The following is a 72,089-nucleotide window of genomic DNA, read 5'->3' as shown; positions in this document are numbered from 1 at the left end:
CAGAAACACCTGGCCCCATCCCACACTATCAGAGCCCCACACTTAGCACCCTCCCCTTAAATCTCTGTCAAAACAAATGGGCCACTCAAACCAGAGAAGTCTAGGACTAGAAGGTAACTCAGTGGTCCTTCAAGTCAACCTACCCATGTCACAGCAGGGAAAATGTAGGTCCAGAGAATCAACCAGAAACGTGCAACCAGCCGTTGATAGAATTTGAACCCCACCCAAGGCTCACAGATGCCCAGCCTGGTGCCTTGTCCATTACTCAATGCTGTGGCATGAACTGTGGCCTCCAAAAAAGTGATGCTGGAGTCCTAATCTCCAGTAGTAGCTCAGAATGTGATCTTTGTTTGGAGATGGGGTCTTTCAGAGGTAATCAAGTTAAAATGAGGCTACTAGGGTGGGACCCAATCCAATATGGCAAATGTCCCTATAAAAGAGTGGAAACTTAAACACCAAAAGAGATGCACACAGAAGGAAGACAATGTTAAGAGAGAGGGAAAATACAGCGAACTGCAAGCTAAGGAGAAAGACGTTGAAGAGATCTTGCCCATGTAGGCCTTGGGAGGAAGCAACCTGCCAAGACAATAAATTTGTATTGTTTACGCCTCCCCAATTGGTACTTTGTTATGGCAGCCTTAGCAAACTAATAAACCCAAGATCAGCTGTCTAGAATAGAACATGCCTCTGTGTAAATGTCTGTGTAGATGTGCTGACTTTATTTCACAGATAGTTCAGATATCTATCAACCTTAACTTCCTTGAAAATGAAAAGGCACAACTTCCCCAAAAGTATCCTTTACAAACGCTAGTCTCTAAAAGACACAACTTGACCAAAACCCAAGGGTTGTTTAACAACCCTTTTAAGTAGACAGCATCATTAACTCCACTTTAGGGGTAGAGACACTTAGACACAGAGAAGTTTGCAAAAACCGCCCAGGAATAACCAATCAGGAAGTGGTACAGCTTATTTCAAACCTAACTATGTTGGGTTCCAGAGCACAAACTCCTAAGTGGGACACTACACAAGAGGCAGTGAGCTTACCGTCACTAGCGGCATTCAGGCAGAAGCTGGAGAAGCACCGGTCCCTTCCCTCAAAGGAGAGAGGAGGTGATGTGTCATCTAAAGCCCCATCAGCCTTGATCTTCCCTGAGTTTACAGTCCTTGAATTATTGGTCATTTGGGTGGTCAAGGGAAATTTCAAAGAGGAAATAATATGTGAATATGATTCAGAGTTCATAGAGACAGAAAGGAAATTAGTGATGGGGGTGGAAGACTTCAGGAAGCTGGAGGAAATCAGGATGAATAGCAAAGAAGGTGTCAATAAGATTCACATTCTTAGGCTTTCCTATTTAGAGACACCCAAAGCTCTAGCCCCACCGATCTTTATGTTGAATGTGGGGTCATCTGAGCCTCCCAGCTGAGCCTCCATCCTGTGTACAGCCTGATTAAAGTGAACGCTTTCAGCTTTAAAAGTCACATGATATTAAAGACGGATACAGAGCCAAGGCTCTGAGTGCCTACTTTAGCATTTCCCTAGCCCTAAGTTCAACACATATGCACACGGACTGCTTCCACCATGCTACGGGTGAAACTCTGCTCATGTCTGAGCGCACACGTATCTTATATCATCCTCAGCATGAGTCACTGGTGCATGCAGAAGAGAGAGGGCAGGCCTCAGAGCCCTCAGCACCAGAGCAGCTCCCGAATTTATGCAATCGAGATCATAGCTGCTTGAAGGACGGTTTTCTGTCTCTGCCACAGTTCAGGCAGCAGACGTGTATTTCGGATGTGATGGCTGCAGAACATAACACTTGCTCGTTTCCAAGTGAAGGTTTTATTTTCTCGGGCTTCAACAGGTTGTTGTGCAGAATACTCAGTACATGATATTTTTTCAGCCTGCTTCAGAATAGGAAAGGGAGACCCCCCAAAACTCCTAAAAGGTTTCTGTAAGTCAATAGGAGAAAAAAATCTGTTCAAATCGCTGTGCTGGCTCCTTAGGAAGGCTCCACGGTGGCTCCTTCACCAGGGGTAGATGGTCTCCAGCCCACAGGTTGCTCAGCATTGGATAGGAGAGTGGGGGCAGGAGAAACTCAAGTCCCACACGCAATGTGGATTTCTGAGGACCCGGGGCACTGGTTCTCCAGGAAGGGAGGCTCAAGGCACATCCACCCCCACTAAGAGCAGACCCCACTTGTTTCTCCCACTTTCTAGAAAATGCTCAATGCAAACCCTACATTTGTCAGCCTTCATCAGTTTCTGAGACACATCTGTTCACAGCTGCAAAGGAAATGGGAATCTCTGCAAGGGAGAACAGGCAAAGCCACATAGAGGAGCTTGAGTATCTGGAATCTTTATAGAAGGGCTGTTGATGATTTGTAGATTCAAGCTCCCACTGCACCTCTTACACTGGTGCCAGCAACAGCCCAACCCTCCGGTTACAAAAGGCTCCTCCTGAGCACGGGATCAGGGCTTTCCTTCTCTCTGGCAGCCGGTGAGCTCAGAGCACTCTGTTAGCACTTACTTTAAAAAGCTGCTTTCATCATAGGCTTCTGGTATCTTTCTCACCCCATCACTACCACCTACCAAATGACATTTGATTATTAATTGCCTTTTAATGATTCCATTGTGACCACCTCTCTTATCATAAGCTGACTAAATCTTCTTTGGAAATAACTGGTTATAAATAATAAACACCATCAAAAAGTGTTCAAGACACAATGCGCAGAAGGACCCAGACAGAGGAAGAAGCCTTCCCGGGAGGACACACAGTATTTTGGAACAAGAGGAGCTCTTCTAGTTCAATGCCTCACTTTTCAAAGGAGAACATGGATGCCAAGAGAGGAAATGAGACACCCAAGGTCTCACAGCTGTTCAGTGGACCAATGGACTTAAACCGGTCACCTGCCGGCCAACACGGTGCTCTTTCCCTCCCGGTCTCTGGTCAGGATAAGCTCTGATGAGTGGGGCTCCCGCAGCTCTCCGGACTGTCACAGCCAGGTCTCCTGTGTCCAGCAAGACTGAGAGAGTTTCCTTTATTCCCTTTCATTCTATTTGCTTTTCCGGAAGTCCTTGCATAGAGCACAGTGGAGTCTGCTTCTGACGGTTAATATTTGGGGAAGGGGAGTGACATCATCAGACAGGGATAGAGAGGTGCCGATCCCAAACATGCTGTGTCCTCAGTAATTTCCACAAAAACATGCAGGAAGTACTAACACATCAAGAGGACACCCTAATGCCCTGCGGCGATGTGCAAAACACACTGTTTGCCCCCAAAATCCAAATATCTCATGTCAAGTTTCTTTCCTCCCACTCTGCAAGCAACACTTTGGGAAAAAGCACAGATTTCTCCTGAGAATTTGTTGTTCTGCTTGTTCTGCACTTGAAGTGACAATTTCTTGAATGAAGAGTCTGTGGCTGCTGTGAAAATAAGGAGACAGAGAGACTGTGCACCTGATGGCGAAGAATAAGGGCTAGTGAACCCTCAACAGACCATGGCTTGTCCCTGCCTGATACCCTTTAAAGTTCTGAACCCCCCACACCCTCACAAGATCAAGTTCAAATACCTTACCTAGTCCAAAAGGCCCTCCTTGGCCCTCCCCTTCCTACCTCTCTAGCTGGTGCTGGTCACTCTCTACCCTTCACTCCACATTCCAGGAACACTCAGCTTCTTGTAGCTTCTAGACCCTGGACCTCCGCTCATGCAGAATCTTCTGCTGTTCCCCCATCCTTCCAACTTTTCCCTTCTCCCCACACTGGGCCCTGGTGGGGTTTCTCTTACCTATGTGTCTTCACTCTTCTCTTTTGGCAGTATATCATTCTAACTACTAAAAAGATCCATTGCACTCTAGAACTCTTCATTTTCTTTTCAAAGGTCAAGGGTCCCAGAAAGTGTCCAAAGGATTGACTTTTCCACGTAAATCATTAACTATGGGGTCAACTCTTTGCACTCTGGTTTTCACTGTGTCCTCTATGGTCCAAGGGGTGCTCCCCATGGGGGAGGCCATTTAAATCTTGCTTCAGCCTCAGGAGTGCTCCAGTCTCTGGTCCTCTTTCCCCACAACTCCAACGGCCAAAAAAGCACCTTTATTTCTCTGTTTCTTGGGAAACATTCCAATGACCATCAGTGTATAATTCTCTCTCCTCCCCACCAGTAAGTATGGCACCTCATAGAGCCCTGAGAGGTCAGCTGATCATGGAAAAAATTGGGCGTGTATAAAAAGGCAGGACTCGAAGACCCAAGAGCTTCTCTTAGTGTTGCAGATGAGTAAACATAATTGGGCAGGACATGACCCAAACATTTCCACGGACTGAGTCAAAACCCAAGAGTCACACTTTGTTGATCCGATGTTCACATGCATCATTTGAGAAGTATTTATTTTAAAATTCTTTGGCATAACTCTTCATTCAGCTACAGAGTCACAGGCTGCAAGGGCCTTTGTGCAAGATTGCCAATCCACCTGTCTTTCTCCGATGAGGTGACCAAGGCCAAGCAGGGACTATTAAGAAACTGATGTTTCTTTTCAAGAGCCAAACCCTCTAGTCCCCAGCCTCACCCACAGCCCCTTCATCCAGGGCCCTGGCCTCCATTCACAGGCCCTTACATTACACACAGGGAAAGAATCTCTGCTCCTGCCATGAGCTCTGAGAGCAGCTGCACGTCTCCCAACTGGGGATGCTGTAGCGAATGCGATTAGCAGGCCCGCCTGAAGACAGCAACAGCAAAATCTTCTCCCTCTCTCCCCAAGTGACTGAGTGACTAGACGCAGGTGTTACATTGTCTGAAGGTCTTCATCCCCATTCTCCATTTTATGGCCCATCTTCTGAGGCAAGACAAAGTAAGAGAATTCTAGGGATCCTCCCCCCACCATTGCCTGGGGGAACCTGTCTTATAAATAGAACCTTCTCTGTGATTAAAAGTACATCAGGTATGGCAATTCAGCTTTCAGAGTTCCATACAAGTTCCATCTTTGCCATCCTTCATACATATTATCTCCCAACCTTTTGTTCTTGAGCCTCACTATGACTTCCCAGGGACCTGGAATTTTTGTTTTTTTTAAGGTTTTATTTCTTAGGGTTTTGAGTTCAGAGCAAAATTGAGAGGAGGGTACAGAGATCTCCACACAAGCACAGCCTCCCCCATCATTAACATTCTCTGCCAGAGTGGTGCATTTCTGGCCATCGATGACCCTACACTGACACAATATCACCCAAAGCCTATAGTTCCCATTAGGGTTTGATCTGGTATTGTATATTCTATGGGTGTGGGCAAATGTGTAATGACAGGTATACACCCTTTAGGCATCATACAAAGTATTTTCACTACCCTGTACTCTACCCATTCATTCCTCTCCCTGTCATACTTTGGCAACCACTGATCTTTTGTCTCCATTTTTGTCTTTTCCAGAATGTCACATAATTGAGAGTCTTAAGTATGTAGCCATTTTATATTGGTTTCCTTCACTTAGCAATATGCACTTAATATTCCTCCATGTCCCTCCATGACTTAATGGCTCATTCATTTTTAGTGCTGAATAATATTCCATTGTCTGGGTGTTCCACCATTTATCCACTTACCTACCGAAGGACATTGTGGTTGCTTCCAAGTTTTGGCAATTATAAATGAACCCACTATGAATATCTCCATACAACTTTTTTGTAGGACACAAGTTCTCAGCTCCTTTGGGTAAATACCAAGGAGCATAATCACTGGATCCTCTGGTAAGAGTGTGTTTAGTTTTGTAAGACACCCATAAAATGTCTTCCAAAGTGATTGTACCATTTTGCTTTCCTACCAGCAATGAATGAAAGTTCCCATTGCTCTATATGATCAGCATTTGATGTTGTCAGTATTATGGATTTTGGTCATTCTAATAAATGTGTAGTGATATCTCATTGTCTTTTTAATTTGCATTTCCCTGATGATATCGGATGTGGAGCATCTTTTTATTTGCTTTCTTGCCATCTGTATATCTTCTTTAGTGAAGCATCTGTTAAAGTCTTTGGTCCATTTTTTAACTGGGTTGTGTGATTTCTTGTTGTTGAGTTTAAAGTGTTCTTTGTATATTCTGGATAACAGTCATTTATCAAGTGTGTCTTTTATGACCTAGAACTTTTGATTCCATAATTCAAAGACAACAGAAACATATAGGACCTCTGGAATACACCAGAGTGATAGGGCTCAGATTTGTTATCCCCAAAGAGATAGGTCTGAACTAAGTGGAACTCCAGGGAGCACTCTGAATGAGAAGTGTGATGAGTGACTGTTCTTATTGAGAAAAGAAGGTCCTTTCTAGGAGTTAACATCACTGCCACATTAGGAGTCAGACACATGCAGTCTCCAGATAATCACAAAGCACTCACTATGTTCAAAGTACTAAATCTAACAGCATTTGGCCGGAAGTTGCCATGGGCACAGCCACCATTGGTAAGAGCAGCAGTAATATCTAACATCTGAGTATGTGTGCTTTGAGTAAAATATCTCATTTTGTCCTCAAAATAATCATATTAGACAACATGATTGTGATAGGCAGACTCAGGGCCTCCAAAGATGTCTACAACCTAAATCCAAGGATGTTACCTTTCATGGCAAAAGGGGCTTTGGAGATGTGATTAAGTTAAGGATGGGGGGGTTATCTGAGTGAGGCTAATGTGATCACAAAGATCCTTGTAAGAGGGAAGCGGGAGCATCAGAGTCCGAGAAGGAGATATGCTTCAAGCTGCTGGCTTGAAGATGGAAGGGACCAGGAGCCAAGGAATGCAGGTACCCTCTAGAAGCCAGAGGGGTAAGGAAACACACTCCCCTAGAGCTCCAGAGGGAGAAGCATGGCTCTGCCACACTAGATTGTCCTCCTGCAAGACCCATTTCAAACTTCTGACCTCCACAACCATAAGATGATAAATCTGTGTTGTTTTTAGCCATAGGTATGTGGTAAGTATTACAACAGCAAAAGGAAATGAATGCAACTATCATTAGTCCCGTTTCACAGATAAAGAAACGAAGATACAGAAAGGTGAACTCACTTGCCCTAAATCGTACACCTGGCAACTGGCACTTCTGGGAGCCCAGGTAGTGGATTCCAGAGCCAGGGTTCTTGGCATTGAAACTCTAATGCTAACTAGTCACTGACTCCATGAATTAACAAATGAAGATTTGCCCTTGAGGCTGTAGAGCTTAGAATCAAGTTAAAAGATAATATGAAAACAATGATAGAGAACCCAGAAAGCATCTAACATGGGTAAAAAACACCATAATTTCCTTTGCAGAAGGGCTCCCATGAAATAAAATGATCTGGGTTTCCTGTTGTGAAGGTCAGTGGTATAGCTGCGGTAGAAAACAATCCGGTGGCTCCTCAAAACCCCGAACCTAGACGGGCGCCTGGGTGGCTCAGTCAGTTAAGCATGCGACTTGGGCTCAGGTCATGATCTCATGGTTTGTGAGTTCAAGCCCTGGGTTGGGCTCTGTGCTGACAGATCAGAGCCTAGAGCCTGCTTCAGATTCTGTCTGTGTCTGTCTCTGACTCTCTGTCTCTCTCTCTCTCTCTCTCTCTCTCTCTCTCTCTCTCTCTCTTTCTCTCTGTGCCTCCTCTGCTCCTGCTCTGTTTTTCAAAATAAATAAAATGTTAATGGTAAAATATGAGTTAAGTGAGAAGTTAGTGAGAAATATGAAAAATGAGAATCATCATAAAAATTGGTGATTCTGCAGATTGTCTGGAGATGCTCATTATCAGTGCCATAGGCTGTATTCACCTTATCAGGATTCTCACTGCTGCCCAAATTTTTAAAAAACAGTGTAATTCAGGGGCACCTGGGTGGCTCAGTCGGTTAAGCCTCCGGCTTCGGCTCAGGTCAGATCTCACGTTCCTGGGTTCGAGCCCCACGTCAGGCTCTGTGCTGACAGCTAGCTCAGAGCCTGGAGCCTGCTTCCGGTTCTGTGTCTCCTTCTCTCTCTGCCCCTCCCCCTCTCATGCTCTGTCTCTCCTGTATCAAAAATTAATAAAACATTTAAAAAGAAAAAAAAAGTGTAATTCGGATCCCAAACATTAATACATTTTTTAATAATGTAACGATCTGAACAAAATATATTTTTAATTCAAAATTTAAAATAAATAAGTAAAATGCTAAAAAAAATTACTTTAGTCCCAAACACAGAATGCCATATGACCCAGAAACTCCACTCCTAGGTATATACCTACAAGAATTGAGAAAAGAATACACTGGAACAAGTATTTGCACAGAAGTGCTCACAGCAGCACTATTAACAACAGTCAAAAGGTGCAAATGACCCAGCTGTCCCTACACGTGAACAACCTGTAGTCTGCACAGTTGGCGGCATGTGACCCGGACATAGAAAGGAAGAAAGTGCCGATCCGTGCCACGCCATAGAGGAACCTAGAAACCATTATGCCGACTGAAGAGCCAGGCACACAACGTCATGCATCATATGCCTCTATTTCTATAAAATAGCCTGAGTGGCTATTTCTGTAGGATAGAAGGCAGACTGGAGGTTTGCCAGGCTAGGGTGGGGGTGGGGAGGCAGGGGTGAGTTACCACTTCAGGGAGAAAGGGCCTCACTCCGGGGTGATGAGGATGTTTTGGAACTTAATAGAAGTGGTGGTTGCACAACACGGTAAATGTACTAAATGATACTGAATGTCTCACATGAAAATGATTATTTTTATGTTATATGACTTTTACCTCAATAAAAAAATAAAATAAAATAAAGGAATACTTCAAAAAAAAGAAAAACTATCAAACAGGGTGTTCTAGAAGATACGGAATTTCACCTGGGCCTTGAATGACGGCTGAGATCAGGCAGCTGGGAGGAGATGGGACAGTCAGCTAAAGAGGGAAAGAATTCCCCTTTAATTTCACACAATAGGCATTCTTGAGTATCTGCAAGTTCCTGCTCTCCTCCCCAGGCTCTCCTTACATAACCCCCTCCAAAGACTCCACCCAGAACCCAGAATTCTGTAGGAATTACCAAGGGCACTCCACACATTTGCAAATGTATAAACTGTGTGAAAAAGAAGACTCACTGAAGAGCAGTGTGCTAACATTAGAAAAACTGCAGCAATTTTCAAATGACTCAGAAAGCCGCATGGGTCCGGGATTGTGGTCAGGAGTCCCAGGTACCTGTGCATCATGTGGCCTGCCCCCAGGTCCTGGGGGGACCCTCAGCTCTGTCACGCAGGCCGCCCACCATGAGCTGCTTGGCCCTTCTGACACTTGGCCCCACCCTAATTCCATCCAGAGAACAGGCCAGAGGCCCCAGCAAAGCAGCGGGATCCAGGAAGGACTGTCCCCCAAGAGAATAAAAAGAAGCCTTGCTCTTCTGGGTCATCAGTCACACAGCCTCGGGGGCAAGGACAATGCCAGAGACCTCTCTGAAGGCAGATGACTGGAGCCCGGTACTGGGCTGGACCCATCTTTGTTCAGGGAGCAGAAGCAGCTAAAGGCTCCAAGGGTGAGTGAGGCCTGCCTTCCCCGCCAGGCCCTCCAGGGAAGGATCCGAGGGGCAGCTTTGAGGAATTCTGTGAACAACCCACGCCTATGCCAGGTTTGCTGACTCTGAGCTCCAAGTTACTTCTGTGGGAGCTTCCTGATGCCGTCTTCAGTCACACCAGGGTCTTCTGGCTCCTTCCCATAAGCCCGAGCCATCAGTCACAGCGGGACGGGAGGCTGGGTGGTGAGGAGTAATGAGATGCATTCTGTTCTGTTTACAAATTGCTTTCGGCCCTGTGGAGAGAGGTGCTTCTAAATGTGAAGTGTTGTCGGTACACGGGGAGGGGTGCGTGTGACTGATGGCTTCGCCTGAAACCTTCCAAGGCCCCAGGCAAAGCCACTGCTCCTGCCCTAGTCCCCGGTTCCTTATGCAGAAACAGGGATGCCGGCAACGCAGTGGGCCTCTCCTCTGGGAAAACGCGTCATCCCCTCGGAGCCCAGAGATCTCTCCTCTAACCTCCTTCACCCCTCTCTGTCGGCACACTCATGGGGTCTGGCACATCACAGACAGCCTCATTACCTACTTATAGGCATGTCTTTCATCTGGTACCAGCCTGTCGATTCATCCGGGGGTAGTTTGTCTTCTTCAACCTGAACTCTCATTGAACGTGTCATGGTGACTCTGTGTGTGTGCTTTCTGGATGACCAAGTGTTGGGCATTTCTATTCTTGTCCCTGTGTCACCCATACTTCAGGCCTTTATGACCTCAACATTATGCAGACTTGTATTAAAACTAGTAACATCTATTACATGACTACTATGTGCTAAGCATGGTGCTACGTACTTTACATACCCTTTCCCCAAGCTTTACAACTACTCTGCAAAGGAAGTACCCTATCCTCAGGGGACAGTTAGGGACAAGGCCATCACCATACCCTCAGATCTCTCTCCCCAAGCCAAGCCAACTCGCTTCTACTCCTACCACCCTACCACTCCGCCACAACTGCCTTTGCTACAACCTCTATGATGCCACGTTGGCTGCTCCTTGGAGGCCATCTTACTGGAACCCAGCAGCATCTGACTAGGCTGCCCACCCCTCCACCTTGGAACACTCTACTCTTAGCTTTCTGGACAGCACACTCCTGGCTTTCCACACAACTCTGGACACCTCTGGCATCACTGGCCCAGGCTCCACAGGGATTTAGGGAAAAGGTTCTGGAGCCACATTGCTGGGTTCATACTCAGACCTCCTCCACCTACTAACTATGATCCTGAGCAAAATATTTCACCTCTCCTGCCCCAGTTTACTTCATAGGTTGCTGTGAAAATACAGAAATGAATACACACAGCACATTTAGAACAATGCCCAGCACACAACAAGCTCTTAAGAAATGCAAGCTCCTGGTCTTATCATTTTGATAATCCACCATCACACCGTCTCTAAGTTCTGAAGTCCCACAAAGCCACCCCAGGCCTTTTCCACATCTCACTTTTGCCTATGGCAGCCTCATTCATCTCCATGATTTTCAATGTCATCTATATGTTGGCATCTCCAAATTCATATCTCCAACCCAGATCTCATTTAAGCTCCAGACTCATTTATCCAATCGCCTACTTGACACATCCATTGGGACGTCGCCCAGGCATCTCAATTGACATGTCTGGAACCGAGCACTCCCTTCCACTTGCTCCTTCTCAGTCTTCCTTGTCAGAGACAGTGGCACCACCGTCATCTGCCGGTGGCTTCAGTGAGAAACCGTGGGATCATCCTTGGCACTTCTCTTTCTCTCACCTCCCACTTCGGATTCATTACCACAAGCTTCCAATTTCGCCTCCAAAATATAGCTTCACTCCATTCCCTTTACCGCGTTCCCATTACCGGCACCCTATCTCACGTGGCCGGTCTCCCCGTTGGATCGCCACCAACCCCACAATCCTTTTCTCACACAGGCTGATGAAGAGGCTGACGGAGGTGGTTGTGGTGCTGTTTTAATGTTGTTTTCACCTTGGCCAAATCATGAAGTCAATCTGTGCTTAAAACTCTCCCACTGCTTCCCATTTTCCATGAGAGAAAATCAAATTCTTCAAAGTGGCTCTTCAATCTCTGGCCCCTGAGACCCCTCCAGCCCCATCTCTCCACTCTCCTTCCGGCTGACCCTGTTCCTGCTCCACTGCCTTCCTGTCTCAGGGCTTCACAGCAGGCTGCTCCTTCTACATCTAGTACCTTAACCTTTCTGAGCTCTGGATTGCTCTGGCAGTCTGGTGAAGTCAATGGAGCCCTGCTCAGAACATTTTTTAATGTGTAAAATAAAATGCACAGGATTACAAAGGGCACCAATGATATTAAAATGCAGTTATCACAATACTATTGTAAATGTATGTTTGTGACACACCACAGCGGTGAGGGATTTTGACAGTGGGGGAAGGTGTGTGAATGAGGGGAAATGGAGGCATGGGAAATCACTGGAGCCTCTGCTCAATTTGTGTGAACCTATAGCTTCTCTAGAAAGTAGTCCATTAAAAATCACACTCGTGACGTATCAATAACATGTGCTTCTTTATCAAGGTATCATTGAACAAGAGACAGCGATGGGTCTAGTAACTGCCAAAATTTCAACATGATATAAAAACAGTGGCCATTTCTCCTGGTGACAAAGCCACACACCATGTGAACCATGAAAACCATGTGAGAGGAAGGTCAACTCCCCCTCCAGGTGACAGCCTAGTCCAAATCAAACTCGTTCCCCCATCCCACCACTGAGTAACTACTGCTCACCCTTCAACTCCAGAACACCCTTCCTCAACCCCCCCCAAACTGAGGACCTTTCTCTTCTGTTACCCTCATTCACTACACCCCATTTTATACCTCCAATTTTATCTCAAATTATAATGACATGAGTTTGTTTGCATGTTTACTTTCGGTCACTAGATCGAAAGTTCCAGGAAGGTTGGAATGGCGTTTTGTCTATTCAGTGATTGACATGGAAAAGAGCATGATTCGGTAAGTGAATGAATGAATTGCCCATAACTGGTAGGCCACGGAGCACAACTGGAAGAAACCCAACAAACCCCAGAGGTCACGTTCTTTCCCTGCGTCACACCAAACACAGCATGTCAGGGGGTGATTCCTGCCTCCTACACACGTCCCTTCTTTTACCATCTTGCACTGATCTCTCCGCTCCACACAAGTTAGTTATGTAAATTTAGGAAGTGGGCCTTCAGAGAAGTTACATTTACCAAAAATGTTTATATCTTCAAATGCTAGCTTTTCTTAAAACGGCAGTGAAAAGTTAGGTTCACATTTCCAAATCATTTTTGTGAAAGTTTAAATGGTTTCAGATACATTCCAGGCCAAAGAAATAGATGAACGATGATGATAATAATAATAAACATTTACTGAGTACTCTTTACACTTTTTTATATAGTAGCTTATTTAATTTTTACTGTATCCCTACTTAGTTTGGAAGAGCGAGGAATAAAATGATGATAAACCCATGTAGAGAACTATGCTCCATTCCCCACTTCACCATCACACAGCTCTACTTTAAATTTTTCTCTATCCACCCAAGAGCCTAGGATTTGATAACAGAGATTCCTAATGCAAATCAACTCTCAGAGGGGACACCATAACCCATTCATCTCAATTAATACACTGTCCAGGCTTTGTCTATCATCCGAACAGATAGTCTTCTACCTTGGGAATCAAAAACCAATGATATAAGCTCAAAGTTCAAATTTCAGAACCCCGCCTGGGGGACAGGAGTCATCACAATTGGGAGCCCACAGCAACGGACATGGTAGTGGAGGGGCAAGTGGGAAAAGGATGCATAGGAGACCAGAATATACTCTCCAAAATATACTGCTCTGGCTTGAGGATTATTTTGTGCCAAAAGCAATGAGGAAAAGCAGACACAAGTGCTCTCTGAAAATCCCCTGGGTCTGAATATAGATCATAATTTTCCCTGGTGAAGGAGCCCCCACCCCACTCCCAATCCACTTCCTGTACCAGGAAGAGAAGAAGGGCCTCATCACCAGAGGTAAGACGGCACCACAAAGAGTATACAAATGACATTTACTAACTTGTCCTTATCCACCACTAGTTGCCCACATATTTGCCTTCCTACAATTAGTCTTAGAAGCTCAAAGTCTCTTTCCTTTGTATTATCACTTCTCTTTAAATTGATCCTTTTTTTCCCAAGTGGTCTAAAACCCTATGGCTTCAACCCTAGCCATTTCCTTGGGGCTTTCCTCTTGTTTCAGTGAAGCCCTCCTGTGCCATATAAAACTTTTAACATCAAATAAATTCATATTCCTTTACTCCTGCTAAACTGCTTGGTGTCAGGTTTTTTGCTTGTTTGTGTTTTTTGTTGTTGTTGCTTTTTGTTGTTTCTCAGTCCCAGCTGAAGAATATAGGAAGGTCAGAGAAAAATTTTCCTCCCCTACAAATGATAGATTCAGGGTATCATATTCCAGCTCAGAAGACTCAGGCCTTAAAAACGTTTGTTGGCTGTTTTACATTTAAGGCTGTGTTAAAATTGGAGTTTGAATCTATAGTGGTGAGATTTAGCTACAATTGATGTCTGGGTCAAGGTGAAAATTAAAATTAGGCTATAGGTTAGGGTAAGAATCTTATTTCTTTTTTTTTTTCTTAAATTTTTTTAATGTTTTATTTATTTTGGAGAGAGAGAGAGACAGCATGAGCAGGGGAAGGTCAGAGAGAGAGGAAAACACAGAATCTGAAAATAGGCTCCAGGCTCTGGGCCAGCTGTCAGCACACAGGCTGATGCGGGGCTCGAACCCACAAATTGTGAGATCATGACCTGAGCCAAAGCCAGACACTTAACCAACTGAGCCACCCAGGTGCCCCAAGAACCTTATTTCAAATGAAGCTTAGTGTCTAGGTTTCAGTCAGGGTTTGGATTCTACTTAGAACTAAGGGTTAGTTTACATATTGTAAGCTAAGAGTTTAAGGGTTTAGAGTTACTGCCAGAGTCCAAGTCAGCATCACAAAGACAGTTTGGACACTCAATCAAAAGAAGTATTTAGATCTGAATTCAGATCTTAGGGAGTGTTACTGTTTAAAGTAATGACAAAATCCTAGGTAAGAATCTGTGGTCACCTTGTGTTTGGGGTGGAGCTATGAGACAGGTTCATGTAGTCAGCAAGGTGCAGATGAGTCTCGAATTGCATCTGGTAGAGACAGTTCCACTAACTCAGGAGGTGAACACAACTGCCCAGAGCAGCGCCCCACAGTCCGGGGTCCCTGGTGTTGCTTATGGCCATGAATAAGGAGCACCCCAGACTTCATTCTTCTCCCCATCTTAGGTCCCCCAACCCCTGGCTTGCTTATATTCCCTACCCTCAAACTCTGGCTAAACTAGCCTGTCAGGCTCTAGTAGGTAAAGGAAGTCTTGGTTATTCTGTTGATAAAGATAAGAAATCATTCTGATTTCTTCAAACCCAGAGGAGGGAACAGGTACAGGCCTGGATAGAACCTGTTTGTGAGTTCACTGCTCTGTGCCCCACGACACCCCTACACTGCAGCCCCAAGCCCAAATAGCCTTGATTGTCCCTCATCCGAGGCCTTTTTCCCAGGTAGCTGGACTTGGAGCTAACTCAGCCTCTAGGGAATTTCCAGGAACGTGAGTGGTGAGCACTGAGTCCCAAAATAAAAGGAACAAAGAGCAATTCAGACTAATGGCAAATCTCAGGGCTGTACTGGCTTCATGCAGATTCCACATTTCTCTCCACTCCACTGGTGCTGAGTGTTGTCCAAAGGAGAGCCAGGAAACTCATAAGAGTTTGGTTATAACGATTTATCTGTTAAATACCAGGGATTAATTTCGGTCATCAGTGTAGGAACAGCAAAGAAAAATGGCCCCAGCTTAGAAAGGGGTAACCACAACACACACTCACTACACAACAAAGCCAAGACCACAGGGATCCCTGGCCGCTGGTAGGGAGTCCACAAGCTGGGAGAGGGTCTTCTCCACCTCTTTCCTGGGACAGCAGGGTCTGATTGGCACCCCAGGTACCCACATTTTTTTGGTAAAACTTTCCTGGGAACCACTGGATAAAGCGATCACAAAATAAATCACCTTTTTCCCCTGGAAAAACATTATAATTAGAGTTACATCCCTCACCAGAGCCAGTACAAGATAAGAGAAAGGATACGGGGGATGGGCTCTAACCTAGAAAATGCCACTCACTGTACTGCACTGAGCACCCCCTCCTTTAGGTCTCATGCTGCCACCTGTGAAATGGGGCTGGCTGTGCCCACTCCCCTCACAGGGACACTGTGGCCGCAGCAGAAGGGAAGCCCGCTGAGAAAGCCAGAGAGCTCAGACAAACACAGCTGTTCCCTTCCGCGAGCCCACGTGTGAGTCTCAGGGAGCAGTGACCTGGGAACGGTGGCGTGCACCCCCACCCTGCAGGACCGGCCCCGGGGGGTGGGCCTCAGCCGAGGCGGGCCCCTTTGTCCAGCTGACCCCCAGACCCCGAGTGTTCTCACCGCACAGCCTGCACTTGTCCCTTCCTAATGCGGGGCCATTTCTCCTTGTTGTTCCTACACTGATGACTGAAATTAATCCCTGGCATTTCCCAACAGCTAAATCATCATAATCAAACTCTGCAGCTGCCAGATCTGCTGACTCAAACCCCCTATGTATTCATATGATATTTGCCGGGTAATTACAGAATAGAGGTAATTATATTCATGACTCCATTGCTTTCATAATTCCAGAGACCCAGAAATCACTAAAAAAAAATTCTCAAAGGGCCCAGAGAAGAAACTCCTTCAGTGACGACCCTCACCCACCTCTTACCCTGTTTGTCCCCTCACAGAACTCTCTCTGCAGTCCTTCCCACTCAGCACTAGCAGCTCCTGAGTTCCTCGATGAAGACAGACAGGAGGGAGAAGAAACACAGACTGACACTTAATGCTCAGTTAGGACCAAAAAGGCTTCAGGCTGTCTAAACCAATGTGTGTTAGCTATAGTAACACTGCTAGTGCATTAGTGAAGCCCTAAATGCCCAGGAGTTCTTAAGAGCTTAACACAATGAGAACATTCTCCACCTATGTCACAGTCCAGAGCAGGTGGTTCCCACAGGGCACCTGTCACGCGCTCACGTGAGGCCCCAGGCCCCTTCTAGCTCTCGGCTCTGCCCACTCCACGTCCTCATAGGCTTCTCCCGTCAGCTGACACATGGGGAGACTTTTTAACTGCTTTGGCTCAGACGTGACCCTCGCGGGTTCCGCTCACATTCCTTCTGGCAGCAGCATGTCACGGGGACCACCTAAATGCAAGGGGGACTGGTGGACACAGCTCCTGTAGGTCAGCCAGTCCTAGTGGCAGCCCAAGCTCCAGTGGGGAGCTCAGCCCATAGGAGGTTAGCTGACCATTTCTGCCAACAACATCCTACTACAGGACGTAGGTAAGCACCCCAGGGACCTGTGAAGTGATGGGCTCCCGCAGCCGGATGCCATGAGGCACAAATTTAAGTGACAGTCTAAACCAAAGACAAAGAAAATTCACTATCAGTTTCTTTAGCATCCAGAAAAGACCCTCTCAAAATCATCTCCAAAAGGGACCCTGAAGCACTTCTGGGCAGGGCCTTCAGTCCCTCCCGTCTCCCAGCCCCGGCCCAAGCTTCCCTGCATGCCACTGCTTTGACAATGCTGGGCTGCACACATCTCCCAGTGTCCATCCTTTTAGGGAAGCCATTTGCTCCCCACTCATGGAGACTCAGCCGTGCCCCTCTGCAGCCCGTGGACAGCAGAAATGGAGAACAAGGACTCAGTCACTGGTCAGGGATTCTGGTGGCTGTTGGAAGGGCAGGCAGGGTGGCTGCTGAGGCTCATGGAACTGCAGAAGGAGGCAGGCTGTGATGGCAAAACTCAGGAGTCAGAATGCAGTCACAGTCAAGTTCCACAGATGGTGCCTCAATGGCCACCCCTGGGGACACTTGTTTGAGGTCAGTAGTAGCAAAGGAGGCCCAGTAGCAGAGACACTTGAGAGCATAGCAAGTGACAGGGACTGTGGGTCCTGGAGTGGCCACAGGAGGAGCCCTGCAGATCCCCCAGACAGAGCCTGTCGTTGACGGCCTCAGTGAACCTGTCTGTGAGCAACTTAGCAGGGAGCGCGAGACACCAAATGAAGTGAGCACCGGAAATGAGGCCAAAGGAAGGAAGCTCACACAAGAGGTCCACTCGAAGCATCTCACTCACGTCAGAACGACCCAGAAGACCCGAGTTCATTGCCTGATGTATGGATGGTCTCCATCCCATGAGAACATGTGGAATACTCAAAGGAATTCTTTCCTGTTTTTAAAACCCCAACCTAATGACTATCCTATATTTCCCATTCTGCATTTTCCACTTCAGCAGTTTTCTTTGTGTTTGTTCCAGAAAAGAGACAGAATTAAGTTTTACTAGGCTTTTTCCACTTGGAAGCCTCTACAACTGAATACAGCTTTGCCCCAGAACTGCTTTTGTGACTGGTCAGAACCACCCAGGGGCCGGGTGCACAGCAGCAGGCCTCCCAGCCTGGGGGCACCTGCCCCAGCTCCCAAGGGCCGAGCGCAAGAGCCTCTCCCAGGCAGAGCCCTTCTGGGAGAGAGCGGGAAGACAGGGCACCACATCCGGGATAAGAAGGAGCATCTTCCAACTGATAAGCCATCCGCCAGAGCATGACTGGACCTGGTCGACATCCTCACCTGTGACCCTCAGGAGATTTCCAAGACACTGGTGCAAAAATGTGTGTAGGGTCACAATTTTTTGTTCAAAATGCAATATCTGCAAGCATATTTTAACAACCAATAATAAAGAACAGGCTTGGTCTCTTTGTTTGTTTTCCCAACCACTCTTCAAACAGAAGAGAATGGACCTTTCACTGCCCTCCCTCCTCCGGAAGCTCCTTCATGTACTGCCTGTCTCAGCAGTGACCTTATGTCCCATCTATCCAGACCTCCAGGATCCCACAACCTCAGGCATCCAGAGCAGAGCTGAGCGCCCGAGCTGGAGGCACCACTGTCCGCGCAGAGACACAGAAGCCTCGGTCTTCCCGCCACACCTGCATTTCAACAGCTCCGTGAGTTTGGCTCTTTGTCCACAGCATATGAGGACAGCTAACTGGGAACGGAACAGGAATCACCACACAGGCAGGAATACTGATAGCAGTGAGGGGTGGAAAGAAAATTTAGAAGCAGGTGACAAAACCTCTAACATCACAGTCAGCTGGATAGTCGCCATCTGAGCACATAGCCTGAGGCTTTGCAGGAACTGGAGGGTCCTAGAGGAGAGGTCCGGCCTAAATGGATAGAAAGGAGCAATCCAGTGTGGCAAAAATACAAACGGAGCTGGTATCTATGTTTAGAGGCAAAGGCAAAGAAAGGAGGTAAGGGTGAGAGAAGGCAGCTTGAAGCCACGCATGGAAGGGAAGCCACGCTGGCCTGGGTGGTATAAACCCCAGAAGATCTGCCCACGTAGGATGTGCCGAGTAGGAGTGTGAGAGCCTGTGCACACGAAAGGGGACAGCAGTGGAGAACGCAGAGGATAGAGCCCCTGGGGGCATTCCACAGAACGAGCAGCACCCCAGGCCACTCATCTCGACAAGAACCTGGGAAGCCCATGGCTGTCAGAAACGTTCCCACACTCACTCAGAGCAGCAGAGCCAGGAGGGACCTGAGACATCTTCAAATCCCACTCCGTGTTTTCCCCAAGCTAATCGGGGGTGGGTCCCAATGGCGGATACGGGTCCACACCCTGACACCAGGCCAGTGGGACAACCGGGGCTGGCCCCGAGGCCTCTGCCTTCCAGCCCGTGGGCCGCCTCTTCCTCCTCCTGCCCCCACCCCAGAGGGTTTCCAGCAACCATCCTCGTCCTGTGCTAGGGTCAGTGGGATCTCCCTTTACCCTGAGCTCCCCCATCGAGCTGGCCTCAACCGTTTAGCCTGGACAGAAGCGGGCAGCGGGGCGCCTGGCTGGCTGAGGAGCTGGGAAGTTTCGTTAATCATGCTTTCAGAGCACTTCGCAATGCAGAGATGAAAGACGTCTGAGGAGAGCAAAGTACACCCATTACAATCTCCATCTTCCTAATTGAGGAAAATGAGGTTATTTCCAGATCCTCTGTGATGCAATGGCATATGTGTTTGATAGGTAGGCCGGTGCTATGGCTTCTTCCCCCGCCGCTCCTCAGGGCGGGACAGTGGGTGCTGTGCGGAGAGCACCCAGCGACAGGCTCCAGGTTCGAGGTTCGGTTCGGGCCCCACCACTTGGGTGTGCCCCAGTGGCCCGGCACCACTCCTGATGCCTCAGCCCCAAGAAGGGCAGCCTTCACAAAACATCAAAGTGGGCGCCTTCGTGCGGCATGAGGTCCTCCTCTGCACTGAGTAATTGGTACAAAACGACCCAGGTAGTCTTGCTGTAACATCAAAGCTGCGTATAATAACCTCGCAGATGAATTCAAGAGTGAATACATTCACAGCCACTGCTCAAGTTTGAAGTATGCCATGATTTTTTTTCAGTTTCAGAACTGAGCTGGAAGAAAAAGAAAAATCACCATCCATAGCTTTCTTTGTTAACCAACTGCCTCCCCTCTCAGGCTGCAGTGAGAGGTGTGGGCTTGCAGCCTTTAAGTAATAAGAAGTCAGTCTAGAAACAATGATGTGGATGGGAAGACCAAGCACTGAACAGGGATCAGGGGAGAGATCCCAAGGGTAAAACACAAAACACCTCGGTTAATGCGCATGTGCACAAATGCAGATTCCAGCCCAGTGGAAAGGCCGAGGGTGCAGGGGAAGCTGAGAACAGCACAGAGGTGCGCTGATGGAAACATCTGTGATGGTTCAATCACCAAGATCACAATGGAGGCGCTGGTCACCCTCGGTGCTTCCAAGCAATGGCTCCTTTTATTTATGCTAGAAGAGTAGAGGTGAACATTTATTTATAAATAACAGAGCTACCAAAAGGAGGAATCCAAAACTGGTTAACAGAGCTAATACAGAAGGCCTTCACTGCTGAGTAGCTGGAGTCCTAGAACTTTCCAGAAGCCAGTCAGAGGCCTCTCATTTGGGGAGGGATCTCAGAGGTCCTAGCCAATGTGGCCCAAGGAAAGGATTAGGTACGGTAGCAAGTAAGTATATACAAAATAGCATCTGTGAGATAACAGAAAATATGTTGGTCTCCGCACCTGGTTCCTGGCACACAGCTCCTAAAACACTTGTAATTTCCTGAGCGATAAGAGTATCTTCTGTGCTAATGAGGTGACTCTGGGTGGGCTCCTGGGATCAGGGCTGGTCCACCAGACAGACCAAGCCATGATTGGAAACTTGCAATTCTCAGCCCCGTTGCCCATTCTCTTGAGAAAGGAGAAGTGATGGAAATGAAGGTCTGATCAATCACGCCTATGAAATGAAGCCTCCATAAAATCCCCAAAGCACAGGGCTCAAAGGGCTTCTGTGTCGGCAAAGACGCAGAGATCTGGGGAGAGTGGTGCACCTGTGGAGGTCCGTGGCACTGTGACTCTCTTCTATCCAGCTCTTCCTGAGCTATATCCTTTTATAATAAAAGGTGATTGAGTAAGTAAAATGTCTCTCTGAGTTCTGTGAGCCACTGTAGGAAATTAATTGAATCCAAGAAGGGAATTGAGGGAAACTCCAATCTAGAGCCATCAGTCAGAAGCACAGATACAACCTGGACTTGCAGCTGGTATCTGAATGGTGGGGGGTGGGGAGGTCAGTCTTACAGGACCAACCCCTTAACCTATGGGACCTAATGCTATCTCCAGGTAGACAGCGTCAGAATGGGGTTGACTTAGAGGACATCCAGCTGATGTCAGAGAATCGCATGGTACAGGAAAAACTCTCACCCACTGTAAGGATTTGGAATCATTTGGAACACCACTAAAAACAAAGCTTGAGAACAACTTCAGTCTCGGTGCTGCAGAGACCCAACAGCTGCTGCTCTGTGCCCTGCCTCAACCTCCATTTAGTGCCATTCCCTCTGGCCTAACCAGACCCTCTGGATCTTCTGTTCCTTGTTGATCTTAACTCCCTGCCCACCCGCCGTATCCAGACATGGCCTGCTGCCGATGCATACATTGCTACCCTCTTTGGTCACTGCCATGCTTTAGGATTACATGCCCAATTAACACATCACTTATTCAACCCATTTCACTGCTGAGAAAACAAGGGCTGTTTAACTGGCCTCTTCAGTGAGAGAACGCACGGATGGCGTGTTACAGCCATAACTGATAGGTACATCCTCTGCCAAAATCGAGGCCTTTAGATGCACGATCACCCTCACACCAACTCTGTGAAGGAGCCTTCTGGAAACCCCCATTTTTCAGCTAAGAAGGGAAGTATTGAATGACTGACCTAGTTCACATGCTGCTGGGCTGCAACCTGTTCCTAAAACTCAGATTCTTCCCCATTTGTCTTCCAGCCCAGTGGCAAGTTTGCCCACCATTATGGGTTAAATTCTGTCCTCAAAGTAGATGATGAGGGCGCCTGGGTGTCTCAGTCAGTTAAGCATCTGACTCTTGATTTCATCTCAGGTCATGATCTCATGGTCATGAGATCAAGCCCCAAGTCTGGCTCTTCACTGGGTGCTAAGCATGGAGCCTGCTTAAGATATTCTCTCCCTCTGCCCCTCCACTGAATGCTCCCTCCCTCCCTGCCTCCCTCCTTCCCTCCCTCCCTCTCCTCTCTCCTCTCCTCTCTCTCTCTCTCTCTCTCTCTCTCAAAAAGGATGATGGAAATCCAACTCCCAGTATTTGTGAATGTGACCTTATTTGGAAGGTCTTTTCAGATGATCAAGGTAAGATGAGGGCATTGGATGGGCCCTAATCCAATATGACCACATCCTTAGTAGTAAACTAGGAGAATGCAGACACAGAGACAGACATGCATACAGAGAGAACGCCATGGGCAGATGAAGTCAGAGATGGAATGCCGGAGGGTGCCAGCAACCCAGCGGAAGCTAGGAGAGAGTCAAATCACAGACCACCCCACCCCCTCACAGACCCCAGAAGGAACTGACCCTGCGGACACCTTGATCTGAACTGGGAAACAGTAAATTCCTGTTGTTTCAGCTGCCCGGTCTGTGGTGCTCTGTCGGGGCAGCCCCAGCGAATGAATATACCTCCATTAGACTCCAAGCTTTTTGTTCTTACAGCTTATGCCAATGCCACAGGCCTTCCCCTAGGCCTCCAGCCCAGGGCAGAGTCAGAAGGAACATGAAAATGGCAAAGGGCTCAGTCTCTCTAATTTGCCTCCCTTATACTGAAAATGGGCGAGTGGCGGGCTGGTTTCTGGAGACTCACACATGCACTCTTATCCCGGGCCCTGCCCACCCTACACACACACACACACACACACACACACACACACACACACACCCATGCACCCAGCAGATTCAAGGGCCTGGGCCAACCACGGAACACTGTCCAGAAGATGGAAGGGCCAAGGGAGGCCCCCTGTCACCTGAAGCCTCCACCTGGCATCAGCACCTTCTATCTGTCAGTAGGGTCAGCAGCCCCTAGTCTCTGGGGTGGGCTTGCCCTCCTTCACCCCACACCCTGAAACTCACATCAGGGTGCCCTTGCCTGCCTCACCAAGGTGGTCAACTGCTTCTGGCTGCCAAGGGGGACCACACTCCCCATGGCAAGGAGCCTTTGTTTTGAGTGTTCAGGGCCCCTCCTCCTTCACTAGAAAACTTCGCTGCTTCCCACCCCACTGTTTCACAGAAATTCACTGTTACTTTTCATCATCACTGTGCCTTATCTGTGCACCCACACTTGGAGGATGAGTCCTCCCGCTCCCCTCCCTTCTGGTTCCTCATCTTCACCGAACAACACAGGCACCCTGATATCCTGCCAGCTCCAAATGATGCCCAGGCCATCGGATGAAGGGACAGTCAGGACAGGGCTGGAACCATCTGCACAGGCACGGGCTTGGAGCCCCCCACTCCTCATCCCACTAATTTGGCCTCTGCACAGTGGGCTCTGGCCCCACGGGCTGCTCCCCTTGGTTCCAAGGGTCCTCAGCGGAGGAGACTGGCAAGTTCAAGCCATGGGAAAAAGAAATGCCCTTGGATACAAAACTATCAGGAAATAATCATACTGAACCATTTCTATGAAAGCCCCTACCTCATCATAAATTTGTACATTTTAGACTTTTAATTTGGTGGGGCGGTGGGGGGCACCTGGCTGGCTCAGTTGGTAAACCACATGACTCTTAACCTCAGAGCCATGGGTTCAAGCCCCACAGTGGGCATGGAGCCTACTTAAAAATAGAAAACAGAAAATTAAGATTTAAAATTTTAATTTTTGTTTAAATTTGTGACTTATTCTGAACAAAATAGCCTTATGGATGTGATCTTGTCACTTTTTTTCCCATAAGGAATGGCTTTTTAAAAACTTGTCAGTTCAGTAGGATGACATCCTACACAAACCGAGTTACTTTCTCTTCCCACTAATACATATCTGATTTTCCAATGTACTTAGTAGAAATTCCTGCACAGCCCACTCCTCTTCTGCAAAGTGATAGCTGGTGTTTAATTCACTTTGCGATCAGTCAGTTCCTGGCCCCTTGCACATGGGGGTGTCAACACTCACACACACGTGAATTAAATGCAGGAACCAGTAACCAAAAAAGCCCCTTTATCAGATGAAGTATTCGGAGGTTTTCAGCATCTCTAGGGCACTCTGAGCCTCTCCAGGTTACTTCTGAAATGCTCAGGCTTTGGGAGGGATTAGAAGAAACTTGAAGATCTCTATGAATGCAAGAAAACAATTAATGACTTGGAAAATAGAACTCCTTAAGCTAGGTTAGGAATATGGCCATATAGTCTTAATAAGAGACAGTTGAAGAGACAGGAATACTTTAAGGAGTCTTTGAGTCTAGCATGAAATCATCCACATCTAATCTACTTTTTTATTCCTTTATTACTAAAATAAAGCAATTGTTTCTTCCCCATCAGCCTCTTCCCTTTAATTTCTACTCAATGGCCCCATCCCTATCCTTATTTAATGTTCATCAACTCAGAGAGATAGACCCTTGATAGCCTCCCAGTGGTTTCCCATCCTAATTGTCACAGTTCCATAGGAGCAGGAGGAGGGGCAGCGCAAGACAGCGTGACTGGGTAGCCAGGTATCAACCAACCGCCTACCCACCACCCAAGCCACAGTTCTACATTTCCAGCCATGACCTCCAAGTACCCTGCTTTATCTGCATCATCTCCTACATCTTCCCCATTGCACTCCCTGCAGTCAGACTTCTCTGCCACTGCTCTCTCCCCACTCCTCCTACTATCCACTGTGTCTGGCCCCCTCCTGCGGTTGCCTCTACCAAGATGCGTTTCTCCTTCACCCAGACATACAAACATCCCCACCCCTAAGACCGAGCTCCAGTCTCTGACTGTCCATGCGTCCAGTCCCTTTTCAGCCCCTAGGGAGCAACCCCTCCTCTAAGTGCTTGCCGGGCATTGCTACAGACGCTTTCCGAAGCATGGAGGCTTGTGCAGAAACATGTATTTTCACATAGACATACTTTATCCTCACAACTCAACCGTAAGCTTCCCAGCAGTCCATGTGCTAAGCACATGATTAATGTGCAGTACATATTTGTTTATGTGAAGGACTGTGGCCAAGCGGTCCCTGCTGATCTTGAGCACACAGTAGAGGAGCTGAAGTAGGATGTGTGTGGGTGACACATAAGAACAAGTCTGATACCCACTTGTCTACTTCTGCTTCGCCATACTTGCCCACCATTTTAGCAGACATGCCAATATTCCTGAGAAGCACATAACACAGGCACGCAGAGATCATGTTTGCCTACAGCCTCACCTCCTTACCAGGTTCTAGGGGCACAACAGCCATCCAGATGTCATGCCCGCCAACACATCATGTTTCCCCTTCATCTGGTCTTCCTGGAGATCCAGGCTTCTCTCCCTGGCTCTTTATCATGCTTCTCTCAGAGTCACCTTTGGACTTGGCCTTCACTCCCTGGAGCTTCAGGGCCGCCATCCATCTCTCTTTCACAGGCCCTCTACTCAGGCTTCATGGGCTCCACCCCCAGAGACTGAGGACGCTGGTCTAGCCGGCACCCAGACATGAGCAGTTCTGAAGAGCCCTGCTTGTTTCAGCCAGTCAAAACGTGCTGTGCTGTCCAGCCCCGCACGGAAGCGAGGGGAGGAGCAGGCTCCACCACGGTGTGCCGGCAGCCGTGAGGAAGGAAAGGCAGCAGTGGCACAATTTAAATGAGATACAGTACAATCTTCCTAAAATTCAAGAGAATTAAGATTAATTCAGCACCTCATGGTTCTCGAGATATTCTTAATCACACACACACACACACATACTCTTTTCCCACGAATGTACGCTAATTCTCAGATACATAGTCTAAATGCGCAGTAAGAAACCTTTTTCTAAAGGCTACCTCACCCCTACAGAGTTTCCTTCTGCGCACCATGAAAATCCCTTCACATGATTATGCATCCCAGCTACTGGCTTTCTCTTCCCTTCCAGACCATGCCCAGGGGTCCACCGATGCATCAGACATGATTGATGGAACAAAGCCGTGTGCCTTTGAGGGTCACATTCATGCCCCCAGAGGCCCTGAGAACACTGGTGTTCAATCAACCCTGGCTATATGGTAGGCTCACTTTGGGGGATGGAGGGCTTTGAAAAGTTGCCCGTGTCTGAACCTAATCCAGGTCAATTCGATGAGAGGCTCTGAGAGGAGGCCCAGGCACGGTTGACAATCACGGGTGCAGATGCTTTGATGGTAAAGTTTGCCTCACCTTATAACAGCACTCCTTGGTCACTACAGCTTCCCTGCTGGTCTTCATTAACCGAATGAGGGCATAGATGAGGGTTCTTTTTTGTTCCCTCCCCCAGCCAGCATTGAGCAATCCTCTGGAGAAAGGGTAAGAAGTCAATGTATTCCTCCTCCCAGGTTTACAAAGAAGATAAAGATGTGGCCCCATAATGGGCTGAATCGTGTCTCCCCAAAATTCACGTGTGGAAGTCCTCATCCCAAATACCTCAGAATGCGACTCTATTTGCAGACAGGATTTTTTAAAAGGCAATTACATTAAAATGAGATCATTAAAGTGGGCCCTATACTAGCATGACCGGTGTCCTTACAAGAAGAGGAAGTTTGGTCACAGACACAAAAAGGGAAGATCATGTAAAGACAGAGAGAAAGGATGCCCGCCTACCAGGCAAGGAGAGAAGTCTCAGAAGAAACCAACCTGCCGACACCTTGATCTTGGACTTCTAGCCTTTAAAACAGAGAAAAAGAGACATTTTTGTTGTTTAAGCCACTCAGTATGTGGGACTTTGGTACGGCGACTCTCACAGACAAGCTCCTTCCTTCAAGAAGTTAGCAGCAAGAGGGGCGCCTGGGTGGCTCAGCTGGTGAAGTGTCCGACTTCAGCTCAGGTCACGATCTCATGGTTCATGGGTTCAAGCCCCGCATCAGGCTCTGTGCTGACAACTCAGTGCCTGGAGCCCACTTTGGATTCTGTGTCTCCCTCTCTTCTCTGACCCTCCCCTGCTCATGCTGTGTCTCTCTCTCTAAAAAATAAATTAAAAAAAAAAAAGAAGTTAGCAGCAAGAGTTTGAGACCCCAAGATGATTTACAATGAGTTAATAGTAAGACTTCAACCGGGTCCTGACTCCAAGAGGCTGTGGAGACCTTTTCCAGAGCCGAGAGGACACAGATGTCTCTTTTTTGTCAGAAACACTTTAGTTGGAATCTCACTGGAGGCGCACGCACACACACACACACACACACACACACACACACACAAACAAAAACAACTATGTTTCTAAGAGCCCCCAGGTCACTTATATCCCCAGGGGCCTGAAAACGCTAACTCCGTCCCCATAGGATCCTCGGGTTCCCTCCGAGAACCTGGCTGTCCCTCGCCTTGATCTGAGGGAGGATGGCCTTCCCGGCCTGGCAGAGCCGCCCCCTCACTCTCCAGTCTTTCCCATTCAGATGGGATTCTGAAGCTCCCCCTGTGGGGTGTGAAATGCATGAATGCTCTCAAAAGAGCATCTTTATCCCAGAGCCTGAAGCTGACAAAGAGGGCATCTTCACCTGTGAATTAGCTTGCTTTTTTTCAGCTGCCTCCGCTGGCTTCTCCAACAGGAGAGCGGCCTCTCTACAAATGGCGTCTCTGAAAGCCTGAGCAACCTCCGCTAGCTAATAGCAGGCTGCTGCTTCTTTCTGTCTCTCTCTCTCTCTCTCTCTCTCTCTCTTTTTTGATCAGAAAATGTTTTCTTTTAGCAGGCAACTTGAAAAACACCCTTCTGAAGAACTGAGTTGTCACTATAAACGTCTAAATGAGCCATTATTAGAACTATAAAAAAAAAGACTACTTAACATGTAATTGGACCATTCTTCATGCTTAAACACACTGTTACAGTCATGTCAATAGCTAAGTTAGAAACCCACAGTAAAAGGCAAACATTTTATCTGCAAGCTCCATTTTATAGCCTGGTAAGATGAGATCACATCAATCTCTGTGTCTTTCAGAAGAGGATACATAGAAATTTGCCCAGGTACTTGTGCGCCCTTGGATTCTTCCTCTCAGATTTGCTGAAATTAGCTGATGGTAGAAAGTCGCTCAAACAAGATCTTTGCACAAACACGTGCTCAAGCAGGGACAGAGAGATGCATTCAAGTCCCCCACACCCCAATGTGGCTCCATTTCCATTCCCTTCCTAATCCTAATGTTCATAGGACTGTTTATTATCAACCAGTTTATAGATCTCTAGTTAATATTTGCTCAGGGCTTATGTTGATTTCTCAATACATGCAATTTTCTGGTTTCATCTTTATCTTTAAGGATTAGATTGGATCGAGCTGCCTTGTAGTAATTTAGTTTTTATCTTATGCCTTACAGTTTTATGTTCTTGTAATAGCACTTGCTTTTTCTTTTTTATTTAATTAAATATATCTTATTTCACAACTACAGCATTTTTGTTTTGAGTTTATTTATTTAACAGCTGGCAGGGTGCTGGTGTTTTGTTGAGGGAACCACGCTGGGTATTTTTAGAAATTCAGAAGTTGGGGAATGCACCAGCTGAGAGGATGCAAGAAAAATCTGAACTTGGGACATGAATGCTTAGAGATTAAACTTGGATTGCTTTGGTTGCCTGATGGAGCTCCATAGATTAAGTCCTTAAAACAAAACAGAAACAAAAACAAACAGACAACAACAACAAAGTGTATTTAAAAGTATGCTCAAGAAAGATGTTCCAAGACTCTCTCCGTGCCCTTCCACAAAACAGCTGGCTCTGTTCGCTGGCTCAGCCAGTGCAGGAAGACTGCGCATTGCTACTACCTTAGGGCTGCTTCCACATCATCCGCAGGAGGCACTATAGACCACAAGGCTTTCCCGCCATCTGTGTCTCCAGTGACCAGCTCCATTCAATGGACACAAACTTTGGGTACATATAAGTCACGTACAGATGTCCATGTACAGGACATCCTTGCATCTGGCAATAGGATGACTGAGGCACATGACGTGCTTCCAATGTGGACAAATGGGAGTCAATATACAGCTGGGGTCCGCAGCCCTCCCTTCCCACTGCTGACCCCACCAGGCCCCTCTCAGGCTTGAAGCAACAGCTTCACGAAACCTTAGGGCTAAGGCAAGTCCAAGGAGACAACTGGGACAGAAAATTTAATGAGGGGCTTGGGTTTGGGGTCAGGCAAAGCTTGTACAACCCTGAGTGATACCTCCTTAAATTTCAGGCTCCAGGCTCCTCTCTGGACTTGCTCCAGCCCAGTGGTCCCCTCGGATGTATTGCTTCTGCAGCCACCATCACACTCAAGATCCCAGGTAGGAAGCCACTGCAGGTCCGGAGGCATCTGGTGGCAACTGTGCCTGGGCCATTTGTGACCACCCACTGAATGCCTGTCCTCCATCCTGTCCCGGAGGTCTCTGCTCTGCGGCCTTTCCCGTGAGAAGCACCATTATTCTTTTAGGTTCCCAGATAGAAAATTTTGGAAGGTTCTCTTATTTTTCCCATTCATCTGTTGGGCCAGAAAATCTTGCTGACTCTTTTTTTGTGCTATCTCTCTTCCTATCTAGAGCCACAGATCCTACTTTAAATCAGACTTGCCTCATCCCACAGCTGGGTTACTGTGTAAGCCTACTTAATAGCTCAATGCCTACAATGCCTTCAGGCCTACCCACCTCTAGACCATCCTCTACACAAGTGGTTTCCAAAGCATTGTCCCCAGACCAGCAGCATCAACATCACCTGGAAACTGGACAGAAATGCAAATTCTCAGGCTCCGTTTCAGAACTACTGAATCAGAAACTCTGGAGGTGGGTGGGATACAGCAACTAGAGTCTGAATCTGTCTTCCCAACGCTCACTAATGTTTAAGAACCATGCCTCTCTAGTATACAGATTAAGCTGAAATCTATGCTACTTTCTAGCTTAAAAATTCTTCACTGCCCCACTCAAGATGAAAGTCAAATTTTCTAGCCTGGCTCTCCATGTGCTTTTCAATATATCACCATCCTATGTGTCTGGTCACATCATTTGCTGTCTTGTTATCCATAACCCAAGCTCCAGCCATGCTACTGTCCAGATTGACCCCCTGAGAGTGGATGGCTTTCTCCTTAGCTACCTCCTGTTCTCCAGGAATAACATCCATGTGTCCAATAACCATATTATTCTGTTGAGAGCATGCCCACTGCAGTGTTCAGTGTTCAGGAGCAGTGGACATGGCCAGGACTAGAAAGGAATTACCATATGCTGGCCATTCCTGCTGCTAATTAATTCCCCAATAATGTCTCATTGAATACTCATCAAAAAAAATCCTATAAAGGACTGATGGAAACTAGGAGGCTAGTGTACCAAGTCCAAAAGCTAATGTGAAGAAGATTAGAGCTCCCTAGGATAAAGAGCAGAGCAGGAACAGGTATAAAAACATGAAAAGTAGCGGGGGAAATTCCATGCTAAACCCAGCCCAGAAGTCAGCACCTTCCTCCCGTGTGGTTCTGGAATCCTAGAATCCAACAGCCAGTCCAAGGCCCATCCTATTAATGGCTCAATACATTTTCTTTCTTGACTGACTGTTATTGAAGCAAAAAAGCGGAAGGGGCCCTCCTCTGAGGCCCCTGATCCAAAGAGCCAGTTGCACTGTTTTTGCTGAGCCAGATAAGAAGAACCAGCCCCAGAAAGAATATGACACACAACAGGGCCAGAGGGCTGGTGGGCAAGCACAGTGTCACATGGTGGGGGCCCAGGTTTCCCAGTGACACATCTGCCACTCACGTGTCCTGTGACTGACCAGGCTGAAGGCCCCATGCACTCCAGACCCCAGCGGCTGGCCTGTGCTTTGCTGAGTTTGCACATAATGAGGTCACGGAGCCAGTCTCTCCCTGCAAGCCCCTCTGACATAAGTGTTTGGGCACAGCACAGTGCTCAGGCAAAGCCCTGTGCTCACGGGCATAATCAAGTGGTCACCTACAGTTTCAGCAGCTGCAGAGAATCTGCCACCAAACCAACCTTCAAGTCCCAAACACCACCAGGTGCCATCATCCTTTCCCATATGCATCCCGTGTCTTAGGGCAGTGTGGCCAGGGGGCTGCTTCTGAATTTTTGCTCTTATAGTCCAAGCCTTTCAAGGGTGTTTTGCCTTTCAGATTTATTTCGGCAAGTTGCTGTTAATTGTGTTTTCAATTAGTTATGTTTAAAACATCTTGCGATTTGGGCAACTGAAATTGCAGTGCATTAATAATTATTAAACAGAGGTTCTAATCCATTATTTATTGAATAAATTTTTAATACTAATGCAGAATCCATTGTCACTGCCACCATGAGTTTGGCCATTAAGGAAAAAGCTGACGAAAGAAAACTGAAGCCCCAGGATTCTTAAGTGAAGGCCTGTGGAGCAGAGATTCCTGGAGGAAGGACTGGCAGCTGTTTCTCTTTTATGTCTGTTTAATCAAGGCTTTGTTGCCTGGAGAGACAGAGGGAGTTCCCACATAGTAGGTACTCCATAAATGTTTGCACAAAGAGCGAATGAATGAATGAGTAAATACATGAATTTAAGAGGAATTAATCTAGGAGAGACTCTTTAAGATCTAAGATCCTTTCTATTTTAACCATTAACAAACACAGAACATTCAACCAGGCGATGAAGTGTCCGTGATGGATAAGACAGTAATCCCTTCCCGCTTAGTCTGACAGATCATCATTACACAAATTTAAATATAATTATAAAGATGTGGTAAGCCAAGGTGGCACACAAACCCACGTGAGGAGGTGAACCTTGATGGAGCAGTCAGAAAATGCTTGGGGAACCATGATGTTAGGTTCCGGATGCTGAGTTTTCCAGATGTGGACACAAGGAACAGTAGGAAGACAAGTATATTTAGGGGCACGTGCAGAGATCATAAGGCACACACATGGGCGTGCTTAGGATCATAAGGAGTTTGCTGGGGGAATGGGGAAGTGATGCTGAAAAGGAGGATGGGGGCAAGAAGGCAAGGGCTCTGTGAGCCACACGGAATGGTTTTATTTCCATGCTGGAGACAAAGCCATGGGCGGTGGTCAAGCAACGGACAGACTGGAAAGAGTTCTGTCAGGGCAAGCAGACCAACTCCATTATATTGCATAATCTAAGCAACAGGCTGAGGGGTCTTGACTACAGTTGCAGTGATGGTGAAGAGAGAAAGCGGGTAGTGACGAAGTAGTTACAAGTGTGGACCGGAGACCCCCAACTCTAGGGAGAGGGTGAGGAAGACAGAGAGAAGAGTCAGAGATGACCCCAGTGCTTTGGCCATGGTGGTTTTCAAGGAGGACTAGGCTGAATGTGTGTTGGGCAAAGAGATGACACATGTAACAAAAAGCTTTAGAAATGTTAACTTTGAGGTGCCCACAGGACATCCAGGAGGAAATCCAGAAAACGACAGGACATACAGGTTTGGGGATCAGCAAGAATTATGAGTTGAGCTCTAGAGGGAGAATCGTTCACACAAGGGTGATGGTTTCAAGCATCTGTTCAGAATAGGCTCTGTTCAACACTTGGCTATGGGAAGTCATTAAGAGAGATTGTCCATAAAAATTTTTTAAAGGAAATCTAAACATAGGGAGAGTCTAACATCTCTCTCTGTTTAGGGCAAAGAAAGAGATACTATGAAAAAATTACACAGTAAAATGAAAAGGGATTTTTTTACAATCCATGCCAGTCTTAGAGTCAACCCAAAATGAATGGATAGACTAATATTACAAAATACTACCTCTAAACCTTTGGGATTCCAGGGATGCAAAAGTGGCATCATGCAATCCCTCTCTGCCTCATCAAAATCCCCCAGAAGTTTTGACCCCCAGCTCCACCTCTTTCTCCGACTGCTGAAGACTAGAGAGCCTCTATTCCTCTGAGCACCCTTAACCCAGCCAACCTATGATCCTTTGTAGGCTCTGAGCTCATGTGGCCTGGTGATTGTTAACTTGTCCTGCTCAACCATACACTCACACATGAAATCTGTACAGCTGGGGCTCCTGGAAGGCCACAGTGCATCCCCAGCCCCACCTGAAGATTTCAGCATGGCCTAGCACACGGCTGAGCACATAACAGTTTGCTCTGGTAATTGCTGGTTCCCCAGGAATACTACAAGCCCTGAGGCCCCTCCTTTCCCCCCTGCCCTGCTTCCAGGGCGCTTCATCTTGGCCAAGCACAGATATGAGCTGTGAGGACCTGGGTATAATGGCCACTGGATCCAGGTCTTCACACTTTTTCCATCAAGTTCTAGAACCGTGGGACTCCAGCACCTGGATCATGGAAATTTGCCAGCTGGAGAGAAGACAGAAGGAGGAGGGAGGAGGTTAAATGTATTTTCACTGGGTACCACTCCACCTTCCTTCTCTGGAAATACTTTGGAATCCCTCAGGACAGACACGGGAAGGACATAAAACACCATTCTTATGCTAGGGTACGTACAACTGAGAGGTGTCACATCAAAAGCTGGGAGGTGGCCATGCCCACTGTCACATGAGGTGTATGCAAGGCCAGCAGACTCAGAAGGGAGGTCTGTAGGAGTGGCAGAGGCAAGGGCATGAAAACAGTGCCATGCAGGAAGAGGCACAGTAAAAAGTGAGCCCGGCCAGGAAGCTGTCTCCATCCTTCCAGGCAAAATACACCATATATCTCTCTACTTGTTTTCCTATCTGCTTCCTTGAGATAAGCTCCTTGAGGCCAAGAACCTGAATTTCTCACTTCACTACTCTCTACAGTGCCTAGCAAAGGCTCAGCACATTGTAGATACTCAACAACCTGCTGTTGAGTAAACGAAGAAACCCTATTTGTAAGACATTTTATTTACAATGAAACAGTTGAGAATTTCACAAATGAGCTTCTAATCCATCATCAGGTTGGCAGGAAGATATAAAACAGTACAGTGTCAAACACAACGAAACACTATTGTGTGACTTTCTAAATACATGCTACTAATCCAAGGCCAATAGAAAGAGCAGAGGGAGAAGCAGGTACAAATTCACAGGCCAGTACATGACTGGCTGGTTTTTCAGTTGTGTCTATTTGGGTCAGTGTTTTCCAGGAGAGACTGAAGATCCATTAATAAGAGTTGTATTCTAGGGGAAGTCTTTTTAAAGGAAAATGTTGTGCCTTGTGAATATTCTGTGTCCTCAAGGAAAAGAAAATCAAGGAAAGAAAAACTGCAATCAGCCCACTCAGGAAGAATTGGGTTGGGGCCAGGAAATCAAAATGAGAATGAATTTAGCATTTGATGTTGCTAGAACTAACTACCAGGAGATGCTGTTTTTAAGAGGAGGAGGAAGGGGTGGTGGTCTTCATTAAAATTACATCAGCTAATGAACAGCAGGAGTGGAATATTCTTTTTTTTCTTTAAGCTATTGGGTGTAGTATCATCATGCCTCAGGGAAATGCAGACCACTGCCATGCTTGACATATAAATCCAATTACTTTTTAAATAATGACAGCAATGGCGTAAACAATAAAACATGTAATGATCTTAAAGGTAACATGATCCAATTTGACTTACGTGAAAACCTTGAAAATACTGCTACTGTAGTCCCTTCCCACGGGTGAGAAATTGAGCATATCAGAGTTAACCAGTGGTAGACCTGGGCCTCAAATGCATGTCTTCAGACTTCTGTGCTTTTTCTTCTCTTCGTGGCTTAGCGATCTTTCTGGTGACAAATTCCCTGGAGGTCTGGGAAATGGTGGGGGATTCTAACTCCCGGGTGAGGGCCCAACTCACCCAGAAACCAGAGCTACAGAGGCCCCTATGTCTCTTCTATCCAGTTGGGACCTAACTCCCATAATTAGCAGTAAGACAAATCCACTTCTTCCAGGCATGGGTTCATGGTGGAGCTAGGCACACTTAGAGGCCACAGAGAGATGGAGCCTGGAATAGGGCTGCCTGATGACACTATCAGAAAGCAGTTCGTAGTTGGAACTCAGGAATCTAGGAAGGAATCCCATTTCTGACATTATAACACCTGCAAAAGGCAGCTTTAATGGCTTGTCCCTAAATTGAATATCCAACCCACTCTTCCAAGCTGCTGCTGCACCACCACCCTCACTGTGAAATGGAGAATTAAAACGATTAATGCACACTCTTGTGAGCGTGCACTGCAAACAAAGAGCATGAACAAGCACTCGTTAATGCAGCCCACAAGCCTGAACACTGGCACTCCCCTGCCTTTTCCCTCAGTATGGCTGATCTTGGACCCCAGGGACTGAGAGGGAAGACAAAGACCCAGAACTCAGTGCATTGGTGAGGATTTTCTGAAGCAACAGAACCAACAGGATGTATAGGGAGCTCTATGAGAGGAGACTTATTCTAGGAACTGGACCATGTAGTTATGCAGGCTAAGAAGGGCCACAGTCTGCCATCTACAAACTGGAGAATCAACAAAGTTTGTGTTAAATTCAGTCTGAGTCCATGAGCTGGAAGAATCAGGAGCTCCTCTGTCTGATGGCAGGAGGAAATGGACATCTCAGCTCAAAAAGACAGAGAATTAGCCCTTTCTTCACCTTTGTGTTCTATCTAGGCCCCCAGGGGACTGGATGATGCCCCACCCCCATCGTTTCTCTGTGTAATGAATGAAATGATAATATTTTCCAGAAACACTCTCTCCCACACACCCAGAAATACTGTTTTACCACCTCTCTGGGCATCCCTTAGGCCAGGCGAGCTGACACATGAGCTTAATCATCACACTCAGGATGCCCTCCTGCCTGAGCCAAAAGTTGCAGCCAGGCTCCATTGCCTGTGTGTGGTTCCTGAGACCAGAAAGCACATCAGCCTGATGGTGCAGATTGTGTCCTATTCCACTTCTAACTGTGCCCATCCTGCTCTGATTCAAACAATAAAAGTATGTCTTAAATGAAATTCTTTCTCTTTTCCCTTGACCATACTAAACTTCCTCATTTCTCCTTCCCTCCTCGGCAGTTAGTAACCTACGTGGGCTTGGAGCTAAATTACCCAGTTAATACAGCCTGGCTGAGAACATGGCTGCCTATAGAAGCCCCTCCTGCACACACTGAGGAGTGACCCTGGCAGCATCAGGGCTATTACGCATTGCATCATTTTCCATTCTGTTCCGAGCTTAAGTTTCTAGGTCGGGAACGCAAGAGGCTGGCGGACTCTGAATCCCCCAAGGGGAACCAAGATCACCTAAGTATGACCTCACCTGTCACACGGTTCATCTCCCCCCGCAGGCCTAGATGGATGAGCAAAAGGTTTATCTTGTTTATTAAAGGAGCAATGCTTTGTCTTTTGGAGAGATGCACTGAAATATTTTTTGAGGAAATGATGTGTTTTACATGATTTGCTTCAAAACAATATGGGAGGGTGGAATGTGCCCAGAGTGCTGATGGAGCAGGTAGGGCTTAGGTAAATTGCCATGGGAACTGGGTGATAGGTCACATGGGGGTTCCCTAAGTGTCTGTCCGCCTTCACATATGCCCAAAACTTCCTCCTAAAAATGCCACTTTTAAAAAAACATGTTTTAAAGCTGAAAAGCTGTAATAGTCCTCAAAAACACGTAATTAAATAAATAAAATTCCAAAATGTGCTTGGTTACCTCTCTCACCAATTCAGACTGCTTTTTATTCATTGTTTAACCTGGATTTTACATCCTGAGCTCATAAGGCTTCCTTTTAATTTATCCTCAGTCCTGTTTATTTCAAAAACAATCCCTTGAGGAGAGCCTCCAAATTGCAAACCAGGTTGACATCAAGAGGCTTTTTGGCAGCTTGTCCACAGCCTTCTCCCTCCTTAGCCAGCAGCAGATTGTTATCCTCGCTGGCCAATTTAGATAGCGTAATGACCCTACCATTTTCTCTATTTCCCTATCACCTGGCTGTCCCGCACTTGTGTGTTGGGCATAAGTGCAAAAGGAGACACAGGGAGATCACCATCATGGAGAGGACTCTAATCCCCTCTAGAGAAATGTTCTAATTGACTGGAAAAAACATAAGAATCTTCTTCTCCGCTGACCCATAGCCACACAGAAACTGCTGTGTGGGCCCTGGGGCCACATCTCAGGTTCTTCTGTCTACCAGCTCACAACATACCCAAATTACAGGCCTGTTGCTCACAGCAAGGAGCCCCTGCTGAGTGTGGCAGAGCCAGTCCTACGGAATCTCAGAAAAGGCCTCACTGCCTCCATCAGGATCCTCTCTAAATGGAGCTAACTGCTCAGTTCCATCAGACCCCTAACCCACATCTCTGCAGATACCTTCCTGCTGTCACTCTGGCACCCTGAGAACGTCACCTTCTATCCGGATCACCCCATTCCAACAAAGACAACATTTCTAAAATTGGTTTATATGTAAATTAATTGGGATTTTAGTCAGAGAAATGAATACATGTGTCTGCACGCAAACTGATTTCCCCTGGGAGACCCTGACTGTAATTACTGCCCAATTATACTCAGGATCAGCACCAACAGCCCCCCAGCCCAGGCACTTGACACTGCATTCCCTGATGCTGCCCAGAGCACAACTCAGCTCAGCGACAGTAAAAACAAGCCTCACTTCTTAGCTCTCCATGTCTCACTGCGCATGCGAAATGGCTCTCAGAAGAAATATGCCACGGGGAGACATCACCAGCCCTGTGCCCTGTGTGCTCCAAACTCAGGACCAAGCAAGGGTGGAGATGGGGTGCTTTCGGAACAGAGTCAGAATGAAAGACAGAAGGCTGCCCTGCTAGGGGTAAAGCGCTTCCTCAGGCGTATGTCTCCTTCTTCCCCTTGCAGGTTGCTTACTACTCAGTTAATTGATCGAACTACCTATCAAACAGAGAAGCCAGGACAGACGATAGAGCTGAAATCGGGGAGGATAAACTTGTCAGAAACATGGGATACCCTTGCCTTTTTTGCATCTCATCCAAGAAAGGCAAACCACCTGCCCAAAAGCAGCACCCAATTATGTTCAGTGATGCCAGTTGACGGGACATGCTTTCCTAGGCAAGAAATGACTTCCTGATATTTCTTCCAAACATATTTTTACACTACCTTTTACATCCACTTGGCACAAAAACAGGTTCAGATAAACAAGAAGAAATACAGCTGGACCACTGCTATCCCATTGGATCTGTCTTCAGGATCCAGTCCACTCTAACCTAGTGACAAGCCTTTGTCTTATCTTGCAAACAGCCCAATCTTTAGCATCCAGGCCTGGATGTCAGTGAGCAAAGGATAACTAGGCTTCACTAACTCCAGATTTCCTCCTAGGACATGGGTGTAGACTACTAAGAATCCTACAATGTGCTTTTGCAACCTCCAAGGTGCCAAAGGAAGTCCTTGGGCCCCACCAAAGGAGTCAGGCCACCCTTCCCAAGCTAAGCTGAAGCAACCATGGTCAGTATTCTCAAGGCCTCTGGCTTATACATTCAGCCAATCCCAGTAGGCAAGCACTCAACAATCACTTCCAGACAATTTGAAGACTTTCCAGTCTACTGGCCTACAGGAATGGGTACATGGTAAGCAATATCTTGGGAAGGCTTCTAGGCTTCCTAGAGACAGAAAAGCCTATGTTAGCATGAGAAAGAGCCAACTAGTGTATCCTTAGTTGAGATCGCCCACACCCCCCCCTTCCTAAGGAAGTTTGACCTAAAAGGAAGGCTGGGTTTTTCTTTTTTTTTTTAAAGATATGGTAACTATCATTCAAAAATTAAGTCATTTTAAAGTTTAAAAAAATACTAGGCATTCAATAAACAGTTAGGGGCACCTTGGTGGCATCTGACTTTAGCTCAGGTCCAAGCCTGTGCTGACAGTTCAAAGCCTGGAGCCTACTTTGGATTCTGTCTGTCTGTCTGTCTCTCTCTCTCCCTCCCTCTCTCTTTTCCTCCCCAACTTGCTGTCTCTCAAAAATTAACATTTAAAAAAATATTTAGTTAATTAACAAATGAAAATAAGACCACCAGACAAATATATCAGAATCCACCCCCTCTTTTGCTGTCTCCTCTTCCGTAAGGGAACCTTTAAGTGAAAGATTCGGTTAGGTTACTACAGAATCATGGTGACTTTGCCCCCATTAGAAGTCCTACTTGTTTCTGAAAACTTTCTAAAGTATGTTTATACCATACCCCAGAAAGAGCCTTCTCATTCTCAGCCCTGCTGGCTGGAGGCCCCTCCTATGAAGAGCCTTGCACAGACCCTCCTTAAAATTAGGACCCTAAGTTCCTGGTGGGGCCGAGTCCTCTCGTGGTCACTCTCTTCCAGCTTAAGCACCCAGTCAGCTGCAGAAGCATGCCACTGCATGTTGCCTGCCCCTGCTGGGACTGGGCTCACGAGAGAACAGGCTTCTGGCAGCCTCCCCATCCACTCAGAGGGGAGAATCGGAGGCGGCATCTCATCGGTGTAGTGCTAAATTGGAACTTAAGTATGGCTCCCTAACTTACTGAAAGCATCATTTACATTGGGCACTGATTCCACCTTAACCCCAGTCCCACTGAGGCCCTCCACTGGGGTCCTAAGGAGTGACACAAAACATGGGAAACCGGGTTGTGATGTTCAGAACCTGAGTGTCACTTTGTATGTCTTAGCAAGACCACTGGAATGTCACCCCCGATGTCACAGTATTCTAACATTTTTCAAGGAATACTGCCATTATGTTGCTGGGTCCTCATGACCACCCTGTGAGGAGGGTGTGCCTGGCAGTCCTGCGATGTTCACCAAGTCACCCACAGTCAGACAAGTGTCACTGACAGAAGTGGGCTCAAACCCTGGGGCCGCCTCCACCTCTCCCCGCCGGTGATTGCTGTCACTCGCGGCTGCCGGGTCCTCAAGCCCAGCATGCTCCTCTGGGCCCTCGATACCCTGAGATATCAGTGAATGGGGATCTCTGCCCCGGCCTCTTGCCCCACCCGTCTCTCTTCACCACGCCTCTCCCCGCCTGGCACGGTGCTCCCGGGAAGGAGGCTGGGTCTAAGGCCAGGTCTGCAAGCATCAGCCCTTCCCTGAAGCCTGGCACTTGAGCCATGTTGGGAGAATGCCACACAACACATTTATAGATTAATTTGGTGAGAACTCGTTGTATACATTTTTTCCCTTTTTTAAAAGTCTTCTTATATATACTTCAAAAGATATTTTTTCCATTTATATTTTATACGTATGTATCTTGTGAGTTCTTGTTGATATTGTAAATGGTACTTTACGCTCTTTTATGTCTTCAAGTTTTTACCTCAGATAGGGAAGGACACTACATTTTTATGTCATAAAAATGTGCTCTTATTGGTTCTCATGTTTTTTTATTTTGATGGTTTTTAGAAGAAGAAAGTTTTGTATCTTCCCTTTCAATCAACCTGTGTCTGAGACTTTGTGTGTGTGTGTGTGTGTGTGTGGTAGTTTATTGACCATAACTCTGTGATTTTAGTAACTTAACTGTTTTGGGTGTTTCTGGTCTTGCTCTTTTGCTTTTGTTTATATTCTCTAATTTTATTTTCCAATTCTTTATTTTATTAATTTCTGCTCAAATCTTTATTATTTCCTTCTTTCTGTTTGCTTTAGATTTAGTGTGCTCTTTTTTTCCTAGTGTTTTAAGATGAAAGATTGGGTTATTGGCTTGAGCCTTCTTTTATTCCTAATATAGGCTTTTAGAACTATGACTTTCCCTCTGAACACCACTTAAGGTTTTAATATGTGTGTCTTCATTTTTATTCATCTCAAATTTTTTTAAGTTTAATTTAGAGAGAATGCATGCATGGGAGAGGCAGAGAGAGATAGAGACAGAGAAACAGACAGAGAGAGAATCCCAAGCAGGGCCCACACTGACAGCACAGAACCTGATGCAAGGCTCAATCTCAGAAAACCTGAGATCATGATCTGAGCTGAAACCAAGAGTCAGACGCTTAACAGACTGAGCCACCCAGGCAGCCCCCAAAGTATTTTCTAATTTGCCTTCAATTTCTTCTTTGACCTGTTGGTGGTCATGTAGGGGTGGGTTATTTAATTTCCATATATTTTTGAATTTTTTTGTTATTGATTGGTAATTTCATTCTGCTATGATCAGAGACTACACTTTGTATGATTCTAATTCTCTGACACTCATCAAAGCTTTCTTCACGGACTAGGATATGGGCAAGCCAGGAGGGCATGCCAGATGCACCTGATTAGGATGTATACTTGGCTCTTGTTTCCTTGGATGCCTGGTAGGCCTGCATGGGTTACAGTAGCATTCAAGTCTTCTGTTTCCTTATTGGTCCTCTGCCTCGTTGTTTTGTCCATTATTGAAAGTAGAGAATCAAAGTACCCAGCTACTACTTTTGCATTGTCTGTTTCTCCCTACAGTTCTAATAGTTTGTGCTTCATGTACCCATTGGCTCTGCTGTTAGGTGTATATACAGTAATTTTTATAGTATCAAGATAGACATATATATATGACTCTAAAATGTCTATCTCTTTTAACTTTTTTTGCATTTTATTTTATCCAGTACTATTAATAGCCACCCCTGATTTCTTTTTTTAATATTTATTTCTTTATTTTGAGAGATTGGGAGAGAGAGAGAGAGCAGAAGAGGCAGAAGCCCAAGCAGGATTCACACTGTCAGCAGAGAACCTGATGTGGGGCTCAATCCCATGAACTGTGAGATCATGATCTGAGCTAAAATCAAGAGTCAAAGGCTTAACTGACTGAGCCACCCAGGCACCCCAACCACTCCTGATTTCTTGTGGTTGATGTTTGCGTGATCCTTTTATTTTCATCCTATTTGTGACTTTGAATTTAAAATGTCTCTTAGAGACAGCACATGGTTGTATCATGTTTTTAACTTGTCTTATAATCTCTGTCTTTTGATGGGATTTTTCATCCATCCATATTTAATGCTACTATTGTTATACAGTTGACTTTTGAACAACATAGGTTTGAACTGTGCAGATCCACTTATATGTGGATTTTTTGATAAATACAGCACAGTACTGCAAATGTATTTTCTCATGATTTTCTTAACATTTTCATTTCTCTACCTTACTTTATTATAAGAATATAGTGTATAATGCATACAACATACAAAAATATATGCTAATCGACTATTAATTATCCACAAGGCTTCCAATCAACAGTAGGCTATTAATAATTAAGTTCTGGGGGAGTCAAAGTTATACACAGAATTTTTACTGCAAGGGGGGTGGCACCCCTAACCTCTGCATTATTTGAGTGGCAACTGTAGTTGAATTTGTGGTTGCCATTTTGCTTTGTATTATATGTCTTATGTCTTCTTTATTCCTCTGTTTCTCCTTTACTTCTCTCTTTTACATCAAACAAGTATCTTCTGAAGCAATATTTTAATTCCTTTCATGGCATTTCGCCATTTTTCGGAGTTATTTTCTTAGTGGTTCCCCTAGGGCTTAATATCTATGTATTAATTTATCAAAATCTATTTCAGATTTTTATGAGCAAGGCACAGTAATGTTGCTCCTGTGTAACCCTCTCCTTTCGTTCCCCTTGCTGTGCTATTTTTGGTGTGCATGTTACATCTACATATGCCACAAACTCCAAAAACATTGTTAGCACTTTTACTTTGTACAATTTTATGTCTTTTAAAGCTGGGAGAGCAAATGAAAACAAGTACTTGTTTATAGAGTTTTTTACACTAACTTTCTTATTTACCATTTCTTGTTCTTTGTTCCTGTGAATTCAAGTTACCAACTAGTGTCATTTCCTCACTCCAACACAGCTTTTCTCCACCTGCCTCCTGTTATACTACAGTTCTCTATGCTAAAGTACCAACAATACAATTATATACATATTGTTTACTGAAACTGCTTTCTAAACCAGTAAAGAAAAGAAAGAATAAATGTGTTTTATATTCTCTTTAATAATTACTCTTTATTCTTTGTGTTTTTCATGTGGGTTTAAATTACTGTCTGAAGTCACCTGTTTTTATCCTGGAGAACTTCCTTTAGTATTTCTTGTAGGCCTGGTAGCAACAAATTCTCTCGAATTGTGTAAATATAGGAAAGTTTTTATTTTACTTTAATCTTCAAAAGATTGTTGTGCTGGATATAAGATTCTTGGTTGGCAGTTTTGGTTTTTGTTGCTGCTGCCATTGTTGTTCCGGAACCTTAAGTATGTCATCTCATTGACTTCTGGCCTCTACTGTTTCCAACCAAAAGTTAGTGGGTAATATGGTCTCATGCAATGACTGATTTTCTCCTGCTGCTTCCAAGATTTTCTTGATCTTTCAGCATTTTTACAGTGCTTTGTCTGAGTGTAGATCTCTTTGTGTTTATCATATTGGGGATTTATTGGGCCTCTCTGTTGTGTAGATCACTGTTTTTCATCAAATTTCCCAAGTTTGCATTCATGATTTCTTCAAATGTTTTTTTCTGCTCCTTTTGCTCCTCTCCTTCTGGTACATATTTTCCTGAAGTTCTTTATTTTTCTTTTTTATTCCTCTTAATTTATATTGCATAATTTCTATTGATCTATCTTTAACTTCACTGATTCTTTCTTTGGCCAACTCAAATCTACTGGTAAGCCCCTCTAGTAAAATTTTAAATTCAGTTGTTGTGCTTCTCACCTTCATAATTTCCATTCAGTTCCTTTTTTGTCATTTCTATCTCTTTATTGCTACTGTCTATTTGATGAGACAATATTGTTAGATGCTCCCTCCTCCCTTTACTTCTGTAAGCATAGATTCCTATAGTTCTCTAAACAAACTTATTCATTGTTTTTGCAGTCTTTGTCCACAAAGTCTGACATCTGGACCCAACACAGGCAGTTTCTACAGCCTTCTTTTTTCCCCATCTGGGTCATCTTCTCTTTGTGTATATGTCTCATAATATTTTATTGAAAACTGGACATTTCAGATAATATATTGTAGCAACTCTGTATGCAGATCCTCCCCTCTGGGGCACATTGTTGTTGTTTCCCTATTAATTCATTTGACAAGTTGGATGGATTATTTTAGTAGTCTACTTCCCCCCTATGAATGTTACTATGATTTTAGTAGTCTATTTATCCTCTGATGTTGCTGCTTAAAAGGTGCAGCTGAGACCCTGAATACCATCACTCTGGGATGGCAGTGATTTTACTAGTGCTCTCTTTCTCCTTCCCTGATCTCTCTGTTGTCTGCCTCCATCGATATCATGCTTAGCCTCCACTAATTGTTGGCTAATTATTATTTTTGACAGTCCCCTGAAGCACAAATTGCTCCACAGTCTGTTGCAATTAAATTTGGATCCCTTTGCAGGGGTAATCTTTGAGACCAGTCTTAGAGATTTGTGTGAACCCCAGGAAGGTTCTTCCTAGCTGACTCTTTCCATAGTTCGCTCTGGTAAATTTCCAGATGGTCTAAAGTTCAGCTGATTGCTCTACTGTAGCTACCAGTCTCCCCTTAATTGCTTGTCATCAAAATCTCCATTGTTTCTACGAGAAACCCTAGGATGGAATTTCGTCATATTATAATACAAATAAAGTCAGTGCACTTGGGAGAGTTTCAAAGCTCTTTGCTCTAATGGCTTACCTCTCCTCTTGAGCAACAAATCTGCACCAGTGCTCCACAGCTGGTGGCAGGGACAGTGGCCTACTTCCCTGAATCACACCCCCATTCCTTGAGCCTCATTAGTGTCAACCTAGATCGGGGCAACAGGCTCCAGTCTTTGTGGCTTGCTGCTCCTGGCATGGAGCCTTTGCCCTAACCAAGCTATGTGAGGTGACTGGGGTCCCATCTTCCTCGACTTCTATTTCCACAGTAGATTTTCTGCCTTAAAAGGGGGGGATGGAGAGAGGAAGAGAGCCCCATTATCTCTCAGTCACACTTGCCTGGAACAGAACCTCTGAAACACAGACTTGGGACTGGAGATGGTATGAGAAGTGCCAATGGCCTGCCCCTCCCTGGGAGACACCATAGCCCCCAGCTGGGTAAAAATGGTGCTCTTGGCTGCATTTGCCTGAAGTGGATGTTAGTACTGTAAGCTGGGGGAGGGGAGGATGGGAAAGAAGGAGCAAATTATGGAGCAAATGCCCCAGAGCACCCCACACTGCTTCTGACCAACATCCAGTAAAACTTCTTTAGTAAATATTTCTTCATATGCTGTAATCTCTGAAGACAATTTCCACTTTGAATATTATTGTAAATATCTATAATTTGTACCAGTTATGATTTTAGGCTGGGGAGAGGGTCCAGGAGCCTCTCACAACACTGTTCCGCAAATAACCTCTCTGCAAGTCTTCCTTGGGCTTCTAGAGGCGTGAAGGCACCCTGCGCTGTGGGCTTTAGGTGGCAACTTGGATCCTTAACCATTGAGAACAAAAGATAAGAAGAAGAAGAGGTAAAATTCAAAGGTATGGGAGAAGAAGGGAAAAGAGGAAGAAAGAGGAGAGAGAAAAATGTTAGGACAGGTCTGTCTAAGAATAACTTTGATCACATGACAAGAAAAACAAAAATAAATCTAATTTCAGGCAGGGGCAACACTGGAAATGATGCTGAGGTATGCATACTTGGTCGCTGGCAGCTCACCTTCCATCTGTAAACTCCCTGTCCCTGGTAGACTCCCTGTGGGGGAACTCCCATTCTGGCCTTCTCTCTCCCTCCTATGGTCCTTTTCCAGCTCCATGTTCAATTTCCAAAGCAAGTCTCCTGCCCTTAATTTCACACCAAAAAAGGTGTCACTGGCTGGGAACCGTTTAGTGTGAGATCTTGCCGGTGGCATTTGCCTTTAACAGGGAAAACCCTATTAATCCCAAAAGTATAATCCTCTAATTAAGGAATCTAAGGATTCATCACTGAGTCAGCCAAGAAAATATTAGTCCAAAGAGAAGGAGACCTTCTAGAACATTAACTAAGATGTGTGTGTGTGGAGGGGGGGTATTTTTGTTTTTTAGGGTTTGTTTTTTGTTTTTCTTTTTACTGGATCCTGGGGCCTCTAGCACCAGATACTGTGGCTAAAGAATTTCTAACATGTCCACAAATCTGAAGAAACACACTTTCTCAGTAAGCACAGCTGCTCTCCATTTGGTTAATGATAGCCCATTTCAAATTTGGTGTATGCAAACAAAAGAGCCAGCGGGCCCAGCTCGATATAGCTTTCCCACAGAGGCCTCTGTGCCTCAGGCCACCGCAGGGTCTCTGGTAGAGACAGAAGTGTTTGTGTTATATCTGATGTAACAAGACTGGACTGTGTCAGGTGAGAGCCAGGTACAGAGATCATGTTCTACTTTGATCCAGCAGCATCTCGGAGCAGACAAGCCAGTGAAGGGGTCACAGAAAGATACCAAGGGCTAGGCCAGTAGCAATGCCAAAACAGAAGCATAAAGGAAGAAATAAGTGCAGAAGAAACACACAAAACTCTCAAATCTCGGGCAAATTTGGCTCAGTCCTTGTCTTTCTAGGTGTTTTCTTAGGCTTCTCTATGCAATCCTAAAGGTCAACCCAGTTTTAGTCAATCCAATGTTGGACTTCCTATGATCCCATACTTGGGAGAGGAGCTATATTCTCTAAAAGGCCATCAAGTCATTAACCCTTAGAAGCCTTCCCTGAGAGGTGGTGGTGAGGGAGGCGGCTGGGCTTCTCTGTCTTCTCATCTCCCATTGTATTCCATTTCACTCAAAATGGGTAAAAAACAACAGAGGATTCCCCAAGATATCCATCCTGGAATAGAGCTTTCCATATCTCTCTGTCTGCTTAAATACAGCCAGTAGACTGGAATCAGAACTCTGAACCCCTCATAGGAACAAGAGCCAACCCCTCTCCCCTGTCCTGGCCAAAGTGTTTCATTAAAATCTATGGAGGATGATAAGCAGAGAGCAATCTCTGGGGATGAAGCTGCTGAGATGACTCTCCATCTGTCCCCCAGAGTGAGCTCCATGAGATAGAATGTCTTTCTGTCTTATTTGCTGCTGTCTCCATAAGCCCCGCACAGTCCCAGCACACAGTAATTGTTCAAATACTGACTGAATAAACAAGGCTGTTACTTTGCAAAGAGAGATGATTTCCAGGCTGCCACATTTCACAAAGGACAATCCACACTCTTTTCAATAAAGTTGACCATGTAGGAGTACCTGAAATTGGCTCCATTCTTTGCCCAATCACCTCCCCAGATCCCACCACTCTCTGCTGGTGCCTTACACCTACTCATCCTAATCATTTCTATACTCTCTCCAAATACGCTCTGGCCAATGAGAGCTGTGCTGTCACAATCACTTTTAATGTTTGCCTCACAGTCACCAGCACCACAGAACTAGAGCCAACATAAAAACTACTTCTGATTTATACAAAAGGTTATGAGAGGCTATTGTGTCAATTACAGGACCAGGTTCTGGAGACTAAATGAAATACCCACGGCAAAGTGAAGACTCATACAAACTTGCCTCTGATCAGCAGTGTGAAGCTCCACATCGCATGTCCATATCTGCACATGTTGGGAGAAAGACAGAAAGGAAGGGAGCGGGGAAAGAAGACAGAGCAAAAGAGAAAGAAGCAAGAACAGGAAATGAAATTAAGAACTTTCTCATCTCCTGCATCACTTCCTTTGACATCATGACCCTTCAGCCCTTCGTTTGTATAAAATCCTGCTTCATTAGCATCAGATGATGAAAATTGTGTGTTTAGGAATAGCAACTTCCTGACAAAAGAACAAAAAAGAAGTGAAATACCACTTCTCCCCCAAGAACAGGACTCTTTTGACACTAATCCAACACCGACACCACTGCCACCTGCACTCTAATAGCTGACGACCTGAGGCCTTCGGTCCAGTTTTGGTTGTTGGGTCCTAGGAAGAAATGGCTTAATCTGTTAATAAAAAACACAAATCAAGAGATTATTAAGTAAAATTGGGCTGAGTAGATAGGGTCAGTTTGTATACTTACTGTTCTCACAGGGAAATTTAATTAAATACAATAGGAACCATGGTGCTGTGCTATTGTTAGCTGTTATTAATTATTCAAAAAAAAAAAGACTACCATAGGAACTGGTAAATACCTGGTCACCTTCCTGGAGGAAAATAGAACAAAACTTTGGAGAGTGCCACATCACTCCACCACTCACATTCTTAAGTCCCAGAGTCTCTAGTCTGGCACCCAAGGCCACCCCACTCAACCTCTAACCCGCCTTCCCAGTCTCATCTCTTAGGACCTGTAGACAACACTTCTGCCACTTTGAAGCACTTGCTATTCCCTAATAATCAACCTCCTCTGATCACCTACCACTTTGTGGTTCACATCACATCTTTCAGCTGGAGACCTACTTCCTCAAAATTTGTCCATGACCACGTTATACCCATGCCTCAAGGGCCATCTCAAATGCTACCTCCCTTCTGAAAATACTGTCTATAACCTCAAAATGCCACTCACTCCCTTCTCTTCTAAATATATCTGGAGAGTCACCCGCCAAACTCTATCACATGAGTAATAACAGTAGTTGTACAAATGGTAGCTTATAATAAAACCAGCTAATAAATGTTATTTGCCAGGTACACCATTATGTACTTAATATTCAGTGACTCATGTATTTAATGTTTTCCATACATGTTTTATTTCCCTTAATTCTGATAGCAAGCTTTAGTCTAAATGATTCAACTCTGCTGTAATCCCTAGTATTTATGCCTAGACACAGTAAATGACCAATGTTTACTGAACATAAATGAAATAATGTACCAATGCATGAATGAATTAATGAGTGAATGAAATAAAGTTCTGTCCTGTTTATAGGCAGAACTGTCAAAGACCAATGGGCTAGGCTCTTGGATTTGTATTCATATTATTTGAGTCCCTTTCCACTCTGGACTACATTTCAGAGCCTCATGTAACAAATCACAAAATGCCTGCAGCAACAATGAATGAATGGGGAGCCTTTTGTACATGATTGTAAAGAGGATTCCTCTCATCCAGTTATCTACATCACACTCAACTCCAGCAAATTAGAAAACAAGATGGCAAGCTTCTACCTTTCCATTTCTGGCCCACTCTCCCCAGCTCTGGTGCCCAAAACTTTTAAGCTTCTCTGTCTTACAGTAAGTTATAAATGAAGTAAAATTTACACAGGTTTATATGAATATGAATCTCCTTCCAAGGGTTCTTATAAGTTTTAGAGGTCAATGCTTAACTCAAAGGAATTGCAGGGGTGACTTCAAATGTTAGTGAGGAGAGGAGAAAATGTAACCAGGATTTACTCCATGTCTAGTCTCTGTCCAATATTTACATATATTATCTCAATTTGCATAATAATCTTATTAAATAAGTATTAGAATAATAATAGTATACTATATGCCAAGTATACTCCTAAAAATTTTATGCACATTATCTCACTCAGTGCTTTCATCAACATCATGAAAAAGGTACCATTTTTATCCCCAGTTAAGAGATAAGAAAACAGCTATTCAAATTTAAGAAACTTGCCCAGCCTAGCAAAGAGTTGAGCCAGGATTCAAATCCAGTCCTTAGAAGTACACTCTGCATTTTCTAAGCATAGTAGTTTCTCAAACCTACACATAAAGAAACTGCTTCTCAGACAGAGTACCAGACCCAAAGTCATACACTTAGTAAATATAAAAGTGAGAATTCAAGTTTTGATATCTTGATTCCGAAGTGCATGCCTTTTGCTAAATCTTTCAGTTTAGGTGATCTCTTAGGGCAGCACAGGTCCTATCCTTTATGAAGTTTCTCAATTTGAAATTCATAGGCTTTTAAATAAGGCTATCCCTGAAAATCAAAGTGATCCTACCAGGTCCTACTAAATTTCCTCAGGCTGTTTTGCTTCCACCATTTCCTGAACTGATCTCTTCTGTCCATGGTGCTGAATTTAAAGGCCAGTATGGCTGCCATAAAAGGAAAAAACCAAATAACAGGCAACGTGAATCTATACTACTCTGAGCCTGGCCATTGAGAATCAGTAAAGTCTTTTCCAAACCCTCTGCCTTAACCCACAAACCTCTCCTTTCTTCCAAAATCTTCACGTGGAACAGAGTAAAATAAATTTGGCTTCCAATTAACAAGAATTATTCAAGCCAGTATCTTTTTAATTCTGTAATTCCAAGAATTTCATTATCTAGGAATAAATCAATGAAAAGTCAGCATGATAAAGTCCATTTCATAAACATCAGCCCAGCTCTACACAGAGTTCAGATAAAAAGAACCAGAGATTAGAAACTCTCAAGTGGGCCTGAAACCAAGTCACTGGGCTAATGGAGGGTGCTGAGCCTGGTGCTGAGAACAAAGGCAAGACAGAGTATGTCTTTATATCTGGTAGAGAATTGATTTTTAAGCCATAAAAATGTTAGTTAAGGAAACACTGACATGAACTGGGGCGGTTGGGGGGGGGAGAAGTTGGAAAATAGCAAGTGCAATTTCAGGCTTATGAGAAATGGAATTAAAGTTAAGAGAAGGAAGGCAATCTATTGTTGTCCAGAAACTGGCAAACAGCACAGCCACTGCATCATTATAGTGGCAACGACCTGCTGTGTTCATTTGTCTCTGAACTGTCTGATCTAGGAGCTGGGTGATTTATCTACTTTCCACAGCTTCAGCTGGACCAGGCCAAGAGGATAACTTGGAGAGAGGGGTGGCGGTGAGGGTGGTGACACTCAAGTACCAAGCCAATGAACTCCATATGTCTTGTGTTAGAGAGCATGTTCATATATCAACCAATATCACACATTTATTCCACACCTACTATAAACAAATCTCTGCACTAGAAAGATGCTGGTCATGCTAAGCTTGAAAATGGCAATGGCTTTGGAGAGCATACAATCTAGTGGAAAAGATTAAACATGCAGAAAACAAATTAATGATGTATGCTCCATCATGGCTAGAGACAACAAGAGCAAACAGAATATATAGAAGAACTGTTGACTTTCATATTATGGAAGCCTTCTGGGAGGAGATAGCACCTGGATCAAACTTAAAGAGCAGGTAGACAGAAAAACAACTGAGGGTGAGTATTTAAGGACAAAGCAATTAGCAAAGCTTCAGAAGCAGGAATGGATCAATTACTTTTGGGGAAGGGTAACACTGCCCACCCAATGCCAAACTCATGACCCAGAACCAAGGTAGAATGTATCCACTCCCTAAGCTCCCCACATCAAGGGAGGAAGTTGAGGCAGCAATGAATGCTCAATTCTTTGTACACCAGTATTGAGTTGAACAACTCTGTCAAAAGTTGAATGACTTCCAGTACCAAAACTAAACTTTTAGATTTCTGGCCCCAGTAGTATATGCTACTAAGGTACATAGAAACATCCAGACCAAACATTCGTTCATTCTATGACTCTCCCAAAAAGTTATCTATGGAGTTAACTAAGACAACATTTAAGCTACTGTGTTCTAAGCTTGGTAAATAAGCTACTGTGTTCTAAGCTTGGTAAATAAGAAATTCAACTAGTAACACTTTGTTTACTTGTCTTGGATTCAATGACCTCACTGCCAACTTGCCATTCCAGCTAGGCACATCATAGCCTCATGAAAAGTTGGGCTACCTAATGGAGAAGGCACCACAGCACAATTTACAGTCAGAAACAGATTAGAGGGAGAAAGGAAAGCTGAGGAATGCTCACAGCATGAGGGAGAAAACATCTTATTTATAATTCTAGACATATTTCTAAAACATAGCTAATTTTCAATTCTAGCTCATGGAAGGCATAACTGAAGGGAAGAAAGGATGAAAATTAAGAGGCCACATCTCAGAGGCAGTGGTTTTAAAATAATAATCTCCCTTGCATCACAACAAAAGGGCCTTGGGTCTGTGGTAAGAGCAAATATGGACTTTGGTGTGGCAAACAATCTGCAACAGAAGACCCATCCTGAGGACTGGGACTGAGACTCAAAAGTAGTACATCTTAAGGTGCCTGAGTGGCTCAGTTGGTTGGGCGCCTGACTCGCTCAGGTCATGATCTTGCGGTCTGTGAGTTGAACCCTGCATGGAGCTCTCTGCTGACAGCTCAGAGCCTAAAGCCTGCTTTGGATTCTGTGTCTCCCTCTCTATCTCTACTCCCCTCTCTCTCTCAAAGATAAACAAACATTAAAAAAAAGTTTAAGAGTAGTAAGTCTTTGAGTATATAGAACTAAAACAAATGAAAGCAAATAAAAGACAGCTAGCAAACTGGCATTATTCAACTAGTGGATATTCTAGGGAAACAAATACAAATTTCATTAAGAGTAGTAGAGTTTATCGGGTGTCACCACACCACTGAGAACATGCTCTGTAATATGTTCAGTGATCTCCAATTGCCAGTTACTGAGCATTCACATGCAGGAATCATTCATATGTCATCACACTTGATAACTTCAACTCTGACTTTCCCTGATCCCCTGACTTCTGCCACCAGCCTTAGTTCTCGTTCAACATTTTCTAGCAGCCTATTGCAGTCTCTTCTTCATGATGCTCTTCCTCCTCTTCCTTCCTTATTGAAGGTGGTCCCCTGAAATGTAGCTCCCTCTTCACTCCCTTCCCATATTAAACTCAGCCCCAAAGACAGAATGGCAGAAGGCTTAGAATTAAATCATAGGGACCTCCAGTGACAAGCTTGGCAATGTTAGGTAATGTACTTAACCACTCTCAATCTGTTTCCTTATCAATCAAATACAGATAATAATACCTTCTCAGCTTATGTCAGTTGACAATTTTGAAAATCATATGAGATGATATAAGGGAGAGTGCTTTGAATACTGTAGAGACTTGTAAGCTATTCATCTCTAAGGTAAGATGGGATGATAAAAATTGTAGCAAATTCTCTTTCATCTAGACTGCCTCCCCTTCCAGCTCCTCTTTTTCTTTTCCCCTTGACCTGCTTCCAAATAAAACCTGTTTTGTGAACCTAACCTGCCAATCTCTCCTGTCCCCTCCCTCTACCTCCATTTTACCACTCTAAGACAACCATAAGAAACTCTCTGGTTTAAGACATGGATTAAGGAGAGGCTTGGGGTAAGCTAAGATAAAGCCAAAATCTGGGATAATTATAAATCATAATGTTGTTCTACCGAGAAACATCTAATGTCAGTCTTGTATTTAACCAAGAGATCTCTGAAGTCATACCTCCTGAGCTCAAATTCCATCTCCCCTAGTATTACTTGCCTTTTGACTTTAGGTAAGTTCCTTGACTTGTTTATGCCACAAATTCCTCAACTATAAAACAGGGATATTAACAGAAGTAACTACCTCATAGAGCTGTTATAATTTTTTTTTATGTTTTATTTATTTTTTGAGACAGAGAGAGAGAGCATGAGCAGGGGAGGGTCAGAGAGAGAGGGAGATACAGAATCTGAAGCAGGCTCCAGGCTCTGAGTTAGCCATCAGCACAGATCCTGACACAGGGCTTGAACCCACAAACTGTGAAATCATGACCTGAGCCGAAGTCAGACGCTTAACCAACTGAGCCACCCAGGCGCCCCGAGTTGTTATGAATTTTACATAAAATAAGATACATGAACTGTCTGAGACATCATAAATATGGGATATTTGGTGTAATTTCACATAGAGGTAGTAATATTAACTCAATCATTGAACAAATACTCAAAAGTTAATTGAAAATCTATTTGCTCCAGGAACTGGAGATACAGGGAGAGCAAAGCAGAGAACTACTCAGATTTGTTAAAGGCTAGTATAGAATAAACATAAGCAAATAAAAAATTACAGGAGTGGTAAGTGCCATGATAAGGAAAAAATAAAGGATGTTATGAAAACATATAGAAAGGGCATCTTGGAAGCATGGGAAATGTGAAATAGTAATGAGGTATTATGGATTGTTAACCCAAAATTCATATGTTGAAGTTCTAAACCCCATTATCTCATAATGTGACTGTATTGGAGACAGGGTGGAGATAGGGTCTTTAAAGAAGTAATTCAGATTAAATTATGTCATTAGGTAGGTCCTCATCCAATGTACCTGGTGTCCTTCAAGGAGGAGAACATTAGAACACAGACACACACAAAGGGAAGACCAAGTGAACACACAAGGAGAAGGTGGCCCTCTACAAGCCAAGGAGTGAGACCCTCAGAAGAAATCAACCCTGCAGATACCCTGATCTTGGACTTTCAGCCTCCAGAACTATCAGGACATAAATGTTTGCTGTCTGAGATACCCAGTCTGTGGTTGGTACCTTATTATGGCAGCCCTAGCAGACTAATACATGGGGTATGACAATGGAAGTCTTCAGAAGCTCATGACCACACATCTGAGACTATACTATGAGGACTGAACTATGAGGGAAGAAGGCAGGAGGCTGAAGGAGAAAGGTCAATGCCACAATCATGATAACACCTTACATTTGTATGTATTGAGAGTTCTTTGGGAGCACACTAGTTAACTTCTTTTGTCCTCACAACAGCCTTGAGGCAGTTGGACAATTCCTATTTTACAGAGATCAAAACAAAGGCCCAAGCAGATACATGAAAAAGAGTGGCATGGAGCTGAACTTGCCTTACCCAACCTAGATTAGTGCAAGAGTGAAGATCCTGGTGAAGGAATAAAGCTATCCTTTGTACTTGGTACTGAATATACTTTAGCTTTATTGATGTCATTGGAGTGGGAAAAATAAATTCCCAGGGTAATCTTTTAACATGCAGAAACAGCTAAACCATACACGAAAACCAGTTTGGAGGCAGATAGCAAGTGTACAACTTGCAAAAGACAGAAAGAATGGTTGTATGTGGGCTTACAGATGAGTTAGGCCAGCAGATAAAAATGGAAATTGGATTTGACAAATGTTTCAGAGGGACTGCGGGTGGAAAGTGAATTTAGCAAATTCTGTGTGTTCTGTTCAAAGAAGGACAGAGAGGTGAACAGTGAATCAGAACTTCTCCCCTAGTCCTCAAATGTCTTCACTGACCATTTCAGCAGTCTGCATCCCACAGTCAATCCATCCTCTTGAGGCTGGGCCCGAGTTCAATCCTTCAAGAGGAGTCTATACCACATGAGAGCTTCCAACAAGTAACAGAGTGAAGTCAGCATGGTGTCACCACTGTTTTGACACAATCTGGTGGTGGTGGGACACTGGGTGAGTTAACTATTGTGGTGCTCTCTTTAAGCACCACAATAGTCTTGTCACCTGAGATAGGGTCTCATTTAATGTAAGAGTTAAAGAAATGAATGCCTGCTAAAGCATCATACCCGGCACAGAGCAGGAACTGGATGAACAGTAGGTTTTTGCCTAACATTTTAGGGGGAATGGAGCTGCTTCCAACTTAGAAACTGTATCATGGTTTACATACCATCAAGCTCCCTTAGCACTCTGAACTTCACAGTATTTGAATGCATAAATAACGAATTAACACTTCCACAGCTATGTGCTCCCCAAAGCAAAGACAGCTGGCAGTACCCAGCAGCACCCTCCTATTTTCAGAGATGAGCAAGCAAAAGTCAAAAGAACCTAGTAATGTCAAGTAAATATATTTGAGCCTGTCACTGAAAAGTTCCTAATAAGCTTTCCAAGTGATTCATTTGGTGATAGGAAGTATCTGACTCACCCAGCCTGCCCTTGCACACACCTACAGATTTGATGGACAACTGGCTTCAGCTAAGGCTTTTTCATAGCAACCCAAGGTCTTCTTCACAGGGCATCAAAAACACAACAATGATGCCACTGAGAAATGATGAGAACCAAAAATAACATTTATATTATCTTCACCAAGACAGTACCACTGGAAAGATGAGAACCAGCATTGTCCAGGAGCACAGTATATATGCTGTTTTTCAACCCATTAAGGGGTAAACATGAGAACAACCAGATTCCCCCTGGAGTTCATGTCAGTGGGTTGCACAGGAATATACAGACATCGCGTGCCATGTTACAGGGAAATGTCACTAAGCCAAAGGATCTCAGACAGGACATCCAGTAAATTCTGAGCAAAGCTAGTGCTGCATCTGGCTGGGCTCCAAAAGCAAAGCACTTGGGAATGTGACCTTGCTATGTGAAACCTCCAGATGGTGAGTTGAAGATAGCCTGCCAATCACAGTCGAAAGGTTTCTCCTGGACATTCTGTGCAAGTGTGGTACCTTCCAACCACATCAGCATTGCTTCTGTCTACATGACGCAGACACCTGGCCATTTGAGACACTACCTGATACCAATGTGATACACTACTTGATTTTGCCTAAAATAATCCTTCTAAAGTTATTCACGTGTTCTGCCTCCCTTTGTAAATTTTAAGTTCTTCTTCTCTAATTCTTCATGACCTCTCTCCTTCTCCACACCCTAGTTTCAGCCCTAACCTGACCATGGGGCACTGTACCCAAGGGCTCCACTCTAAGGCGTATGCAATGACTCAGAGCAAAGATTCCTGTTGACCTCAATCTCAGAGCACATGGAGCCCCCAGAAGAAAGTCTTCATATATGATACTGGTCAAGACAACTGTCATGGACCAGTATCATCAAAGTGCTCACTCTTGCATATCAAACTCCTGCTTCTTGAACCAATTTTTTAAGTTCATTAAAACGGAATGCAATTTGCTTTCCAAAGTGTGATGTCTATGATTTGCGAAGAAAATCAAAACATAGGAAAGAAGAAGACAGGACTGGTTTTAATCAGGGCCAGGTATTGATGATGATAGTAATGATTGCAAAAAAGTGTTGGTGCACATTTCCCTTCTAGCTTCACACTGACTTTGCTAATGAGGAAGATGAAGAGGCTCCAAATGCGGAGGCAGAGAAATGTCTTTAAAGACACAGAGTTTCCCTACCCACAGTCAGAACCTGGAAAACTACATCGGCTCCTACCTCTAGGCCACAGTCCCAGGACTTAAGGGCCTGCTTCAGCTTCAGGCTTTGACTGCTGCTTCAATTCCAGAATAGCGATGTCTGCAGGAAAGACGTCATGACCTGGGAACACCCCTTTGTCCACATGTAGCAGTCCTGGAGGACTTAGAGACATACAAGGAGGGGGAATCTTTTCTTCTCTCCTGCTTTCATCTTTTCTAGATCTTTTCTCTCTTCCAAATTCTACACACATATTCATACTTAATGCATGCTCAAAAAAAAAAAAAAACAGAAAATACCTCACCAACTCTGACCCTATTTTTGAATTATTTGCCCAAAAGGAACAGAAAGTAGTAGAAACCAGAGGTTTTACATTAACTATAAAATTAGTATCTACTAATAGTTCACTATGATATTAGCAAGTATTCATTGTAAAAAAATGTAAACTAGAAAGAAAAAGTCTCCAAAAAATATATAATTTATGATGATCTCACAGATGGAGGGTCAACATTCTCCTTTACATCTTCAGCTGTTTACCTTCTGAAAGAGAGTGTATGATTAGAATGTTTCTGGAAAATCAGACCATAAACTGATACCTGTAATTGCTTCTTGGAATAAAGAAAAACTTATTTTCTGAATCTTTTATACCATTTGAATTTATCACTCTGAGCATGCATTGCCTTCTAAAACCAAAAATAAATTATAAATCAATTTGACTAATTTTTTTCATTCTTATTAAGAAGACATCAAAATCCAGTCTCTCAAATTCAAGTGCTCTTTTGGTTTGATGATCTGAAAATAGAGGCTTTGGTCCCAGACCTCTCCTTCACATATTTCCAACTCATGAACACAAGAGTATCTTTCCATGTATTGATTTTCTTGTGTTAATTTAATCAATTTTGTAGTTCTCTACATATGGTTCTTGTGCATATCTTGTTAGATTTATACTTAAGGGGCACCAGGGTGGCTCAGTCAGTTAAGCATCTGATTCTTGGTTTCATTTAAGGTCATAATCTCACAGTTTGTGAGTTTGAGCCCCACACTGGACTCTGTACTGACAGCATGGGGCCTACCTGGGATTCTCACTCTCTCTCTCTCTCTCACTCACTGCACCTCTTCTGCTTGCTCTCTCACTCTCTCTCCAAACAAACAAAAATTTTGAAAAAACTTATACTTAACATTTCATTTTGGGTTGTTATTGGAAATATTTTTACTCCAAATTTCAATTATTCACTATTGGTATATAAGAAAGCATTTGACTTTTAGGTATTAACCTTGTGTCCTATGACCTTGCTATACTCACTTATTAGTTCTAGAAGAGTTTTTTAAATTTGTTTTTCAATTATTTGGGACTTCAACATAGACAGTCATGTCATCTGTAAACAAAGACAATTTTATTTCTTCCTGCCCAATCTTGATAGCTTTATTTCCTTTTCTTATCTTATTGCATTAAGACTCCATATAATGTTGAATAGGAATGTTAAGACAGATAATCTTTGACTTATTCTGATCTTAGGGGGAATTTTTTCACCATAACTATGGTAATTTTAGGTTTTGGGGTAAATGTTCTTTATCAAATTATGAAAATTCCCCTCTAATCCAAGTTTGTTGAGTTTTTATCATGAATTGGTAGACTTTGTCAAATGCTTTTTCTGTACCAGTTCATAATATTATATGATTTTCTTCTTTACCTATTAATGTGGCAGATTACAGTGACTGGTTTTCTAATGCTGAGTGAGCCTTGCATACCTGAAATAAATATTATTTGCTTATGATATATAATTCTGTTTATATAATGTTGGAGTCAATTAATATTTTGTTGAGGACTTTTGCTTCTATGTTGATATAGCTTTCTTAAAATGTCTTTATCTGGTTTTGTTATCAGATTAATGCCAGCATCATAAAATGAGTTAAGAAGTGTTCTTTCTGTTTCTATTTTTCCGGAAGATATTGTTCAAAAGTAGTATCATTTCTTCCTTAAATGCATGGTATAATCTAATCGACCAGTGAAACCATCTGGGACTGGTACATTTTTTTTTTGAAAGATTATCATTGATTTAATTTAATATATATAAGGCTATTCATATAATCTATTTATCCTTCTAAGAGTTTGGCACTTTTATCTTTTAAGGAATTAAACCATTTAATCTAAGTTATCAATGTTGTGAGCATAGAGTTACACATGGTATGCCTTATTTCCTTTTAATATCCATGAACTCATAAATGAAATGTCCCCCTCTCTTTTTTTCTGATTTTGGAAAGTTTTGTGTCTTCCCTCTTTTTTTCCTGGTTAGCCTGATGACAAGTTCATCAGTTTTATTAATATTTTCAAAGAACCAATTTTTGATTCATTGATTTTCTCTATTGTATTCCTATTTTTAATTTCACTGACATTTGCTCTAATTTTTATTATTTTTTTTTATGCTTGTCTTAGGCTTAAATTGCTCTTCTTCTCTAATTTCTAAGGTGGAAGCTTAGATTATTGACTTAAGATCTTTCTTATTTTCAGGCTGCCTGGGAGACTCAGTTGGTTAAGCCTCTGACTTCGGCTCAGGTCATGATCGCCCAGTTCATGGGTTGGAGCCCCACATCAGGCTCTGTGCTGACAGCTCAGAGCCTGGAGCTTGCTTCCAATTCTGGTCTTCCTCCCTCTCTGCCCCTCCTCGCTCATGCTTTGTCTCTATCTCAAAAATAAATAAAAAACATTTTAAAAGATTTTTAAAAAAGATCTTTCTTATTTTCTAATATATGCATTTAAAGCTATAAATTTACCTCTAAGCACTGCCTTCACTGCATTCCACAAATTTTGGTTAATTTTATTTTCATTTTCATTCAGTTCAAAATAATTTTTAATTTCTCTTGAAACTTTTTTCTTCCACTCATATGTTATTTAAAAGTATTTTTATTGAATTTCCAAATATTTGAGTATTTTCCAGTTATCATTTTGTTATGGATTTCCAATTTAATTTCATTATGGTCTGAAAACATACTTAGTATGATTTCTATTATTTTACGTTTGCTAAGATATGTTTTATGTCCCAAAATGTAGTCTCTTTTGGTGAATGATCTGTGTAAGCTTGAGAAAAATATGTATTCTGTCATTATGGGATGGAATATTCTATAAATGCCGATTAGATCAAGCTGATTAATAGTACTATTCAGGTTGATTATATCTTTTTCAGCCTGCTTTATCTATCAATTCCTGAAAGAGGGGTATTTAAAGTCTTCAACCATAGTAATGGATTTTTCCATTTCTCCTTGAATTCTGTCAGTTTTGCCTCATGTACTTTGGCACTCTTGGGTTAGTTGCATATACATTAATGATTGTTATGTCTTCATGAAAAATTGATCCCTTTATCATTATATAATGCACCTCTTTGTTGCTAATAACTTTGCTTGTTCTGAAGTCTGCTTTGTCTGAAATTAATACAGTTAGTCCAGCTAGCTTTTGATTAATGTTAGCATGGCCTATCTTTCTCCATCCTTTTACTGTTCACATATCTGAGTCACTGCATTTAAAATGGCTCTCTTGTAGACAAATACATTTGGATCTTGGCTTTTTTTTTTTTTTTTTTTTTTTTGCTCACTCAGCAGTTTCTGTCTTTTAATTAGTATAATTAGACCATTTACACTAAAGTGATTATTGATATAGTTTGGTTAATATCTATTATACTTTCTATTCATCACACTAGTTCTTTGTATCTTTTTCACACCTTTTTGTGCTTCCTCTGGTTTCAACTGAGCATTTTACATAAATCCATTTCCTCTCCTCTCTTAGCATATCAACTAGTCTTTTTAAAAAAATTAATTTTTGTCCTAGAATTTGAAATACACGTTTTAAATCAATCTAGGCCCACCCTCAAATACTGCTTCACATCTAGTAAAAGTGCCTCATAATATCCCAAATGCTCCTTGTGCCTCATGAGAATGTTATTTATTTCACTTATCCATAAGTCAAATAATACAATTACCTAGTCACACAAATAAATTATTACTATTATTACTTAAACAGTTATCTTTTAGGTCAATTAATGATAATAAATTTAAGAATTTTATTTAACCTTTGTTTCATAATCATATTTCAGTGTGAATTTTTTTTCTAGTATTCACTAGTCTCTCAAGATTTTGAAGTGCTGATTGCTCCACAACATCATTCTTTAATGATCCAAGAAAAATCATTGGTTTTCAGTTTTTTCAGCTTTTTTTCTTGTTGTAAGGATGGGAGTGATTCCTTCCAAGCTCTTTACACGTCGGAGCTAAAACTAGAAGTCCCCTGATTTGTGTTTCAATAGTCTCTTTTATAAAATGGAGAAGACCCTGCACTAGGGACTTCAAGAGCAGTTAAATCATATAAAGAGAGGGCTTTCAGAAGGATAATGAGCCAGGGCCTTCTTTATGACCTATTCACCTGTCTCTCATTTTATCAAAGTTGATTATTTTTTTCATTCTACCAATTCAGAATCATACAGACTTATGTATGTTTGTCCACAAGGATTTCTGAACTAAGCCATAAAAGTACAAGATTATATAGTCATCTTGATCTCTATATCCTTACTATTTTGCCTACTCTGCATTTTCACTACGCAGACTCTACCAAAAATATACTCAGGCTCAAGTTAGGAATAACAGTGTGGGTACTCAGGAATCAGAAGAGTTATAGGTGATGGGATGAAAAGTACAAGTTTTGGAAATGGCTGTTTCTGGGGCAACAGAAATAGCATATTCAATGTTAGAATGAAGCAAAGCATGGATGAAGAAAGAAGGGCATCAAAAGGTCTGTGACCTTTACCACATGGGGATAACTCCTCTTTCCTTAGGATTCCAACTTGACCTCTGGTTGTCTGCCTGCCTGATTCCTTCCATTGTTCAAAGATAAACACAACTCTCAGAATTATAAAATACCAACATGTAAGGAACACAAGTATTCAAGTAGTCTCGTCATCAATCCAAGGAAGAATCTTTTTATTTATTTTTTATTTTTTTAATGTTTTATTTATTTTTGAGAGGGAGAGAGAGAGAGAGAGAGAGCATGTGAGCAGGGGAGGATCAGAGAGAGAGGAAGACACAGAATCTGAAGACAGGCTCCAGGCTCTGAGCTGTCAGCACAGAACCCTACACAGGGCTCAAACCCTCAAACCATGAGATTATGATCTGCGCCGAAGCTGGACACTTAATCAACTGAGCCACCCAGGCACCCCAAGAATCTTTCTAAACTGATTTATATTACTAATACTGCCCTTAGCCAAATCTTACCTCACAATTTTCAAATCTTATTGTGTAGGACACCACATTCTGAGGGAATTATGAGAGTCCTCCAATTAAGAATCACCTGAAGGCTTCAATAACTTGAATGATTTATTTCCCACCCAACTATGAGCTGCATCTGCCTCCTCCTTTCCCTTGGTCTTCTGGCCACTCTCCATCCAGGTGGCAAGGCCCAATATAGCAACCTACGCCAGGTTTGAAATAAATGATGTGATCTCTGGTGCCAAACATGTGAGTAAAGTTCAGAGATTTATGCTATCTTTTAAAATTTGGCCAATTCTTGTGCGCGCACGCACACACACACACACACACACACACACACACAAAATCAATTGTTGAGCCTGCTTTGTTCCTGAAAAAAAAATCAATCATGGTTCTTGCCAATGATCCCATTACCCTCTGGATGCTGGGGTCCCTCCTTCAAAGCCCCCACTGCATGTTGACATCAGCTGTATTGAACTGCATTTCCGTAAGACTTCCATCTTGGTATAAGAGTGAAACCAGCTTTTATGTTCACTACTCTTCTTAGCATCTTTAGACCCCTATTACTTTCCCCCCAAATAACTACAAGTGCGTGAACTAATTAGCTAAGGAGCACAGGCTCCCTTAATGCCTTCAGAATCCTGCCATCTCACACTGGTTTTGCTATGTTAGGAGCTGCAAAATAGCCCCTTGCTTGGTTTTGGTTTAATTATTCTTCAAGGTCATCCCTGTACCACTTGTATCCATGTTCCTTTTCTTCTCTGCTTCTGTTTTTAAGAGGATTTTTAAATAGGTTTGGCAGCTCAGCCGTTTTTGAGTCATTACTAGCTTCAATCCCCTTTCGCACTTATTACTTGGCCTATTTTTTCTCTAGCCTCGCCTCTTTCTCTGCTATATTTGCAAGAGTGTTTCTGATTCTAACTCCTTTGCCAGGTTGGAATTGTGCTGTGTTTTGGTGGCCTGTATTTTTTCCCTGCAGTTTGAACTAATCTTGTATGGCCTTGATTTGGGAATTGGCCCTTCCCCTCTCCTATTTATGGCACAGACAGGCCTTTAACTTTCAACTTCCAAATTGCTCCTCTAGGAAGCTGGACTTAATGTTTCCATGATCTTCAGGATGTTGACTGGTCAAGCAAAAGCCCCAAAAGATAGCTTCCCATTCACAGTTGTTCAACAGCAACTGATTCCCAGCCTTCCAGATTTCCAAGCCACCTACTGATTCGTTTCTATGTTCAGCTTTGACAGAAACCAGAATTGTGAGGTAAGAATAATAAAACAAATACAACAATTATAATAATAATGCCACCTCCCACTGGAGAGCACTGAAAGCTTTCCAAGCACTTTCCTATAAATTATACAATCCATAAAACACATTGTATGTATAAAAGACTTTTTTTTGCTTTCTTCCAATTATTATTCTAATTATTTTCTATTTTCTTCCAACCTTCTATTGTAATATTCTTTCCCACTCACTTCACATTATCAAGCACCACCTCAAAGAGCTTTGGAAGACTCTTCAGAGATGGATATAGACCACGGCGTTTGGAACTTTTTAAAGTAGCAGTATACAAAGTTAACCCTGAAGCCGGGGCTCATATCTTATAAGGAATATGGACGGATAATCAGAAAACTGAGGATTAAGACCTCACAACTGAGCATGCCCAATAGAAACTGGAGAAATGCTACAAGTCAGAGGCACACAGAAGACCCAAGCTTTCCTCAGTAACGGCAACAGCAGGCTCTAGGCAGCACCTCATTCCGGACATCACAGACCCTGGAAATAGATTCTTAATTGAGACCGAGCATGGTGTTCAGGTGGCACTAAGTCTGCAGGGTATGAGCCTCTTTGGGCAGAGCATCTGGGCATGTCAGCAAAGTAGAATGCCAGGTAGAGGAGGAATAAAAGATACCCAGTGATGAAGCAAGGAAGAAGACTCAAAGGCCAGGAAAACAGATCTTCAGAAGCTCACTATTAGGGCCTGATTTGGAAGTAGGGCCTTTAAAGAGGGGATTAAGCTGCAATGAAGAGGTCATTTGGGTGGGCCCTAATCCAATCTGACTGGCGTTATGATGAGAGGAGGAAATCTGGACACACAATGAGAATGAGATACCAGGGGTGCACATGCATGGAGGAGAGACCGGGTGAGGACATGGCAAGAGGGCAGCAGTTCCACAAGCCACGGAGAGAGGCCTCAGAAGAAACCAAACGTGCTCCCACCGGAATCTTGGAACTCTAGCCTAAAAAGTTCTGTTGTTTAAGCCAGCCAGCCACCCAGCCTGTGTATTTTGTTATGGCAGCCGAAGCAAACTAATATATTCACCCACAGGAAGCAGAAGATTCTCGAGTCATACTCCTTGGGTTTCTCTCTCACCTGACCACTTACTAGCTGTGTGACCTTCGGCAAGTTATGTAACCTAGCCATTCCTCAGCTTTTTCATGTTTACTAAGGAGGATGTGGTTACCTACACCTCACAGTGTTGTCATAAGGATTAAATAAGTTAACGCTTATAAAGCACTTGGAAAACTAACATGATAACATGCTACTTTAAGTGTTGGTTGCTGCTGCCATCATCATCATCATCTAACACACAAGGATTTTTCGTGGGTTTCAGGAAAAGTAGAAAAAAATTGATGAGACTAGGGCAAACATGTAAATCGAAATGGATTTTTGAGGCAGAAAGTTTGTGACCAAAAGCTTCTACCAGACAAACATCAATAGCTCATTCTGGGAAATGAAGACAGTCCTAGAGGATGGAGTATTTCTCTCCCCTTTAATTCACACACATTGTCTGAAGTACGGGCTTCCCAGAATTCAAAAGCATTTCAGCAATAAACATTAAGCACCCACACCTTTAGTAATATGAAGAAAAAGAAAAAAGACAAATGTCATCATTGCATATGCGCTACAGGGAAGACTTTATGTCACCACATCCAAACACAAAACAAAAAAACAAACAGGAGAAATAAATTCTGGGCTCACATCAATTTTTTATGTTAAATTCCTAAATGTTCTTCTTTGATGTCATTGCCTATGAGAAAACTACAAATATTCCCTTCCCTTGAAGAGAAGACCCCCGGTGACAGAGAGAAAGCAGACAAGAATTAGTGTTCAGATTGTTGGAGAGAGATAGAGTGAATCCTTTTTTAAGCAATAATATCCACATTTTTAGACAAAAAGATTATTTGTCTAAAAAAGGAAGCATTGGCTCTATGATGTGGTAATAACATGGAGAACTAAATATTTGACCCTTCAAGTTCTCCAGTCTTCATTTCAGCCTGCCTAGGAAAAAGAAGATTGAAACCACATTCCCAGAAATGTCATATTTATCAACAGTGATAAATTTCTCAGAGTCTGAAGGACTCATCTGCACTTACTTTTGCAGCAAAGACTCAGAAAATGGGCAATTGCTTCACCAACATGAAAAAAGCATCCTAGAGCTGACGATTTGATTGGAAAAAATGAGACCAGCCTACCAGAGATAAGAACTCTGGGAAATCATTCACATCCAGAAAGGAATCCAAGCGTGGCTAACTGACTAGTCCAATGAAAGGAACTGAATGGTGTCTGCATATCACAAATACAGGAAGTGTGTCTCATGGTAACATTATTTTTTGTTTCTACCCCTATTAGAGTGGTATCAGCCACTTATCTCAAAATTCTACTGGTCTACAAATCCATCTCAAAACTCTTGGTTTTAGCTCTGTTTTTCTAAGGCTCAAGAAAGACCACTGTTGGTTTGAAAAAGAGATTATTTCAAACTATTTTATTCTGATCCCATGAGAAATCAGATTTCTGAAAATACTTCAATTAGATTTGTACCTGTGTGACCCTTTGGCCCTAACAACAAAGTCCAGTAGCTGTGAGTGATGGGTCTGCCAAACAAGTTAAGGAAGGCTTTTAATAAGACCAAGGAGGGCAGAGCACTTGGTGAGGCAGCTGGGAACGAAATGCACATGCTGCTCAGAGGCTTCAAGAATTCCTGAGGATGTTTGCCTTCTGCAGTCATAAACTCCCCCACGAGTGGTTCTACTCTACATCCAGTTTGATAGACTGGCTGATCTATCGTCCACTTCTACTCTACACAAACTGGCCGAGCTACCCGGCTGACCCAAATTCTGCAAACGCCGAGGCCTGTTGGCATTCCTCCCCCACCCCCTTGTTTATTATTATGTGTTGACATCCAGACAGATTCTCAGGCAGGTCCTGTAGACTTCAGATTTTCACAATATTACAATTTCAGCAGGCTGAATGTTAAAAAATGGAAATTGGACAGACTGTTATCAACTTTAATCGACTATTAGAGCATCAGAGCCTGAAGGCACAGTATTTAATGGTTGGAATGGGGTGGTCAAGTAAAATGCTGTCTCTTTCATTTGGAATCTGGGAATAAAGCCAACCCAGATAAAAAGGGAAAAAAGCCATTACTCTGACAGCTGTGGCAGAGCGCAAGGATCAGTGCTGCAAAGGAGGCCAAGATGCAAATATCACAGTACACTTGGCTAAGGTGTGTCTGCGAGTTCTGCTTTGCAGATTTTGTACATAATGGAGATAAATAAGCCAAGAAATGAGATACTGACCTATCAGAATGAAGGCCATTATCTAATATCAAAAATGGATACTGTGACATCATATTATACTGCCAGACTTGGCCTCAAAATGTCATCACCTTTCTGTGCAGCGATGGCTGTCTTCTTCAAGAGGCAAATAATTTGCTGCTCTGGTTAGGCTTCTCTGCCTCAGCCCCTGGACATGGTATACCATGGATGCTTAGGGCAAGGTTCTGGAATTAAGGTTGTTAATTACACCTGACATTAGTGAGCTTTCACCTGTTGGCAGCCATCTTGTTAAAACCACCCGGGAGAGAAAAGTTGCTTCACTGGAAGTTAAGTCCCTCTCTCCTTTATGCCTCTGTTGGCCAGGCCAGATTCCTTCCCGACACCATTTACTCTGCTAATGTGGTTTTGCACATTATGAACTTTTAGAATGTGAAACTGAGCACAGTTTTCTTTTAAACAAAATATATTGTTTATGTAAAGAGTCTAATGGCCCATAGCAATCCAATTTACATGTAAAGTACAAGATTTCATATTGGATCAGTTTTATTACCTCACATATGAAAGATATTGAGCAGTGGTAGGTATATTGTATTTGTATCAGAAAAATACAAGGGCAGATTTATTAGACTTGTGCTTAATAATATTAGAATCGATTATCCCAATGAGACGTGAGACATCTGTTCATGATGGGGAGAAGCATCATTTCCATGACTGCTATGGTCCTGGGAACCCTCTCTCCTCTTCATTCAATGAAGTGACCAAACCTAAAGGGTTAATAAAGCCTTCCAAAGTGAGGACATGAACTCTCTATCAGCAACAAGGGAATGCTGTTGATACCATTTGAAATTTATTAAGCACATTTAGTTTGCTGGGCACTGTACCAAACCTATAAAACACAAGATATTTTATCACTGGTTGCTTTTGTATGCTAATTATGTTGATTTGCTTGACCTCTCAAAAACTGGATTTAATCTTTCCCGTATTTCCTACATTATGAAACCCCCAACCTATTTTTCTTTATATTTTAGTTTTTCTTTTTGTGAACTCCAATCATTAGACAATCTCTTTGCAGAGTAATCTGTATTCTTATAAACTATAAACTATTTGAAATATTTTAGGAGAGAGCTCATTTTTTTGTTACCATTATTAATCTGTAAGGTTGTTTTTTAAGCACTGCTGTCAGGAGAGAAAAGCTAACCCTTTTGAGTGTTGCCAACAGATTCTCTTGATGCCTCCTCTCCTTTTGCCACAATGCACCGTCATTCAATGCAACTGAAAGTTCCAATCAATATCAGTTAAACTATATGGGGATAAACCATATTCCTGATTTAACAAAAACTAAAGTGAGCAGGCAATTTTGTAAGGGATGCACAATCATGTGAAATGACACTATTGCAAAGCAAATTTGCTCCTGGTGTCCTGCTGGAAATTTTGTTATGTTTTTGGATACAAGATTTTGTTTTATGAATTTTCACTTCTAAACATTTTTTTTCCTTTTTCATTTTTTTAAGGATGGAAAGAACTTTCTTTTCCAACCTAAGCTGCTTTTTGGAGTAAAAGATGGTCCCTATGTGTCCACGTCTAAGTTGATGTGATTGTGCTTTTGGGTTTAGTTAGATGCACACATTGCCCACAGCCTTCTGGCCTCTAGGCATACAGGCAAAGTTTGAACACAACACCTCAAATAAACAAAACTAAATTGAACAACTAAAGCCTCCTTTCAAGGAAAGACGAACAGATCAGTGAAGGCCAGGCCACAGTGTGACTCTTGCCTCTGGCCCACAGATCACCCATTCTCATCCTGGAGAGAAAATGTGCGTGTATTGAGTGTGTGTGCACATGAGTCCACACATGGCTTACACTTTCTGTGCTCTGCACAGTGTGGCCTCTGGCATGGATTAGTGATACAACAGCTACACATGTGGATGGCAGTCACATGAGTCCTGCCTCTCTTGTGCAGAAAGAGAATGCTTAACTAAAATACTGAGTTTACGTTAAAAAACAAAACAAAATCAAAACCCAAAAAACCCTGTTTTCTCTACACATTCACAAGTCTAGATTTAGCTGCTAAATCCAACCTTTGCCAGCATTGGTGCTCATCAGGCAGCGGAGGGCTGTAGCAGGTGGGCTGAAGCACTTTTGCCCCAGACAGGAAGTGGGCCTCCCAGGTGGGTCATAGCTGGTCTCCAAGGGTCACCGATTCGCGTCCATCAAATTAAGGAGTCCTCAGATGCTCCTTTCTCTCTAGATTTCAGAGACTAGGATTCAATGGGAGAAAAACACATATTTCATCAATTACTAAACTTACTTTCAACAGACTTGCCCCCATGCCCTGACAAAAACTTCTATTTTTCATGTTCTGTCACTTCTGTTCTTAATGCATTAGATCCACCCTCTTTCACTGATCACCATCCCTTCCCAGGCAAGCATCCATGACACCTTACTGGTCAAGAAACTAAAACAGTTCTCTTAGTCTGTCTAGACTGCTGTCACAAAATACCAGACTGGGGGACTCATAAACAGCAGAAATTTATTTCTCACATTTCTGGAAGCTGGAGTTCCAGGATCACGATGCCACATGTCAGGCAAGAAATGTCGGCAGAGTCCCAGGCTCATTGCATCCCACGTAGTGGAAAGAACTGGGAGCTCTGTGGAACCTCTTTCCTAAGAGCATGAATCCCATTCATGAGGGCTCCACCCTAGACCTAATCACCTTCAAAGGCCACACCTTCCTTAAGGGGTTAAGATTTAAACGCGAATTTGTGGGGGGAGATAGAGGGACACACAAACATTCAGACCGTAACATCAACCAAGGGATTGGTGCTCCTTGGTCAGTCCAGTCCCACTCACAGCTTTTCATGGGTCACTGCTAATGCCCAAGCCAGTGAGCTTGGCTTTGTGGGGAAACACAAGATATAGGGAATATGTTCTGCTTCCCAAGGAATTCGTGAACTCTTTGAAGAGTGTCTGGTCTTATTTAGGCTTCTGTGACAAAAATACCATAAACTGGATGGCTGATAAACAAGACACATTTGCTTCTCACAGTTCTAGAGTCTGGAAAGTCCGAGATCAAGGCAGCAACAGATTCAGTGTCTAGTGACAGCCTGGTTTCTGGTGCACAAACAGTGCTTTCTTGTGCCTTCAAGTGGTGGGAGATGAGCTGCTATCTGGGGTATCTCTTATAAAGGCACTGACCCCAATCCTGCAGGCTCTGGCCTCAAGGCCTAATCACCACCAAAATCACTTCCTAAAATTATTACCTTGGGAATTAGGATTGCAACATGTGAGTTTGGGGAGGGTACAAACATTCAGACAACTACAAGGAGGTACTATTCATAGTGATATAATCATTAAATAACACAAGGAGATATATGATTAAAACATCAAAATGAGAGGCTGTTGAAGTTCATGGAAACAAATATTCCATTATATCCACTATACTCCATCACAAAGGCAGAAAAGCAGATTAACATATTCTTGAGATATTTCCAACAGTAACTGAAATAATAAGAGTTTTCCTTTCCTTGCCTATAAGCAGAAAATTCAAGTAATCAGATCACGTTGGTACCTTGTCATTCCATTTACTTGATGAAGCAAAAGAAAAGCATCAATAATGCCACCATTTTTATATGAATCTAAAGGTCTTTGGTTTTCACCTTATTTCCTTTCCTAATACAGCATACATTCTCCTAGGAGAAACCATTAAAAAACCACCCTTCCAGAATATTTCTAGGCCCCCTCCAGCCTTCTTAAAAGCCAAAGATAGGAATGTAAAACAGAATGTGCTGGAAGGAATCCCTCTGACTAGAAAGCTTTTTGAGATGAGAGCAGTATCGCAAAATATCTGTTTACAGTAAAACCGTGGATTGAGAGTAACTTGTTCTGCGAACGTCCCACAAGGTGAACAAAGATTTCTAATAAATTTTAACTTGATAAACAAGAGATGTTTTACAATATGAGTAGTATGTGACACTGAACATCACATGATCACAACTGAGCCAATGGTTCTCTCTCTCTCTCTCTCTCTCTCTCTCACTGATGGATTGTGGGTGATCATCTCCCATATTTGGATGCTCCGTCCCAAGCTTCGGTGTCTGGCAGGAAGGAGTGATTTTTCAGAACACTGGAAGGTTCCCACAACTGGCACTAGTGTATTTTTTGTCACTTCAAAGCACCTACAGACGGTCCTTCACTTTTTCGTACAAAAGTAAGCTTAGGAATGCTTTGCTTCATTCTAGATCAGGCTGCCTGCAGATATAGACCCTTTTCTCTGTGGTCTTATTGCCAGTTACATTAAATACAGTATATGACAAGAGTTTATGAATACCTTACTGTAGCCAACATCCATACAAGGGTATACAATGGACCTCATGCAGAAAAAGATTCCACTGAGCCAAGAGATAGCAGTGATTCCATTAATGATAGTGAAAGTCGTCCTACACAATAACCTCCCTCTCTCACGGTTCCCTCACACCAGCCACGAAGGTTTTCAAAGGTAAGTGAAGGCTAATTTGTTTTTCTTTACATTTTGCATTTTCTCTATTATTTAATATATTACAGTATTTTAATCATTTTTATATGAATATTTTTGGGTTTGGAATGAATCATCTGAGTTTCCATTATTTCTTATGGGGAAACTCGCTTTGACATACAAGCGCTTTCGATTACAAGTCTGTTTCTGGAATGAATTATGCTCACAAATCAAGGTTTTACTGTCTTTGCATCTATTCTCTATTGGTGGGTAAGCTCTTCAAAGTATGGGGCAAGGACTCCACTATCTCCTCATTCTTGCACAATGCCTGGAAAGACAACACACAAATGATTGCTTAATTAATTAATTAATCCATGCTTCAAGGTTAATTAACTCCCCCAAACAAAACTTCTATTTATTCAGTGGTCTCAACTAAAGTTTAGAAGGAAAGCAATCTAATTGAATTAATTCACTCTAAGACATAAATTATTAAAATACATCAGTCTGAAATAGGACTTGACAATGGTATTTTTTAAAACCTCCTAAGGAGATTTTCATGAGCAGACCTAGCTTGAGATTTACTGGCATAAAATGTCTTCTGTGCTCTGGCATCTGCCTCTCTCTTCTGCTGCTTCTCCTGTCACGTGCCCGTGCATACACTGAAATAGATGTCCTTTTTCTTGCACACTAGACTTTCCCAACCCCCTGGTCTTTCTTACCATCCTTGTGCAACTCTGAAGTTAGGGATGATGTTTCTCTCTTCCACCACTCTTACTTGCCTTCCATGCTCAGAATGTTGGTGTCCCCTCCAAACTCATGTTGAAATCCTAATCCCCAAAGATGATGATATTTGGAGATGGGGCCTTTGGAAGGTTCTTCAGTCATGAGAGTGGAATATTCATGAGTGAGATTAGTGCCTTCATGGAGATTCCAGAGAAATTCCCAGTCCCTCCCACCACATGAGGACACAGCAAGGAGGCTCCAGCTCTGAACCAGGAAGAGGCCCTTTACCAAATGAGGCCACCCTGGTGCCTTGATCTTGGACTTCCCAGCCCCCAGAACTGGAAGACACAAATTTATGTTGTTTATAAGCTACCCAGTCTGTAGTATTTTGGCATAGCCACCCAAACAGATTAAGATGGTGTCTCCAAAATCAGATCTTTTTTTCCTGGAAATGGATGTCAGAAATGTTTCATTTTGAATATTGTTGAAA

The sequence above is a fragment of the Suricata suricatta genome, chromosome 4 (genome assembly GCF_006229205.1).
Source record: "Suricata suricatta isolate VVHF042 chromosome 4, meerkat_22Aug2017_6uvM2_HiC, whole genome shotgun sequence".
In the NCBI taxonomy this organism is placed as follows: domain Eukaryota; kingdom Metazoa; phylum Chordata; class Mammalia; order Carnivora; family Herpestidae; genus Suricata; species Suricata suricatta.
This window is presented reverse-complemented; position numbering follows the sequence as displayed.